Genomic DNA, 66,003 nt, shown 5'->3' with positions numbered 1-66,003 from the left:
TAGAGAAAACTTTGTTAATGCCGTATTTTTCACAAAAACTTTTGAAAGAGTCGCAATCAAATTGAGTTCCGTGGTCGGACACAATTTTGACCGGGATCCTAAATCGCGTAATAATATTTTTCCATAAAAATTTTTCAATAGCATGAGCGGTTATTTTGTTCAAGGGTTCAGCTTCAACCCATTTTGAAAAACAATCGATAGCTACTATTGCGTACCTGCATCCACCATGACCTGTTGCCAATGCTCCGATTAGATCTATTCCCCATTCAGCGAATGGAATCGGGCATGAGAGGGTGATGAGAGGATTGGGAGGAAGCCTCGGGACGTTAGAGAATTTCTGGCACTTGATGCATCTTTGTGTCATCCGTCGAGCATCAGCTTTTAGTGTGGGCCAGTAGAGCCCTTGTCGGATGATCTTTTGTGCCAGCGCTTCACTTCCTATGTGGCTTCCGCATATTCCCTCGTGGATTTCTCTGAGAGCGTATTCGGCTTCATCTTCATCCAGGCATCTGAGGAGGGCTTGAGAAAACCCTCTTTTGTAGAGATTTTGACCTTATAGGAAATACCGAGCAGCTCTGAATTTCAAACTTCTGGCTTTATTCTTATCATTGGGAAAAGCCCCATGCTTCAAGTACTCCTTAATCGGAGTTTGCCATGATTCCCGATTGCTGATTTGAAGCACGAGAGGGACATGTTCGACGCTTGATTGCCCAATTCTGATTACTGGGATTGACTCCGAGTCGGATCCTTGGGTCGCCAATTTTGCTAAAGCGTCAGCCTCTTCATTCATAGCTATGGGGATTTGAGTAATTTCACAGAATTCGAATTCATTTGTCAGGCTTCTGGCCTTCTCGGCATATAGCGACATTTTTTCACCTTTTGCCTGAAATTCATTTTTCATTTGGTTAACAATTAACTGAGAATCTGAGTATACTTTGAGTTTTTTGATTTCTAAATCTTTTGCTATCTGAAGTCCATGTATCATGGCTTCGTACTCGGCTTCATTGTTTGAAGCATTGAAATCGAATTTTAGAGCAAATTTTACCTTGTCTTCTTCTGGACTGGATAGCGCAATCTCGACTCCGGACCCCTTTTCGTTGGCTGCTCCATCTACGTACATGTCCCAAACCGGGAAATCAATCGGTCTGTACGTGAATTCTGCAATGAAGTCAGCTACAGCTTGTCCTTTGATTGCTGGTCGGGGGCTGAAGCGTATATCGTATTGTGTCAGCTCGATCGACCATTTCATTAGTCTTCCGGACACATCGGGTTTTTGCAGCACCTGGCGGAGCGGGAAATTGGTAAGAACTGTGACTGGATGTGCGAGGAAATAGTTTTTCAGCTTCCGAGATGCGGTGATGAGGGCGAAGGCTAACTTCTCGAGCTCCGGGTATCTTCCTTCCGCCTCGTTGAGACGTGGCGAAGTATAATAAACCGGGACCTGGTGTTTTCCCTCAGTCTTGATTAATGCTGAGCTGACTGCATGCTCCGATACGACTAAGTAAATTTCCAGGGGCTCTCCATCCTGTACTTTTCTTAAAGTCGGAGGCCATGCCAAGTGCTCCTTCAGAGATTCAAAACTCTCATTGCATTGCTTGGTCCATTCAAATTCTTTGGAGCCTCCGAGCGCATTAAAGAAGTGAATGCTTCGATCAGTTGATCTTGAAATAAAACGGCTCAATGCAGCTGTGCACCCTGTCAACTTCTGTACTTTTTTTATGTTTCGCGGCGGTGTCATGTTCATTAAGGCGGTGATCTTCTCTGGATTCACTTCGATGCCTCGATCATGAACAACGAAACCTAAGAATCTTCCTGCAGAGACACCAAAAGTACATTTTAGAGGATTAAGCTTCATGCGATATTGTCTTAAAATTTCGAATGATCTTCTAAGATCATTCGTAAGATCATTCGTATGTTCGTTTATTTTTCGGCTTTTAACCAGTAAATCATCAATGTATGCTTCCATTGTGATTCCGAGTAATTCGGCGAACATACGATTTACTAATCTCTGGTATGTTGCTCCCGCATTTTTTTAATCCGAAGGGCATTACTGTGTAGCAGTATAGCCCTCGATCAGTTATAAATGTCGTGTGATCTTGGTCAGGACCATACATGGGGATTTGATTATACCCAGAGTAAGCATCCATGAAGCTTAACATTTCATGACCTGTTGTGGCGTCTACTAATTGATATATTCTCGGCATACGGAAACTATCCTTTGGGCAAGCCTTGTTCAGATTCGTAAAATCTACACAAGTTCTCCACGTCCCGTTAGGTTTCTTGACCAGGACGGGATTGGCTACCCATTTTGGATATTTAGTTTCTTTTATCGACCCGTTAGAAATTAGCTTATCTACTTCTTCTTTTAAGGCTATATACCTCTCGGAGTTTAAGGCTCTTCTCTTTAGCCTAATAGGTTTTTCCTTAGGATCTATATTTAACCTATGACATGCTATTTGAGGATCTATCCCCATCATGTCGGACTGTGACCAGGCAAATATGTCTAAGCTATTAGACAAGAGAAATTAAATTTTTGGTACCTGATTCAAGATATTTTCCAATCTTGAGTTTCTTCTCAGGTTGTTTTGGATCCGGAGTGATCTCCTCGACTTCATCTCTTGGGCCAATCTCTTCTCGACTCGGAAGGCGTGGGTCGAAGTCTGAGTCGATCATCATAACTTTGTGGACATCTTTTTCCTGACTCTCTTTGAGATAATTTGCATAACAACTTCTTGCGATAGCCTGAGTACCGACTACTTCACCTACTTCGTGCTCGGTAGGAAACTTCATCTACAAATATTCACCGAAGCGATGGCCCCGAGGGATTGCAAAGTATGCCTGCCAATGATTGCGTTGAACGAAGATTTACCTGGAACTATTACCCATGGAGTGTTAGTGGTTTTACTTCTTGGGTTCTCTCCCACAGTTATTGGGAGTGAGATTATTCCCTTGGGCTAAATTGAGTCTCCTGTGAAACCATAGAGATTTTCAGGGGAAGGAGCCAATGCGTCTTGCTTAAGACCCATTTTGTTGAATGTGTCTTCATAGAGCACATCGACCGCACTCCCAGTATCCACTAATATTCGGTGAACGTTCCTGTTTCCGATAAGAGCTGATATAACTAGTGGATCGTTGTGAGGGAACATTACCCACCGAGCATCTTCTGATGTAAAGGTGATTGGCTCCGTGCTAGGTTTGGCTATCTTGCTGGGCCTTCGTTCGGCTGTAAACAAGATTTGTCGGGGTCCCGCGTAGGCTTCTCTTACATAGCTCTTTTGAGCGCTCCTTGAGTTTCCTCCCACATGTGGTCCTCCGACTATGAGCGAGATTTCAGCATACGCTTCACCTTTATGATCCTCTTGATCCCCTTGCTCGGCCTTGAATTTCTTCAATGCTCCTCTTCGGATTAAAGCTTCTATAGCTTCTTTGAGGTTAAAACAGTCAGCAGTGCGGTGACCAATATCCGCGTGGAAAGCACAGTATTTTGTTTTATCTCTTTTTGAGATATCCTTCTTGATTGGCCTTGGCTTGGGGAAATCTTCTTTATCCTGTGTAAGACTGAATATCTCCTCTATCGGGGTATTGAGTTTATGATACTTATCAAACTTACTCGAAAAAGGCTTCAGGGGTCCTGCTCCAGACCGGCTTTTCTTTGGTGGGCGGTTATCCTCTGACTGCCGCTCCCTGTGCTCTTCTCGGTAACTCTTTGGTGGTTTTGTTTTTCTTGCCGCCAACCTTGCTTCCTCCGCGTTGATATATTTCTGAGCTCTCTTCAGGAAATCGTTGTAGTCTTTTGGACTAGTCTTCTGAAGTGACCACCAGAACTCTGATTCAGTTCGGACGCCGGAGGAGATCCCGAAGAGCTTAAAATCTTCATTCAGATCATCAACCTGAAGAGCTTGCTCCGAGTAGCGATTAATAAAATCCTTCAATGACTCATCATGGGCTTGTCTCACCGCTAGCAGTCTTTCCTTGGGAGTTTTCCTCGAGCTGGAGCCGACAAACTGTTCCATGAATTTTCTGGATAACTGTTTCTAGGATCCTATAGAGTTTGGCTTTAGCTTTCTATACCACCTTTTGGATGAGCCTGTTAGAGTGATAGAGAACGCCCTGCACATAACTTCTGGTCCTGCTCCTTGCAGCAACATCCAAGAAGAGAAAGTGTCTAGATGGTCTCCCGGGTCGGTCTTGCCATCGTACACTGGGATGCTTGGCATCCTGAAGCGATCAGGCAACGGGTGTTCTAACACTCGTGCCGTGAAAGGGGAGACAACCTCTCCAACTTTTGAGGTAGACTCCTTCTGGCCAAGAGCCACCTCCTCAATTCGACGCTCCAATCTTTTGAAATTTGTTTTGTTGGTGCTCGCGCTGTCTTCAGTTTCTGAGCTTCCTATGCTATTTCTGAAAGTGTTTGAACGACTTTTATCCATAGTGGGCTGGCACCGATCATGAATCTTTTCCTGACTGGACTGCTCCTTCTCGGAATCAGAGTCATCTTCCATCCTCTCATACCGATCTTTAGCATGTTTCCGAGGTTTCTTAACCTGCGGATCCTGCCCCACGGGTTCTTTCTCTGATCGGTGCGAGGGTTCTTCATCTGGGATCACTACTGCGCTTCGCAGTGTGACTTTCCTCGCCTGCAACCTTCTCTTCATCTCCCTGTTATTCGCCTCTAAGACAGAAAGATGCTCTTGCATCTGTGAAAACAAAATCAGGGAAACCTCTATATTCTTTCAATCAAAAGCATTATTTCTTACATTCAAATTGAAAGATTCAATTCAGCAAATGTGATTTTATTTTATTCTTGTTTGCAGTTTCACCTCGCTGATCAATGGACAACCATTGTGGACATCGTCGCTCGATGGAAACACCATGCTCCGGGGATACATCCGATGCGGCGGCAGTGAAGGAAGATAAAGTGAAGTTGAGCTCAGTCTTGGGGAAGGAAAAAGGTGATAAGGAAGTTCAGTTCCGAGGGTTCGTGAGGTTTTAGAAGCAAGGATTTTGCGTTCAAGGAAGAACGTGGACAGAAAGGGGACTGAGAGATTGGAATAGAGGATACGCGCCGCGCCAATGGTTTGTTTCGAGAGGGAAGTGTCGGTGAAATGTAGAGGTCCGATGAGGTCTTACTGTTGCATGAGATATGTTCGATGAAATGTCTCAATGAGTTGCAGGAGGAAATCATATGTATATGTCGATTTTTTTAATTGTTGATGTTTGTTTTATAAGTAGAAATATAATTTCTCATTCAGTGGTTGAAATTTTTTTGTTCATTTTTATCAGTTCCCAGGATTTCATGCTTCCTTGATGAAGAGTGTTTTCTGGTGTTGGGAGCAATTTGATGATCCATAAGAACTTCCACGATGATGCTATGACAATGGAGATATTTTATTGTTTACTTTTGCAATTGAGAGGATGATTTTTAGTTACAAAAATCCTTCGGGATATTTTGGAGGAATTCAGTACTTTTTTTTTTTAGATGTTGATCAAAGATTTGATCGTTATGCTTTTATAATTTGATGCAAATTTTTCTATATATTGGATTACGAACGAACACTGTTTACAAATTAAATGATAATGTTCAATAATAACTTCTTTGGGACAGAGTATTCAACAATTAATTGAAAAATAAATAGTATCAACAAACAAAAGACCAGTTATTATTAATATTTAACTAAATCAAAATTTAAATTTTTAATGTGTTTTTAGTGGCGGTTATATAGAAACTGCCATCTAAATTTGACCGCCACTAAAATCACAATAACTTTTAGTAGCATTCAGATAGATAGCACTTTTTAAGCGCCATCTTTTATTTATAGTAGCACTTAAAATCCGCCACCTATTGTCATTTTCCTAGTAGTGCGAGACTAGGTTCCGGGAGAAGTTCAGCTATTTCTTCCAAGGTGAGAGGCAAGGTGTGATTGTGATGCTCTATCTCCGTCTCCTGGTTGGGGACAGTGGTCGGGGTGGATGAACTAGCCATATTCTTCAGCTTCTAGGTCCCCTCCTTCTAGCGCCAACTGTTGACCTGTAAAATTAGTACAACAATATCTTACGAAAATACACAGACTCCGAGTACGAGGACTCCGAGTACTGAAACGATTTATGCAAGACTTTCTCTTTATACTGACGAATCTAATACAAGAGAGCAGTGTTTTCGAAAGGTTCTAAGTGAAAGAAAATAAGTAAAGTCTTCCAAGAATTCCGTCTCTTGAGAATCTCCGCGAGCTCCTATTTATACTTGTCTGGGGTAGCTCCGTGGTCGTGGGCTCTGACAGTTATTCTGGGGAACGTGGGGTGATCACTCCCACGTTCTAGACAGTTTTTGGGTAATTGCTGTTTTCCTCTCATTGAGGTGGACGGTTACTATTCTTCGTATGGTTTTGGAACTGTTGAGGTGTGCGTTTTAGGGATTCGAAACATGTTTTCCTTTGGTTTGACTAGTCTTTGACCTACGGTCTTCTCTTCTCTCCGAAGTTCTGATCGGTAGGTTTCGTTCTTGTCTTATGAACGGTGCGTTCCTTTTCAATGGACAACCCTTGGGTCTATTCTACCTGAGCTCGGTGCTGGATTCTTCTGTAAGATATTTTTACACATACTAAAGGTGTTCTAGTAACATGAACACGTTAAGCGGAAGCGAAAAATATCGGTTTACCTCCGGCCATTGTTGTGTTTTTCCGGCGAGCTCGGGACTCCGATTCCGACGAAAATTTTGTGGTTCTTCTAGGCTCTTACTCTCTCTCTTAGATGGTGTTAGTTTCTGAATTGAATGAGTGAGCATAGGGACCTCAAAAACGTTTATAATATATTCTCATAACCATCAATGAGAAATATCACGTTATAATAAACGTAATCAATTTGCTTAATTTTGGCTCTTAATTGTGCGTTATATTTGGTCGAAAACCGTTTGTATATGGACCATATTAATGGAGAGATTATTTCCATTGATAACAAACTCAAAAATGGAAATATTCTTATATCTTCTTACTGCTCGGGAGTCTGACTAGCCTACTCGGTACCCGACTAATTTATCCCGTAACACTTGACAAGATAAAAAAAAAAAAAAAAAAAATCTCAACACAAACATTGATGTCTTCAAAAAGTACCTCAAATTCAGGTTCTTTGCTTTGACTCTCGTGGGCTTTTTGTTCGCCTCTCTTTTCCTTCAATAGTACAAGACGCAAGCGTCCACATTTATTTCAGTTTTCTAGGGCATTCTAGTACCATGTTTTTATATTTCAGAGTAACTTTTTGTTTTAAAAATACGTTTTGAGTTGGGAGTTTCACAAACGTAGGTGTTTTTGCCTATCGATTTTCCAACACACTGTAGTTGTTCTTGTTGGGTTTAGGTATTTAATTATATATGACATATATGTATATATAAATCGTATAAGCTTTGTTGCTTAGTTACTTTCTTGCAGACTTAATTATTTCAATCAGTTTTATATTGTGGTCTCTATATTACAGTTGTCTTCCTTATTATGCTTTGATATATTTTAATGACGTAGCTTCTCCTTATTTATGCTTTCAAGGATTACAGGCGGCCAAATATATTTGCCAAAAATGATACAAAGAACTAAAAGAGTACATACAGATTCATAGGTTAAAAATTAACCATAATATACAATTTACTTGGTGTTATAAATCATTAAGCACTAGTATCTTTAGTAGAAAACTTAAAAGTTAGCTGGTGTTATATCACTAGATTTATAAATAACCGTAAGTATGGTTAATTTTATTTGAACCGCTTTTTGTTAAATTTAACCGACCAGCTAACTATAACAACAATTTAGTCACTGCAGCGATTTTTACTCTGATGTATTGTTAGAAAATACAATCTAAAAAATGTGTATTTATGTAAGAATGTGTATTTATGTATTAATTTATTATTTAAGAATGTGTATTTATGTTAGAAAAATACCATGGTAACGGAAGCATTATTTTGTAAGAATGTGTATTTTATGTATTAATTTATTATTTATGCTGAACTTGAGGTTTATGCTATAGTGTTAAACATTAAAGAAAAAAAATGGTGTAAACATTGCATGAATGTACATCATATCATTTATATTTTCCCTCCTATTAATTTTTATGCTGTCCAATCCTCTTTTTTTTTTTTTTTTTTCTTTTTTTTACTCTTAAATATTCAGTTGGTTACTCAATTTTAGAAATCGTGTGATACCAACTTTGTGTTATAAGGCTAATTTAATTAGACCCTACATGCTCTTGGATAAGCAAACAGAAAACACCATGCTTTGGTTATTGTCTTGTTTGATTTGTATATAAGTTATCTAAAGAACTATCGTGTGACACTGAACCACTTTCCATGGTTTCTTCTGCAAGTGTTTTGCATTTTAATTTTTAAATTTTATTTAATTTGTAGTAGTACAACATCTATGTCAAACAAACAGGTTATGCTATCTAACTAATCAATGCCTTTTTGTAGCCTAATTAAGTGGACAACTTGGCCCGTCTTTCTCACTTGAAGTCGACTATGATACTCGGTGAATTATACTGCAATATCAGAGTCCCATTCAAGAACCGATCTATAAATTAAATTTAGGAGATATTAAAATTTGTTTAAACAAATCAGATGGCTGCGGCTACAGGAGCTGGAGGCAGCGGAGGCGGGGATGACTTCTTAGCCCGTCTCCCGAATTATTGCCAGTCGGCGCCCGTACGTGATGGCGTCGAAGAAGAAGACGAGCATATCGAACCGGCCGTGCGTGGGCCGACGGTCGGGCTTCGATCTGAGCGTGCACGGCGCCCCGGGGTGAAGGAAGTCGTTATTTATAACGAGGAGTTTCAGTCGTTCTTGCAGCCAGAGCGCGAGATGGATCCGGATCTCGCGACGTTCGCGAACACGCTCGGGTTGGTCGTCCGAGACAAGATCTCGCCTACGGTCCCAAGGTGGACGACTACGAACGTGGGGCCGGCGAAGGAGGCCGAGATCCGAGCAGCGATTCGAGACAAGTACGACATTCGAGTCGATGGTGATGCAACCGGGAAGAAGAAGGCGATTGTCGATGCGGCAATCATTCGAGACGCGAAGACTCGTCTTCGCGATTGGAGGCATACATTGCGGTCGTGGTTCGACATCGACTGCAAGAGCAGCGTACAGGTGGCGCGATCGCTGAAACCGAAGACCGTTAAGCTCGACACCGAATGGGAGACGCTGATACAACGATATACGAGCGATGAATTTAAGGTAATATCGAATCATTTACGTTAATCGAATGTTTATTAAACGATTTGTTATTTACGTGTACGTTTACTTATATTACAACAGGCTATACAAGCGAAGAATAAGGCGAATCGCGCGAAAAAGAAGACGAAGACTCGACAGGGGACGATTGGGTTCTCGACCCACCGCATGAAGAACGTAAGTTTTATGTTTATATGATACATCAAATCGTTAAAATTATCTAACACTTGAAGTTTTGTTTACATGCAGAAGAGCGCCGAGACATGCGCTTTCGAGAGCTTGTTTGCGAACTACAAGCGCCAAAATCAGTCCGACAAGTCCGAGTGGCGGACTCCTGAAGCCTCCGCACGTTATGTAAGTTTACATTTATTTTTCTTATTTTTCGATTAATAAATACTAACTAGTTAATTATATCAGGATCGACTGGTCGATAGATTCAACACGTTGCGAGCGGAGGCTGAGCAACAACGAGCGGACGTCGATATTTCCGTCCTAGAGCAGCAGGCGATCCGCGATATTATGGGTTCGCGGTCTGATCACTTGACCGGCGTCGGACGTTTGGTGCCACAGGGAGCACGGATGGCGGCTGAAGTTGCCGAAGTCTACGGTAGTTCGGAGGCTGGGACGTCGCATCCAGGATATATCTCCCAGGAGGTGTTCACGTCGACCATCGCCTCGTTCGCCGAGGCAATACAGAGTCAGGTGCCCGGCCTCAACCTGAGCTCGCTTATGCCTCAATTTCCGCAGAGTTCGCAGCACGCTCCGTCATCCCACAGCCAGCAGACTCCGACGGACGGCGTCCACACTCCGACGGGCGGCCAGCAGAGGACTCCCGACGCTAGCCACCAGACGACGCCCGGCGGACCAAGTCAGTCTACTCCGACGCTGCAGCCTGCAGAACTTCAGCGCCAGCAGAAGAGCGTTTCTCGTCGAGGAGGGGGAAAACGAGCGGCGGGACGACAAAGCAAACGTCGCGACTAGTGGTTTATTAGTTGTTTTGTGTATTTATTATTTACATATTTCTCGATAACCGAAAACGTACGTAACCGGATTTTATATAGTTGTTGATTTGGATAATATAATTTAGTTTTTATTTGATTTTTCATTTTAGAATTTCACAACAAAAAAACCGTAAAAAATAAATAATTAACGATGAAAAAAAAATTATAATAATAATTAGCGACGATAAAATCGTCGCTAATTATTATTCCACACAAATTTTTAGTGACGACTTTGTCGTCGCTAATTCCTGCGGGAATTTTTCCCGCGCCAATTAGCGACGACAAAGTCGTCGCTAATTATCCGTTTCAAAACGAAAAAAACTTCTCGTCACAACATTTAGCGACGACTTTTACGTCGCTAATTAACGCGGAAATTTTTACCGCGCTAATTAGCGACGACAAAGTCGTCGCTAATTATCTGTTTCAAAATAAAAAAAAACTTCTCGTCACAACATTTAGGGACGACTTTATCGTCGCTAAATATTTACCGACGAATAAATGTCGCTAAATATATTTAGGCACGGACAATTAGCGACGATTATTATCGTTGCTAAAATCGTCGCTAAATACATTTAGCGACGATTTCCGGGTTATTACCGACGAAAAAAATCGTCGGTAAATGTTGTAGTGGTAGGGGTCATTTACGATCATTGGGCTTTTACTGAATTCAGTCCCATCGAAGAGATTAGAATTGGAACTGGCCCATTAATTGTCACGCAAGGAGAAAGAGTAATGAGAAAGGTTTAAAATATCGATACCGATACCCATACCGAAGTTCTGATTTTATGGATATATCGAGTATCGACGTATATTCTATAACAATTTTAATACCGACTACCGATTATATCGGTGATATATCGATGATATATCGATTATCGACAGATATATCGACAAAAATCTTATAACAAAATAGAATAAAATATGTACCATTATTTATATGTTTAAATTTCTAATAAAACAATCAAATTTAAAATATACCTATAACTTTTTTCTTATAGGTATACATTATTAATATTTATATTACTTTCTCAATATTAAAAAATGTAATAAAATAATTTTTTTCAAAGAAATTGATATATTTTTCTACTACATTACAAATATTCTTTAAAATAATAAAAAGAAATAGTATTATATATTTAATTATTTAGTCTATTAGTATAAATATTATATATATAATACGTTATTTGTCATACATATATTTATATGTATTATAAAATATAAATAAGAAAATATTGATAATATCATTATACTAAGTAAAATTAATAAGTAATAGATATAAATAAATAAATAAAGAAAAAAAAACAAAAAAAAAACGATTTTTTCAAATTTGGACGATATTTTGTCGATATTTGTCGATATTTTGGATTTTTTAACTACTAAAAATATCGATATTTTATCGATATATCATCGATATTTTAACGATATTTATAAAACGATAACGATTACAACGGATATTTTACCGAGACTCTTCAAAAGCAATATATCGACGATATATCACCGATATATCCCGATATTTTGAACATTGGTCATGAGCGCCTAACAGAGAGCCCAAGTCGAAGAGAGACGTGCTGAAAAAGTCAACGAAAGCCCGATCAAGGAAAATGCTCACTAACCTGAGAATGAAAGAATTTGTGGATAATGACAATTTTGACCATGGCATCCTTCTTTTTTTAGGATCTAGGATTTTAAATTTCTTTTTTTAAATTGTCTATAAATAGCATGTAAGAGATTTATTCATGGACGTGACTTTTCCATCTATCTCGCATACTATTTGTCTCTTTCAATTAATTATTGTATTACACTTTTCTCTCAATAAAAATCGTCTCTTATTGTATGTTCATGTTTTCTTGGTTTTAACTTCTTGTCTTTGGGTCTGAGTATTTTTTTTACGTGAGTTTGAGACCCACTAAAAAATAATAATTCAATCTTTCGTGACTGTTTTTTATCTCGGATTTTTCCGACTTCAACAACAATCAAATATAAAATTGGATTTTTTTCACCCTTTGCTCGTTTGCTTCGTCTAAGTCCTTTAGACTCTATCTCTTCTTCAGACTCTTCATCGTGTTCTTGAGTTATTTCCTCAATATCCTCAAGAATTTGATTTGATGAACTCGGTTCATCTTCCTTAGAGTTATAAAGAAATACATGTTCGAAGAACGATGCGTTTTTAGATTCCATAATTGAATCATTGTGTATATCGGGACTTTTCGAGTCATACGCTAGAAATCGATACACATTACTATGATGTGCATATCCAATGAAGATGCAATCAACATTCTTTGGTCATATCTTCATTTTCTTCGGAGCAGGTGCCATAACCTTGGCGAAGCACCCCCACATTCGCAAATATTTATAAGAAGGTCTCATTCCTTTAAATAACTCATATAGAGATTTATCCTCATTTTTCGAGGTATCTTGTTCAAAAGATAATTTGCCCCCCCCCCCCCCCAAACGTGTCTTGAGGTAACCTAGAACTTAACAACATCGCACTTATCATTTCTTTGAGTTTGCGATTCTTACGTTCGGCAACGCCGTTCAATTGAGGAGAATAAGGTGGAGTGACTTCGTGAATAATTCACCTCCTCAGTCACTTCGCACCATTTTAACCTTCTTATTAAGTTGATTCTCAACTTCCAATTTATACGTGGCAAATTTCTCAATTGCCCCATCTTTGCTCTTGAGCAAATATACGTGACAATATTTTCTTTCGTCAACGAAAGTCACAAAATATTTATTACCACCTCTCGTTGGCATGAACTTTAGATCACATAAATCAGTATGGATTAAGTCAAGGGATTCATTACTTCTTTCAAAATTATGAAATGATGTTCTCGTTAATTTTGCTTCAACACAAATTTCACATTTGTGTTTAGAGTGCATATTAAGCTTAGGAATACAATCCAAGTTAATTAATATTCTCAATGTATCATAATTCACATGATCTAGTCTACCATGCCATAAACTAGAAGACTCAAGCTAATAAGCAGAAGAATTATTGTCATTAATTTCTTCGGCCTTGATGGCAATTACATTCTTATTAAATATGACATCTTTAATATAGCCATTGCCCACATACATCCCATTCTTGGACAATACAGTCTTTTGAGATTCAAAAACCATCCTAAAACCATGGTTATACAACAAAGTCCCAGAAATGAGATTCCTCATAATATTAGGCACATAGAGAACATTTGTGAGCTTCATCTCCTTCCTATTAGTCAGCTTCAGGATGACGTCTCCCTTCCCTTTGATTTCAGAGGTGGCAGAATTGCCAATGAATAATTTCTCCCCATCATCAAGCATATCGAGGGCACATAAGGCATTCTTGTCAGAGCATATGTGGCAGGTCGTTCCAGTGTCCAACCACCACTCCTTGGGATTCGAGTCTACCAAGTATACTCGGAGACCACAGCTACAGACAGCTACAAGGAGGTTATCCTCCACGGCATTGGTTTCCTTCTTCTTCTTTTGCGGCTTCCTACAATCCGCAATACGGTGACCTTCTTTGTCACAATTGAAGCATTTACCAATAAACTTTGGTTGGTACTTCTTTTCTCGAACGTCTCTCCCTTGGCCCCAAGCTTGTCGGCAGATTTCTTCCCCTTCCTCTTGCCGTGTTCGATGACGTTGGCCTTCTCCGAAGTGGTCTTGAACCCATCTCTTGTGCTTGAGATAGCTCTTGAAGTCCTTCCACCCTGCGGGTAGTTTCTCGATGACCGAGGAAACTTGGAAGGAATCGCTAATGGCCATCCATTAGGCATGAATTTCATGAATGATAAGTTGAAGCTCTTGAACTTGATTCACCACGGTCTTCAAATCCACCATTTGAAACTCGAGGAAGCGGTCCATAATATACTTCTTAGAGTCTACCAAGTTCACGGGGATGAAGCGATCCAATGAATCCCAAAGCTCTTTGGAGGAGTTTTATAAACGCTATATAGCGAGTCATTGAGACTATTCATCACAGAATTTCGACACAAGAAGTCGGAGTCTTTCATGCGCTAAATGCCATTAGCACTTGTGGATTGGTTTCCTCCTCGCGAGGAGTCAGTGGATCTTCGGCTAAGAAACGTGCAAGACCGAGCATTGTCAAATAGAACAACATCTTTTATTGTCAATGCTTGAAGTTCAACCCCATGAACTTCTCCGGCTTCTCGGCCGGTACCACGGCGGGCACGCGTTCCACAGAACTGCTGGGAGCAAGACCCGCGGGTCCATTCCCGACAGTAGCCGTCATCGAGGCTTGTCCCAAAGTCATGGAAATTTGACCAATGGTCACAACATTTGGGTTGTTCACCACTTTGAGAGTCTAGGTGACATTTCCACCATCATTCGTGATTGTCGAGTCGTTAGTCATGTCTACAAAAAAAAAAAAATATATTGGTCTCATTGAATATTTCAAAGATGGGAAATAAACAAACCACACTATGTAAATCGCCTAAGCAAGCAAACTGTCTAAAAAAATATTGCTTTAAGATTGTTAGAGCAATTAAATAAATAACTACGAGATAGAAGACAATTTGCAAAAACCTTTGAAGATAGTTATCAACAAAAATGATAGAATAGAACTAGAAAAGGGTGTAAACAGAATATTAAACCGATTAAAATAAATAACGCACAAAACCTTAACCGGAAAAAGAAAACAAAAGGTATTGTGGGGCTCGTTAGACGATCTCCTTAAAAGCAATATTGTTCTCTCACCGGGTGCTGGAAATAATGAGCAAGAGCTTCCCAGGATACAACGATAATGAGACGGACGGTGCACCACAACGTATGACTTCGATGAACAGAACTCTACGTTAGAACCTACCACCGGACTGCGAAGAAAACCAAACTCGAATTTTTGGAGTGAGAGATTAAACTGTTTGAAGGCTTGCTTCAGTGTATTTGAAAGGAGAGCATACAACCTTTTTACATACGCGAAGCCAAAGTCCAAAACCGTTCAGCAATAACCACAACCATTAAGGCATGGTTACAACGTTTGAAACGTTCGGACAATAACAACAATGTTAATGTACGTTATGGACATTCAAAGCTTGCTATGAAGGCCTTAGATGCACGATTACAAAGCATAAACCCATAACCCAATAACTACTCGGTTACAAACTATTAAAACCATAACCTTTAATACCAAAAAGTTATTTATTAAATAAATAAATAATATATTATGGAAGGAAAAAAAATATTAATTAGGCCCAAACCAACCAACGTGGACTTGGGCTTCCCTAAGTCCTTGCCCCTCTATAAAACTGGGTCACTCTTGGGAACCCAAACCCTTTTGACCAAAATTGGTATATAAGCTCATACAAAGTCCACATATCTATTCCATGTGGGAGTCTTGTCTGTGCACTCAACCACAACACATTCACTTTCCTTCACAAATATTGATTTTTTTTCAACATACTTTGAACATCAATTTCTCATTCAATATAGCATTGATTTTGGCGACTATATATTCAATCTTATACCGTCGCAACGAGGAATAAGAATACGTTGGAATTTATCAATTTCGATGAGTGGACCCCACTCAAAACTTAGCCACAAATCATCCAAATACAAGGTATTAAATGCTCTTTAATACCTATTATTCCAACATGACCATCGAGGGCTTGGAGCGATCCTCAACGAGTGTCTGAGGATTGAGTCGCTTGACCTTCGTAAGACTTTCAATGGTTTTGTGGAACTGGAAGAGTGGGAAAGATGTGCCGAACAGGTAAAGCGGTTGCATCTTCCGACCTACTCTTATCCGTTCAAGGAATATGATCATTTTGATGATGACGATGATGACGACAGCTTTGACTTTGACAATTTCACTCTGCCTGATAATTCAAGTTGTTATTACTAGTATGTTCTTTTGGGTTTTGGACGATGGTAACTATTGTTGGAATCGATCTAGGGTTTGAGAAAATAATTAACGCTTCGGTAAGCGGCGGAATTTTAAAAATTTTCTTTTACAAGTAAAACAGTTTTTACTAACCTAGACAAGTGCAAGTACATGTAATTAAAAACCAATATGAGCTAGAAGTTTACTAACCTTTCTTGAAGCTTGAACTTTGAAGAAGCTTGTGGAAAGTTTGCAACGCTCGTCTCCCCTCGCAGCACGTCTCTCTTTCTTTCCTCGGCACCTCGAGCAACCACGAAAGTTTCTATCACTAAATCACTCGAAAAGAAGGAATCAGTGAGTGGGCACTTTTAAACGCTACGACTTAAGAACGAGTCTCGAAGTCGCAGAGCTAAACACTAGGTCGAGTGAGGACCTAGGTGCCAAGACAAGAAAAAATCGAAAATAAACTAGAGAGAGAGAGAGGATTTTCGGCCAAAGTTCTAGAGAGAGAGTCTCTCAAATCTCTTAAACTTGGATGAATGAAATGTGAGGAAATGAGGCTCCTATTTATAGGAGAGGTCTCACCTTCAATAAGGTAGTTTCCTCTTCTATAGAATATCACATATTCATGAGCAATTTCCTCTTTTTTCCCTTTGAGACACTCGGCCAACTCAAGGCTTCTAGAAGCCTTGATTTGTTTCCTATTTTGTTCAAGGCCTTGCCTTGTCTCTCACTTGGCCGATTCCCACTTTCCTCTTGGAGGAAATTTGTTTCCTCTTTTTCTTTTGGCAAGTATCTAAATACATTTATGCACAAAATAAACTCTCCTATTTCTCTATTAGGGTAGGCGCCCAAGTCTCTCTAGAAGGAGCTTCTAGAAGCTTCTTCATTTGTTCATGACAACATGAGAAAGACCCATTAAGAATTTTCAATAAAATTCTTATGAAATGAAATTAATTCACAAGGCCCAATTAATCATATTATGGCCGAGTGACATTAAGTCATCAAATGAACTTGTCAAAATTTATTGACATCCATTTCATCCTTATGTCTCAAAAGACAAAAATACCCTTTCGACAATTTTCGTTCTTGTTTTGACTTAGCTTCCAGTTTAACAATTCCTATCGATGTGATTCGTGACAGTGACCTCATGGACCCAAATGAACAAAGCTTGAGCTAAACACTTGGACTCAAAAGTTCACAAACCTTTTCCAAGTTTAGCTTAATGCCAACTGACTCCACTAAAGAGCTGACACTGAAAATCTCTCGGTTCAAATGAATTTATTTTCTACTCAAGAATTCGACCTAATTATGATGAGCGGATCCACTGAATATTATCTATGTTTACCCTTCATGAATGTCATCAGCTAGTCGGGATTTACTAAATTACCATTTTACCCTTCTAGCTGTTATTTCCTCAACTCCTTTGTCGCTTGTGAATAAGTTAGAAACAATGTATTGACGAGGAGCTAACAAGTCACACTGTTTCATCCAAAAGAGTCAGGACTCAATTTGGACACTGGCCAGTTCATTTATTCACACTCCAAGGAACAAAGCATGAGGTGACATACATTGCATTTCAGCAATCTTGTACATGAATTCCATATCTATGAGAACTTCACAAAGTTACTCATGACAGACTCACAACTTAGTACTTCACCAATAGGCCTTGTTCGGAATCACATAGTGAGTCCGAACTTTGACTTTCTCGAATGAGAATACTAAGGTGTGAAATGGCATGTCTCATTTCAGGATTAAGGTAAGCATGATGCAATTCATACACAGTGACTTCGAGACATAAGAGGTTAAATGGTTTGTTCTTATATTGTCTCTAGAAGTGCACTGGTCAATTCAGTACCTTCGGAAGATACCTAGAAGAACTATAGAGTCTCCAACTCTCAATGCCTCATAACCAGACATCATAGATTCTTCTAACAATCATACTGAGGTCAATAGTCCTTTGACCCTAAGATTGCGAATATATCGTTTTAAGCAAACTACGAAGAGTTTGTTCATGCAAATCTACATTTGTCTCTTCGTAAGTTGTTAAGTTTGTTTATGGACTAAAAGACTAAGGTTTTATCATAAAGCTTCAAACAAAGAAAGAATGAATGAACGTTTCAACTTTATTAGTGAATAGATAGGCAATTACAAGCAAGAGTCTTCATGAGACTTTATTACATCAAATGTACAAAATAAAGACTACAACTCTTCTTGTGGGCACCATTGACAACAACTATCACACCGGCTTTAATCTTTCTACTTTTGTGTGTGTGCGTACGCAAATCACATAGCGTAAATCACATAGCTTATCGATTTTCTATGCCACTGAATCACAATTATTTTATTTTATTTTATTTTGAAATGCAAACCTTTGGATTAAAAGTAGGAATAACGGGACTATGAAGAATGTGGACCACTCATGTCCAAAGTTGGATCATCGACTGATGAAGTATTGTGAATGCTCTTACAAGATTATCACATATGTATTGGCGGAGTATGAATAAAGTTATGAATTCCCTATATTGGAAGGCTAGGCACCTTTGTTATAGATCGCCGATCATAGACCTTGTTGATCGAAAACAAATTGGACTTCTAATATAAAAGATCTGGGAAATGGGTGTTTTGTTGAAGATGGATTTCGATAAGGAAAAAAACATGGAGTTAACAAGATAGATTAGAGACTTGTAATATAGAAGATTTAGGAAAAAGATGTTTTGTTAAAGGCGTATTTCGAAAAGGGAAAAAAACACGGAGTTAACAAGTTGGATTTTAGGCCAATCTCTTCAGCCTTTTTATAATCCATTATCCGATGACATCGGCAAAGGATTCCCTGCTACATTGGAATAAGATAGAAGATCATGTGACTATTCATAAACACTACTACATATTTCACTCATTTTAAGTGGTATTGGGTGCGACATGTCGCACCCAATACTATCCGGTGCAACATGTCGCACCTAAAAGTTTTAAAAATTTTAGGCGGGCTTAAAATCCCTCCTCTTATGTTTAATGTTCTGAATTGAAAAGTTTTTTTTTAGTATCCGGTGCGACATGTCGCACCTAATGCTCATTTAGGTGCGACATGTCGCACCCAATATGAGCAACAAGTACGACATGTCGCACCTGAAAGTATTAGGTTAAAATTATAAAATATCGCTCATTCTTCTTCTTCTTCTTCATTTTTGCGACTCCACTCTCTCTCTCTGAACCTATGCGACTCTCTTTGCGCGACAAACATCCTCGCCGCCGCCTCTCCTCCTCGCCACCACCTCATTGTAAGCGACTCTCACTCTCTATTTCTCTATATCTCACTCTCTTTTGGTCTATCTTACTCTCTTTCTCTGGCGATGACCTCGCTCCGCAGAGACCTCAGCCTCTCTCTCTCTCATTTTTGGCGTCGATGCTGGATGCGCTTTGCAAGCTCGACGTCCTCGGAGACCTCATCGAGATCGAAATCGCGTCAGAGAACGAGGACGACAAGGACCGAGCAGAGAAATACCGGCGACAATGGCCGAAGCTCCTGAAGAAGATATGGGTGCTCGGGCCGCGGCGAAACGGCCCCAACATCCTCTTCACGCCAGACCCAGAAGAAGAACTCAGAGGCGGAGCGGCTCGAGACCAGCGTAGTTTCAGGGTCCCATCTTCTAATTTGTAAATTTTTTTAAATTAAAATAACGTATTAGGTGCGACATTTCGCACCTAATACTCATTTTTTAAGATTTTCTGAAGCCAAATAAGTGCGACTTCCTAAAAGTGTCGCACCTAATATGCAACACTTTTAGGTGCGACATGTCGCACCCGAAGCCTTTAGCGATGGACTATTGGGTGCGACAATATCGCACCTAAGTCGCACTCGAAAACTTTCGGGTGAGACATTCTGGGCATCGGGTGCGACTTTCGTCACACCCGATGCCTATATTTGTAGTAGTGAAAAGAAAAACAAAAGGGAAATCTAGGAAATGATATATCACAATGTATCTTTATAATTTTCAAATAATTGGCCTGATATATATATATATATATATATATATATATATTTGATGATTGCTTAAAATAAAAATATATATAATCATTATGCGAAAAATACAAGCATACAGTTGATACTTGTTATGTATTAATAGTCATTTATAGAAAATAATTTTTACTGTAAATATATGTTTATAAGGATCCACATGTATTTGACTTGGTCAATTCTCAAATACTACTGTGTAAAAAATCAAATACTTTAATTCAACATTAAAACACTTAAGAAAGAATTATTGGTTATACTCATTTTTCCATTCTTCATGCAGCAGAGTTTCTTTTGTTGTTAAAGGCTCACAAGTCAGAAGAAAGAGTTTGTGCTTGTAAATTCCATTTTTGGACCTTGTCACCATGGTGGCCATATGGGATCCCGCGGGACCCCGTTTCCCGTATTATTGGTACCATGTGGGAAATGGGAAAAACCCATATTATAAAATATGGTACCGGGACTTTTGTCCCGGAACCATCCGGGAAATGGGACGGAACCGGGATCCCCGTTTAGCACCGTTTAGTACCGTATTTTTTATATTGTATTTTTTTAATTGAAAATATATGAATTTTTATTTATTTTTAAATGTATTTATGATTAAAATAAAATAAAATAAATAAATATGGGAAATATGGGAATCCCGGAACCGCGAAATATGGTACCGGGAATTCCCGGTACCGTGGAAAATGGTTCCGGGATTTCCCGGTACCATTTTTTACAGTCCCGGGAGTCCCATTTCCCGCAAAATATGGGACGGGACCAGGGGATCCCATTTCCCGGGTTCCATATGTAGACAGGGTGGGCGATGACTCCTAAATGTCTGAGTGTATCATTTCAAGTGGTTTGGTGTAAACAGTTTTAGAGATTGGAAAAAGAAATTTATGCAGTTTTCGAAGACAACAAGAAGAGGAAACATAAAAAGGCATTTGATTGATGAGCTTGAGATTACAGGTTCCTACGACTGATTTAAGTACATTTTGAGGGCAATGACTGAATCTCTTATGCAAGATATCATCATAAGGAATAGTAGAAGCAACATTAAAAGACACATCATAACATTTTGGTTTGATGGACTCAGTGCTATTGCTAGTATGTGGATCTACTTTTCCCAGGTTTGCTGCAGTGTTCTCTATTGATGATTGATTTGAATTATGAATATTGACTTATGATGGATTGAAAGCATAGAGACCTCCCTTCAATTCACCCTTCATTAGGATAGCCTTGCTGGAAATATCCTTCAAAAAGCACAAGTTTTGACCGAATTCAAAAATCACATTAATATCATGAGCTAACTTTGTCACGGGCCAAATAAATTCGCTCGATAGATAGTCGAGACGTACGACACTTCGCTAGCAAGTCAGCCTACTGAATGTCTGCAAGACAATATACGATAATGATCAGCCACAAAATAACATTGCAATGAGCCATAGGGTCTACAACATTCACACACAAGAACATATCGACAAGCATACGAGAAAACAAGCCAACAATCAAGCAATCATTCATAGGGACACGACACGGCAATCGCAGAAACAAAATAAGTCTACTTATTTATTGCTATCAAACGGGAAGGTTATACGGCAAGTTTGATATCCCCGATGGTGGACTAAGGATCCTTGGGATAGTTCTTATCCTGCCCTTCCACCACTCCTCCCTAAAGAAGGAAAACAAACATTTGACTAACTGACTCCAGTAAACATTAAACAGGTTGATGAACCATACAAAATTCCTCAGGGATCTGTGTGCAAATATTTTCTGGAGGAAAAAATAGGAAGTCTCTAACATTCACCCCCACTAATTATGCCGATGCCCTCATCGGGCTTACAAAAGGAAATCCTAAATACAATCTACCCAAAATACTTAGTGCAGGGCAAGAGGCCATGGGTTTACTTACGACCCCGGACGATTTTGGCCTCGTTCGTCGTTGAAGCCTCCACGTCTTCACCCTCTGAATTGGCCTTCTTATAGTTGCCTTCCTCTGAAGCTTTGAGCAGCACGTCCACCACTGTAGTTTGAAAAATTGCTTCAATTTTCTTGAGGATAGGCATTGAACGAGGACATGCCTTGATTGTTGTTGACGAAAGGTCTTTGGTTTTGACTACCTGCATTCGCGAAACCCTCACTTTCATTCTTCTTCTCAAGCATAGCTTCATGTGATAGGAGTAAAGATTCCACATTGTTGACAGAGTATGGTTCAACGCTTAAGTTGATCGAGGTGACATAAGTCTCGTACTTGCTCGGCAATCCTTCAAGAATGACATCAATGTGCTCTTTTTGACATGTTTCTACTCCAACCATAGCAAAGGGATCAAAGCACTTCCTCACTTTCGATAGGGTAATCGTTGATCAACAAATTGTTTTTTCGTGTGTTTCTCAGAGCACTTTTGTATTGAGAAACTTTCACTCTAACTTGAGAACCATAGATATCCCTAAGATTTTTCCACAATTGATGTGTTGACTCACAATTACTTATTCGTGACACAAGATTAATCTGTTAGGAATTCTTGCCCACGAGAAGATTTTATTCGTAATTCTCGCTGAAATTATTAATAAAATAAAGTTCGACATTTATTATCGATTTGAATTGAAAGCAGTTATTTCTTATAAAATATTTATCAAACATTCATCAATCTGTAGTCCCCGAGTTCGGGCGGTAAACTAAAACATGGTCGATAATTGATTCATTCCTGGATAGCTGAATCTAAAATCATATATGTGGAACACGAGTGAAGGTTGATCACTTAGTGGGAGCATTCTGCACTTATGGTAAGTGTACGACCCGGACAGACTTTGGTTGTAGATGTGTCGTTTAAGTACCGTTACGACACACTAGCCTGGGTCGCTTATGATGGTCACAGTGAGACTTGATCTAAATCCTGAAGTGATCATGGACTTCTAGGTCATATTGCCGGGTTCTCTGACACATTCGTTAAAGGCTATTGAGATGCTGATTAAACTTATGTCTTGGGAATCTGGAATATGATCTGAGGGGAAAATGATTCACAGATACAGAATCCAGTCTTCCTAAAAGAAGGTAAATGTTCACTCACCTAATGGTTGATTCCGATACCGATAGATTGCGCGCACTTCCAAAGTAAGTAACGTTCGGAAGAATCTTTCACTGGGTAGCAACGGTGCTTAGGGAATATAAGTATCAAGAAAGGTATAACGGCATAATTGACATTTCTCGATACGGGTTGAAACTGGAGGATCTTGATCACGAACTGACTATATCAGTGGACACTTGTCACGATGAGTACATATAATTCTAGTATAAAGAAGAGTTCAGTCTTGGTTTATATAGTGGAGTACTTGACCAAGATTATACGAATCGATGGAAAAAGAGAAAGGACTATTTCGTCTTTTTCATCGGATTTGTTAAGCTTCTATTACTAGGTCCATAGTCCCCGATTCGACTCTGATCACGGATAAGAACTCTCTAATAATAATGGTTCTCATTAATACAAAATCACAAGCTGTAAAAGGTATTGACAACATGAATTATAAAATATGGGTATTTGCATAATTAAATAATTATTTATGGTAGAGTTAATTATTTATTGTTTGATCAAGTAAATAATTAATTAATTAGTTATTTGTTTATTGTTGGACCAAGTAAATAAATAATTCATTGGGTTAATTGGGCCTTGACTAATGGAAAAGTCAAATTTGTATAATAGCATAATGATATTTGCGTTTTTTTTCCTTTGGCCGTGTGCCACAAATTGTCGAATTTGTTATTTTGTAAATACTAATATTTTCTCTTTAGTTGTTTAAATTATGTATAGAGAGAATAATTTAAAAGAAAATAAGATATTGTCTTCTATTCTCTCTCATGAATATTTAGAGATAATATATTTAAAAAGGAAATAATATATTCTCATTTATTCTCTCATGAATAAATATTCACTATTTAAATAGGAAATAAAATATCATAGATTATGATCTGATAGATAAGAGAAAAGTATGACTCATCAGATGAAATTTTGAGATTAAATCCATTAATGTGAACACATAGTTTGAACACAATAAAAGAGAATAATATATTCTAGAAGGTTCCAGAATATCTCCTTCTACTACTAGAAGTAGACTAATTTTGCCTCTCTCTCTCCCTCGGAATTTTGTTATTCTATTCTTAGAAAAAGAAGAGTGAGATCTGAAACACAATAGTTTCAGATCTAGTGAGATTCAGAGTGTGTCCACACAACTTTCTTATTCGTCTCAGAGATTACGTTTCGGTAGACTAAAGTGTCATCATCAAGTCCATCATCACGAGAGTACTCGGAGGTCTGATCGAGTGGAGAAAAGCTTGAAGAACGAGATACGGAGTAAGAAGGACTCATTTTGGAGCATTCAGTAGCATATCCAAAACCCGTAAGTTTTTCTAAAAACTTTTCTATGGTTAAATTTTAGTTGCTTGATATGCTCTCATGTTTATATTAATTAAAGGAAAACTAGATCTTGTTTTATAATCAATATTAATTAGCTCTTGTTGGTGTAATTAATTTTTCGCATAGTTATATAGGTGATTAATCACCAACATAATGTCGCTCATCAAAGAAAAGAGCCAAGATAGGATCAACTTATCTTGTGGATCACAATCCGCGTACTCTGGATTTATCGGATCGACAACTTCATCTGCCTTGCTCAAGTACTTCTTCGGAGTACGGAACGAAGATGAGAGGTAGTTTAGGAGACGATGACCTCTTACGGAGTGCTCGACTTGTTTTATCCAAGAGATGAAGTTCAATTGATCAAGCTTCGAAGCGATTGGATGATTGAACACGATCGATGAGAAACGATTGCTCTGACTAGAGTTTGGCTGATTGGAGGAAATGGGTGAGTAATCGACTTGCTCTAATACCATGATAAGATCTTATAGATCTAGGTTTAGAGAGAATTAGATTGAAGAAAAGGGAAAAAGAACGATTTTTTCATGAGTGTACTATGTGTTAAACAACATAGCTTTATATCAATTACAAATCACTAACTGAAAGCATAACCAACTTTTAACTATGGTTACAACAAACTCTAACTAACTAACTCTAGTTCTAGTTGAGTCTTGAACTTTAGTTCTTGTGCACGCACGTCACGGCACTCGTTCATATTTGAGTTGTTGCTTCCTGCGCATGGAACCACGTTTAGTGGCTTCGAGAAACACTCATATTAATTGGAATATACATGTATTCTTGCCAGTGTTTAAAAGCTGAAAAATCTCATCCGAGCTTAAGCCCGACAAGGAAAATGGCGACTTGCGCCTTGGAGGTTTTAAGCGTACGCACTAACGAAACGCTAGAATTGCGTCTGGAAAATGGCCAATTAAAAAAACAAATTGGCCCAATTTAATGTGTGGCTTTTTTCTAAGCATTTTTGGGTTTTTTTAAGTCAGAGTAATAAACACAAGCATGTGAAATCAGGAAGAAAAAAAATTAGGGTTTAATTATTCCTAAATTGCGTTCAAACTTGCGAACCTTCACGTTGCTCTTCATCACCATCGACATAGTTTTATATCAATTACAAATCACTAGCTGAAAGCATAACAATCTTTTTAACTATGATTAAAACAAACTCTAACTAACTAACTCTAGTTCTAGTTGAGTCTTGAACTTTGGTTTCTTTGCACGCAAGTCGCAGCTCTCGTTCATATTTGAGTTGTTGCTTCCTGCGCATGGAACCATGTTTAGTAGATTTGACCAGCACTTATATTAATAGGAATATAAATGTATACTTGCCAATGTTTAAAAGATGGAAAATCTCATCCGGGCTTAAGCCCGACAAGGAAAATGGCGACTTGCGCCTTGGATGTTTTAGGCGTACGCACTGGAACGAAACACTGGAATTGCATCTGGAAAATGGCCAATTAAAAAAAAACGGCCCAATTTAATGTGTGGGCTTTTTTCCTGGGCATATTTGGGTTGAGTAATAAAAAGAAACACGACTCCTGCTCTTTGGCTTTCTTATCACCATCGATTCCTTCTCTTCTACGCTTCCAGTAGCGAGCGCGCAAGGCTTTCGTTTCTCTCTCTTTGTATTCGAGTAAGTTTCTGTCTTTGTTTTTCTTTTTTTGTTGATATCTGCATTTTTGTTTTTGGATTCATTCCTGGCTTAATCTCTGATTGGATCTTCCTTTGATTTTCTTGCAATTATTACTTGATTGGTTGGTGGGATTGTAGATATCTTCTACTGATTTTTGTTTTGTAGGATAATGAGAAAAAAAATTTGCTCATAAGTTTTGTGTGGAGCACTCGGCCAGAGATGAGTCCGAGGAAAAAAAAATTACACCTACTTGAAGTGTAATTTTTGTCAGAAGATTATCAAGAAAAGCATCAAACGGGTGAAAGATCATCTAGCCGGAACACACGATAATATCAAACCATGCGACAAGGTTATCGACGAGTCAAGAAGCTATGCGCCGAAAATCTTAACCATGCTAAAGTCTCGAAAGAGATCGCTAAAAGAAACAAAGAGCAATAGATCGCGAATGGTTCGTATTTCGGCTCTTCTCAAGAACGTGGTTCTTCTACTGAGAATGTGAATGTGCCTTTTTTTTGGCCGATCGAGGTGTACGAGGACCGATGGACAGATTCGTGATGAATGATTAAGATGAGAATCAAGCTCAAGAAAACCCTCCTGCTACGGCGAAAGAGTATCGGACTAGAGTGACCCTCGACATAGCATGATTCATTTATGAAAATGGAATTGTGTTCAAGGTTGTAATGAGTCCATCATTTATCGGTATGATGCGCTTCGTTGGGAATTTTGGTTGAGGATTAACATTGTTGTCCATGTACGAGATACGGACATGGTGTTTGGACGAGGAAGTGAAGACACCGATGAAGACGGTTGATGAAGTCAAGATTATGTGGGCCAAGACCGGTGTAACAATAATGCCAGATGGGTGGTCGGACATCAAACAAAGAGGCATCATCAACTTTCTCGTCAACAATTCATATGGTACGGTTTTTTAAAAGTTTATCGATGCATCGGCTTTTGTCAAAGACATAGATTTGTTGTTCAAGATGCTCGACAATGTTGTTGATGATGTCGGAGAGGAAATTGTTTTCCAAGTCATGACTGATAACGCGAGTGGGTATAAATCCACCGGCAAAAAGTTGATGGAGAAAAGGAAGCAACTTTATTGGACACCATGTGCAGCTCACTGTATCGATCTAATGCTTGAGAAGATCGGAGACTTATCGCAACATCAAAATGCTTTACATACAGAAAAGACCGTAGACAAGTTTATCTATAATCATTCGTGGGTGTTAAATTTGATTAGAAAGTTCACCGACAAAGAAATCATTCGGCCATGCGTCACAAGATTTTCCACGGTCTATTTGACTCTACAAAGGTTCAAAGAGTTGAAGCAACCTTTAGAAGCCATGTTTGCTTATGAAGAATAGGCTTCTAGTTTGTGGTCAGAGAAATCTGAGGGGAAAATGACGAAGAGGATCATTGCCAAAGATTATGTATTTTGGTGAGGAGTAACCTATGCTCTTAAAACCACCGGGCCTCATGTTAAAGTGTTGAGGATGGTTGACGGTGAAAGGGCACCAACAATGGGATTCATCTATGATGGTATGGATAAAGCAAAGGGGGAGATAGGTAAGGAATTCAAAGGAGAAGAAACTATCTACAAGGAGATTTGGGACATCACGAATGTGAAATGGTAGGGCCAGCTACATCACGAGTTGCACGCGGCTGCTTACTTCTTGAACCCGCAACTTCACTATGGCCTTAACTATCTTCTTTGTTGACAAAGAGGTTAAAGTTGGTCTTTATACGTGTATGAATAGGCTTATTCCCGATGTAGAGTATGTGAACGCCATTGACCAACTTGAAGATTTCATATTGAAGAAGGGATTGTTTTGCACGACTCAATTATACTACAAAACATGCTTTCCCAGTAAGTGTCTACAGTGCATTAGTAGTAATCTTAATACTTTTTAATTATTTCATACTAACTATATTATTGTTTACACATTAATCTAGATCGGTGGTGGGCTGAATTCGGAGATGAGGTGTCGGAGCTTCAAAAACTCGTGACTAGAGTGCTTAGCCTCACTTGTTCCGCATCCGGGTGTGAGTGTAATTGGAGCATTTTCAATCAACTTCATACAAAGAAGTGGAATTGACTAGCGACTTCTAGGATGAACAAGTTGGTATACGTCATGTTCAATAAGAGATTCAAAGATTGTCACTTGAAGTTAATGAGTAGACAACCAAGGAACGATGGCGAAGAATTTGATCCTTTGATTGTTGAGGATGTAGCATCCGATGAAGAATCGCTATTAGAAGAGGAAGATGAAGATGAAGATGGACGTGGAGATGAAAGACGTGGATGCAACTCATAGATCTCGAGCTTCTTTATCCGAAAGAAAGAAGCATAGCGTGGTCGGAGGAGGAACGGCCAAAAAAGCGAGAGGTAACTATGACTTAATTTTTTTTTTTTTTTTATCAAAATATGTTCGATAACTTGAATAATAAATTATACATGTATAGGAGCAAGCAAACAAACAATGGTGTTTGACGAGGACACCGATGACGATGATCACAGAGAATTCCATGTTTAAATTATACATATATTTGTTGTTAAATTACTATTTGAGATTTATGACGTATTATCAAATATTTTCATTTATGCCTACGCCTCGCTTTGAAAACACAATTCCCCTGAAGGCTCGTTTACGCTTATTTAAACATCAAATTTTTGTATGAAATAACCAATTCAAATTAAACGTTTAGCAAAATAGTCAAAGTTTCAAAGTTAGTACATTCTAGCCACTTATAATATAAAGATACTAATATACCCTTAATTTTTTTAGTGAACCCGTTTTTCTAGGATTTCAAGATAATTAATCCAGATATCCAAAATTTTAATTCACTACTTTTTTAATACACTTTTAATATATACCAAATAGTTTCAAAACTAATTCCATTATTAAAACTAGGCAACAAATATTCAAAAATTTAATAATGCCTTCAATTTTCTAAATCCAATTTCAAACACACGATGATTTCAGTGAAGATACATTATTTAAAAAAATTTAATCTGCCTTCAAAATATTTAATCCACTTCTATAGCAGAAGAAAAACCTATCTAAAATTTAAGTTTGAACCCTCATCTAAATAGGTAACAAAATATTTGAAGTCGAGTCTAATGCAACGAGAAGGTTACGAAGTGTCAAAATATTTAATACTGCTTTCAAAATATTTAATCCACTCTTATATAACAAAAACATTCAAATCGAAGACAGCAGCATAAGAAGAAGAAGAAGATGAAGAAGACCACAGTGATGGCGCTGGTGATGACAATCGATGATGATATTGGCCACATAAATTGACAAAGATGGATATGGCATAGGTTTGACTAGTCATAATCAAGCTTCGAGTTCGAGTCGAAGCCCCAAATCCCGACCGCAACAGCCAAACGGGGCCGATAAGAACTTGCCGACGAACCATAAGAAGTCTCTGACCAGCTCGCTCCCGGAGAAGGTGACGCAGATCCAATTCGCCACCGCAAAGCCTCCGATGCCTCCTTCCCCGGCGATCAGAGAAGAGGAAGAGAAGTGCCAATCATCAATCCAGCTTCGAGTTCAAGTCGAAGCCCCAAATCCCGATCGCGGCAGCCTAATGGGCCAATCTGAACTTGCCGACAAACCGGAAGAAGTTTTTTACCATCTCGCTTCCGAAGAAGGCGACGCAGTGGATCCAATTCGCCGCTGTGAAGCCTCTGATGCCTCGCCGACGGTGGAAGAAGAGGAAGAGGAGCGCCACTACAGGGGAGTCCGACAGAGATCGTGGGGGAAATTCGCGGCAGAGATCCGAGACCCGACCAGGAAAGGAATTAGAGTTTGGCTCAGAACGTTCGATACAACAGGTGTGGATCAAGACAGAGGCATGAGAGATGGCGGCGATGGGGTACAAAGAGTTTGTGTCAGACATGTGCAAGAAGAGACGGGGTATTTTGGAGATTTTTAAAATTTGTGCTAAACTTTGAAAGTTGAAGTATTTTACCAAACTCAAACTTTAAAAAAAATGACTAGATAGATAGCTTGACTCTCGCCGACGAATCCGTGTACTATATATTTATTGTAGTATATACAACTTTTATATTTCTTTCATCTACTATTATAATTACTTTACACATAAAATAAAAGTAATTTTTTGAAGTCCTATATTGACTTTTATTTTATATATCTATTGTATTAGTGAATCGGGTGAGTCCATATCTGAAACAGTTGATTAACGCAAACACAGTACTGCTCAGTCACTAAAGATATTATAAAACTTCGAGGAAAGGTAAAATGTGTTTTGAATTAGAGGAAGGAAAAAAACTTAGAATGAAGTTCAAGTCGTACAAATTTATATTGCGACAAATGAATGAATACAAGTTGTAATTTTTCAGCGGTTGAATGACATATCTTCTGTAGGTAGAAACAATGGATCAAAAACAAACTTTTTTTCTTTATCTTCTCTGTAATCTACAAGCTAATCATCCTCTCTTGGAAAAGTTACAGTGAAACTATACTTTGACAGTGAACAAGTAAAGTTTGAGTACAACAGCGAGACCCATCTGCAGTAGAAAAATACCTGCCACAATCAAGAACCATCTCTGACCCGCTGACTCAATGTGGGCTCGGAGGTTGTTTGCTACAAAGGTCGCGGACATGAACCCAGCGACCCCTGCAACGACCCATCTGAAAATCTCCAACGGCACGACCGAGAGACACTGCAACCACACACCAATCGACACAATTCAGCGAGAATATTTCGCAATGATCCCGTGTACAAATATAAATTTGATCATGAAGAGAAAAATATGGTCCCGCCTATGAAACTTTTGGTTACTCAAAGAGGGTTGTGGGATTGTATTTTTGTACCTTGGAGAACAAGTTATTGATTGATACATGAATGTAAACCAGTAATTTAATAACTTCGAGAAACAGGGTAAATTTCTACACCTAATTATTTTTCGCTTCTTGAATTTGATATTCTGGTCCTTGGAACATATAAATGATATACTAACCAATGTGAAAAAAAAAAGTGTACTAACCAGCGCTGGGATGAAAACGAATAGCGAATAGCCGTAAAGACAGAATAGGTTAACAAGCCCCGATGGTGCTGAGAAGTATTTGAGGATTATGTATAACAGGAGAGGAACAACAGTGACGTAACCATAAAACAAACCGGCGGACCAAGTCACGAGATTGATATCATAGTCCCATTCTTTCTTGTTCACTTTATGTGCCACATATGTCACAAAAGTGCCGATCGCAGCAGCAACAAAAATAAGTGTAGTGCAGATCCAGAATGGTCCGTACCTGCCCAAGATCAAGTAGAGACAAAATTGGCGTTTGCTATAACATCGAAATAAAGAAAGAAGCAAAATACACACGAGGACAAAAAAAAAAGAAGCTTACAGATCAGGGTTTCCATCTGTTTTTTCATTGAAAGCTCCAGTAAATGGAAAAAGTGTGTGTTTAATCCTCTCCATAACATCAGACGTGTCAACATCAAAATATGGCTTGTAAGCTGCTACGGAAAATGTCTGAAACCACCCACTCTGCTCAGGCTCATTGGAACTCGGCACAGGTTTTGAGAATGAATCTGTAGCAAAGTGAAAATATGTCTATAACCACAATAAACAAAACTCAATAAAGCAAAAGAATAATTGATCCTTTACATCATATAAGAAAACGATTTTAAAGACACGACTTCCGAACATTTATGAAATGCTAATGTCTACTTGAGCACCCACCACTTAAGCCTACAATTATAGTTCCAATACAACCAATAATATCTCAACTGTCTGTCCTCTTTCTAGTTATGCTCAGAATAGTTTATTTTCTGAAAGCACTGGATCTGAATTCTAGCCTCTTATTCTCGTGATAACTCCATAGTGGATCATAATTATAATGAAAATATGATAAATCCCTTAAGTGATTCAACGCCCCTTACAAATCACTAAATCTCTCTCCAAATTCCCCATACAGCCCTCAAGAACGCACGCTCAATTAATCTATCACAACCAAAATCAAATAAAGATTACAATTGGAATTACAAAAGCTTGTACTGGTCAAACCGTCAAGGAACGGAACTCAAGACCACATGGGGGCAAACCATGAGCCTGATATCTCAACCAAAACCTCAATGGTCTCGAACCAAAACTACTGGCTTCTAATTACTTATTATACACCCATCTATATCAACGATCATTTCAAGCATCACAAATCTGACCTTCCCATCAGGCTCTGAATCTAGGCATTATGTACCCATGTTTTTTTATACTAAATCATCATTCTAGAGCTAAAGAGGTGATGGTTCATCAGTATAGCCAGACAACTAAAATTACAAGATCACAATCTATTGCGGAGCTAAACTAAACATGCCTGCATTAAAGATCAACCTAAAAATATGTTTAAGAACCCATTTTAGATAGCAATATCTAAGCATCAGCAAGATTTAAAGCATTAAAACTAATTAGAAGATCAAAACTGCATTGTACCATCAGCATCGCGCGGAGGACGTGAACTAGTGGAGATTTTCCCTTTTGCCTCCGACGGAGGGAATGTCTGAAGATTTGAATCTGCAAGAAGAAGCAAATAAATCGCCATAAATATTTCGAACAAGACAATGGAAGAAACGAGAGAACTGTTTCCTGTTCAACGACTAAAATATCGCATCACAGAACATCAATCTAAAACTCATCACCAAACAGAGGAAGACAAATGAAGTAACGACTAGTCAGAAATATAATGCTTGATCAGTAGTTAATCACTATGGGAAATTGAAAGAAAAAAATAGGATGAGAAATCACAATCCAGTCGCAAAACCCATAAACCGCAACCAAATCCAACAAATCCCTGCTGTTCTGTCCCAATTTTCAATTAGCAAATCACGGAAAGTAAAACAATAGGAATTTGATATACCTTGGAATTGAACGGTGACTTGGCCTGGATCTGAGACAGCCTAAAATAAGAGAGCGAGGTTGATTCAGATCTAAATCAGAAACAGAAAATAGAGATTTCGTGGAGCTATGAGAGACTTACAGGAACAGATCCCGAAACGCTTTGATGGTCAATCGAGGTATATTTTCCCGTCATCATCTTCGTCTCCTTCGTTCTTCTCTCCCTCTCTCTCTCTCTCTCTCTCTCAAGTCGCTCAAGGATATCTCTCTCTCCCCTTAGTTACCGTGTATATTAATTTAATAGTATTTTGTTTTTTAAAACAATTTAATACTGTAACTAGTGATACTCGTACTCGGCATTTCACTTCTGTTTTTTACCATCTCAATCCATATTCCGATAAAATACAAAGAATGTTTAAAAATATTTGGACATTTTTTTTTTTACATCTACTTGAGAATGTTTACATTTTCTATAAAATATTTTATAAAAAAATTTAGATGCAATATAGATATTTTTAGAACAAATTATTTTCAAATATTCACATTTTTACCGTTTATTTTGAAAGTGTCTCAAAATATAGGAATTTGTTTACATTTTATTTTGAAAGTGTCTCAAAATATAAACAATTTTAATAAATGTGTTGACCTGTAAAATTAGTACAACAATATCTTACGAAAGTACACAGACTCCGAGTACAGTGACTCCGAGTACAGAGATGATTTAGGTAAGACTTTCTCTTTATACAGACGAATCTAATACAAGAGAGCAATGTTTTCTAGAGGTTCTAAGTGAACGAAAGTAAGTAAGAAAACTCCTGCTTAGTTCTGTGCCGCGGCCTCTATTTATACTCGTCTGGTGTAGCCTCGTGGTCGTGTCTCTGACGGTTATTCTGGGGAACGTGGGGTGATCAATCCCACGTTCTGGACGGTTTTGGGTAACTGCCTCTTCCCTCTCGCTGAGGTGGACGGTTATTACTTTTCGTATGGTTCCTGAACCGTCAAGGTGTGCGTTTTAGGGTTTGAAACATGTTTTCTTTTGGTTTTGACTAGTCTTTGACCCACGTTCTTCTCTTCTCTCCGAAGTTCTGATCGGTGGGTTTCGTTCTTGACTTATGAACGGTTCGTTCCTTTTCAATGGATGGCCCTTGGGTTTACTTAACCTGAGCTCGGTGCTGGATTCTTCTCGCTGCTCGGGAGTCCGACTACCCTGCTCAGTGTCTGACTAATTTATCCCGTAACAGCTGCCCTCCAGTTTCTTAGTATTATTAGCAAAAATGGTAAGGAACTATTTCGGTTTAATTGATGACCGTGTTCATCTTTGCTTATTTGCCTCGGGACGATCCGAGTAGAATTCTATATTCTTTTTCTTTTTTGCAGGACATCGTACGACGTCGTTTGTTTTTGGCCTTACTGAATCGTCGCGTCTTTTCGCTTCGACGGTCAGATGTGCTTGACTTCTTGGACAAGCTTAATCCTTGTCGTTCGTGTGGTCTTTATATAAAGCCTTTTTCTCAACTTTTGACTTCATTCTGCTTTTTCTTCTAAATTTTACTCTCGGAGCGTTCTCGGCTTGATCTGCCTATTAAGACTGTGTTCTCAGCTCTCTCATTTTTTTGCTCGGATCTTCCGATCTTCAAACTCGCGGGTAAGGCTTTTTCATCATTAATCCGATACATTCCTTTGTTTTGAAATCTTTATTCGGTGATCAGTATTTTCCTTTACTTCTCGTATTCGGACCCTTCGGACTTTAGGGATCATAGTTTTCGACTTCCTTAGGGACATGGGAGGACTTGCGCGTCCTGACCTGAGTTTTGACTCTCGCGTCGTTCGACGATCGGAGCCTGATCCCGATAGTGTTATCTTGTCGGATGGGTCTACGTTTCCTTTCCTCAGGAGTCGTGTTTGGTATCATGTCTCAGAGATCGGATGGGACCGCCCCGTAATGGCTTTTGATGAATCATGCGTGTATCCCAGTCCGGAGTCCGAGGGGGTTGATAACGAGAAAAAGGTTTTTGATTCGTCTTCCCTGGCGTGTAGGGATACCATGGTTTTGGAGATATCGTCTTCGTCCGCTTCTTCGAGGGGGAGCGAGTCAGAATCTCGTGATACGACGAGCCTTTCTCTTTCGCAAGACCGAGGAGAGGGCTATTCTCAAGGCACTCCGGGTCCGAGTGGGATGACATTTGGGGTCGATCTCCCAGAGGAAGAGGATGAGGCCTTGGTTTTTGAACGGAAAGAGGGCCAGTTTTCGGCCAAGGTTTGGACTTCTCGGGTTACCGAGAAATATATACGAGAGCTGAGAGAGGAATTTGAGATAGCAGAGGGAATTATCATCTCGGCACCTTTGGAACATGAGAGGGCCGATCAGCCTCCCGCCGGGAAGATAGCGTTCAATAAGGCTATTTTGAACGTGATCGGAGGGTTACCGATGCATCCTCTCATCTCACAGTTTGTTTCTGACCTGGGTTGTTCTCCTACCCAGCTCGTCCCCAATGTGTATAAGATTTTTGTTGGGATGGCCGTGCTATGTGCGAAAGTTTATGATCGCCCCGTCACTTTACAAGACTTTTCGCAATATTACTCGTTTAAGTCGGCTCCAGGGCAACATGGTTATTATTATGCTCGGGCCAATGATGACCAGTCTAAGGTGATCACTCGCCTTCCGACCAGCCAAAAAAATTGGAAGGACTATTTCTTTTGGGTTGAAGGGAACGCCTCTTATGAAAGGTGCCCCAAAAGAGCTTCGTTCTCGGAACTGGGTGTGACTCTGGTTCAGAATTCTTATTTGATAGATTGGGCCAGGTTTTTGTTCTGGTTTCCTCATATGTTTTATGTTTGATTCCAGGTTCCCTTCCACAGTATCCCGAGGACGAGCGACCACTCCACTCTGAGATCTTTGATATTTCGGAGGCTAATCGGTCGACGTTTGTGTTGTCGGACCCAGACTTACTCGAGGAATACTATTATTATCCCTACTCGAGTGAGCATTTTATTCATTTCTTATCAAGTCGCATATGTTCAAATTTTCCTCGTTCTTATTTTTTGTTTCTTTACAGAGATTGCACAGATGGCGAAGAAGAGACCCGCTCCCGAACAGGTTCCTCCTAACCCGAAACGTACTAAGGCTTCCAAGGCCTCGGCTGCTAGTAAGCGGGCAGCCGTGTCTGCTTCAAAAGTTTCGGAACTTCCGAGTTCTTCTGCGGTTAAAAGCTTGACCGAACCTTCTTCTGCATCCGACCATCTGAATCCGATCGTCGCCTTCCTTCGCGAGCATCTTCCTGCCGAGAAGGTCCAAGCGGTTCTCGGGTCTGAGCCTTTAGAGAGGCTTAACCAGGTCACTGACTCCGCGGTTTCGGTACGTTTTACTCACCTAGTCGGTATCTCTTTTCTTTCCTTGACAACTTTTGTAATTGACCTTTTGATTACCACAGGTTTTCGTTGGTGTGGTCGGCCTTGTCGGACTACTAGGCTCCGAGCTCACATCATTGAGACAACGGAACGATCGTTTTCTCAAGGAGAGGGATGCGGCCAGGGACGAAACGGTGAAGACCCGATCGGACCTTACGGAGCTTACGCGAAAATTCCAAGCAGATCTTGAGGCTGCTCGTTTAGCTGCGGTGGAAGAGTACAAGGCTTCCGAGGATTATCCCAACATGCGCGATGATCTTTATGCCGTGGGATAAACGAGGCCGTTCGGATCCTCGGCCCGAAGAATCCTACTCTGGATACTACAGATCTCGATGAGGATTCGGAATCAAGAGCTAGTGATGACGCGGATAGAGGCGATCAGGAGTAGATTTATATATTTTTTGTATTCTAGTTTCTGTTAACCCGCTTGGGTTTTGAACAATTGATCCGTGGTCGGATCTTTACTATGTAATTTTTGTTAACCCGCTCGGGTTTTGAACAATTGATCTGTGGTCGGATCTTTTATTACGTAATTTGTGTTAACCCGCTCGGGTTTTGAACAATTGATCCTTGGTCGGATCTATAATTCATGTTAATTTATCTGTGTTTCTGACTTTGGCGAAAAAAGTAAAAAGTATTTCTGAATTTTGGCAAAATAAAGTATAACTAAGTATATTTCCTTTAAGTTTTCTAAACAACTGTTTGCTAATTACCCTGCCGCCTAGTTTATTTTGTCGAGAATGATAGAAATTATGTGATCAGATGCCGAGCATAAAAACAAAAGATAATTTACTTCTGAAAATCGAAAGTACGTGCGACCAAGCTGTTTTTTGAAATTGTAAAGACAACACTTGCGACCAAGCCGCTTTTTGAAATTGTAAGTACAACATATGCGACCAAGCAGCTTTTTGAATGTTTGAAAAAAAGAAATACTTAAACGTAGAATCGGCGAAGGTGCTCAGCATTCCATGGTTTTTTTTTATATCACCGCTCAACTGTTGTAGTCGGTATGCCCCGTTTCCGAAGTCTTCTCGGATGATGTAGGGTCCTTCCCAGTTTGCGTTGAATGCTCCCTCCTGGTGGATTTTGGTGTGGAGAAAAACTCTTCTGAGGACTTTGTCGCCGACTTTGAAAGATCTTGGTCGGACTTTCCTGTTGAAATACCGAGTAACCTTTTGTTGGTTAGCGAGATTTCTTAATCTGGCTTTTTCTCTTTTTTCTTCTAGCAGGTCTAGGCTAATTTTTAGAGTGTCGTTGTTTACCTCTGTTGAGTAGTTTTCTCTCCTCACTGTTGGTACCGTGACGTCGGTCGGGATGGCCGCGTCGGATCCGTATGCGAGGGAGAAAGGCGTTTCGCCAGTTGTGGAGTGCTCGGTGGTTCTGTACGACCAGAGAACTTCTTGGAGCATATCCACCCACTCTGACTTCTGTTCGCCTAAATTTGTTTTTAAGCCGTGTTTTATTGTTTTGTTGACTGCCTCCACCAATCCGTTGGACTGTGGTCTGACTGGAGTAGAAAAAACCTTGTTAATGCCATACTTTTCGCAAAAACTTTTGAAGGAATCGCAGTCGAATTGAGTTCCGTGGTCGGATACAATTTTGACTGGTATTCCAAACCGAGTAATAATATTTTTCCATACAAATTTCTCAATTTCAAGGGCCGTTATTTTATTTAAGGGCTCGGCTTCCACCCATTTTGAAAAGTAGTCGATGGCTACAATTGCGTACCTGCATCCGCCTCGGCCTGTTGGCAAAGCTCCGATTAGGTCTATCCCCATTCTGCGAATGGGATCGGGCATGAGAGGGAGATGAGTGGATTAGGTGGGAGCCTCGGGATGTTAGAAAACTTTTGACATTTGACGCATTTTTGTGTCATGCGCCGAGCATCGGCTTTTACTGTTGGCCAGTAGAGTCCTTGCCGGATGATCTTTTGTGCCAATGCTTCGCATCCGATGTGACTTCCGCATATCCCTTCATGGATCTCTTTTAGAGTGTACCCGGCTTCGTCTTCGTCTAGACATTTGAGTAGAGCCTGAGAAAATCCTCTTTTATAGAGATTCTGACCTTCTAGGAAATATCGAGCAGCTCTGAACTTCAAGCTTCTAGCCTCATTTTTTTCTTTGGGCAGAGCTCCGTGCTGCAAGTATTCCCTGATCGGAGTTTGCCATGACTTTCGTTGATCGACCTGAAGTATATGGGGAGCTTGCTCAATGCTAGGTTGCCCAATCTTGATAACTGGGATTGATTCCGAGTCGGATCCTTGAGTGGCAAGCTTCGCTAATGCATCAGCTTCTTCGTTCATGGCTCTGGGGACTTGGGTGATTTCGCAAAGTTCGAATTTGTTTGCCAGGCTTCTGGCTTTCTCGGCATATAGCGACATCTTTTCGCCTTTTGCCTGAAATTCACATTTCATTTGATTAACAATTAACTGAGAATCCGAATATACTTTGAGCTTTTTGATTTCTAAATCTTTTGCTATTTGTAGCTCATGTATCATAGCTTCATACTCAGCTTCATTGTTTGAAGCATTGAAATCGAATTTTAAAGCGAATTTTACCTTGTCTCATTCTGGGTTGGATAGCGCGATCCCGACCCCGGATCCCTTTTCGTTGACCGCTCCATCTACGTACATGTTCCAAATTGGGAAATCAACTGGTCTGTACGTGAATTCTGCAATGAAGTCAGCAACTGCTTGTCCTTTGATTGCTGGTCGGGGGCTGAAGTGTATATCATATTGTGTCAGCTCAATCGACCATTTCATTAGCCTTCCGGATACGTCAGGCTTTTGCAGCACCTGGCGCAGCGGGAAATTGGTGAGGACTGTAATCGGGTGCGCGAGGAAGTAGTGTTTTAGCTTCCGAGAAGCGGTGATGAGGGCGAAAGCTAGCTTTTCGAGTTCCGGGTATCTTCCTTCCGCCTCGTTAAGGCGTCGCGAAGTATAATAAACCGGGACCTGGTGCTTTCCCTCATTCTTGATCAACGCTGAACTCACTGCATGCTCCGATACGGCTAGGTAAATTTCCAGGGGCTCTCCTTCCTGTACTTTTCTTAAAGTCGGAGGCCATGCCAAGTGCTCTTTTAGGGACTCGAAACTCTCATCGCATTGCTTGGTCCATTCAAATTCCTTGGAGCCTCTGAGTACATTGAAGAAGTGAATGCTTCGATCGGTAGACCTTGAGATAAAACGACTTAATGCAGCTATGCATCCTGTCAATTTTTTCACTTCTTTGATGTTTCGTGGTGGTCTCATGTTCCATAGGGCTGTGATCTTCTCTGGATTCACTTCGATGCCTCGTTCATGAACTATGAAACCTAAGAATTTACCTGCAGAGACACCAAACGTACATTTTAGAGGATTCAGTTTCATGCGATATTGCCTTAGAAGTTCGAATGATCTTTTAAGATCATTCGTATGTTCATCTATTTTTCGGATTTTAACCAGCAAATCATCGATGTATGCTTCCATTGTAATCCCGAGTAATTCAGCAAACATTCGATTTACTAATCTTTGATATGTTGCTCCAGCATTTTTTAACCCAAAGGTCATAACTGTGTAGCAGTATAGCCCTCGGTCAGTTATGAATGCCGTGTGATCCTGGTCGGGACCATACATAGGGATTTGATTGTAGCCAAAGTAGGCATCCATAAAGCTTAAAATTTCATGGCCTGCTGTGGCGTCTACTAGCTGATCTATTCTCGGCATAAGGAAACTATCTTTAAGGCAAGCCTTGTTCAGATCTGTAAAATCCACGCAAGTTCTCCATTTCCCGTTAGGTTTCTTGACCAGGACAGGATTGGCTACCCATTTAGGATATTTAGTTTCTTTTATTGATCCGTTAGAAATCAGTTTATCTACTTCTTCTTTTAAGGCTGTATACATTTCGGAGTTTAAAGCCCTTCTCTTTTGTCTGATAGGTTTTTCTTTAGGATCTATATTTAACCTATGACACGCTATTTGAGGATCTATCCCCGTCATGTCGGAATGTGACCAGGCAAATATATCTAAGCTATTAGATAGGAGAGTAATTAAGTTACTTTTGGTACCTGATTCAAGATATTTTCCAATCTTGAGCTTCTTCTCAGGTTGTTTTGGATCCGGAGCGACTTCCTCGACTTCATCTCCTGGGCCAATTTCTTCTCGGCTCGGAAGACGTGGGTCAAAGTCCGAGTCGATCATCATAACTTTGTGGACATCTTTGTCCTGACTCTCTTTGAGATAATTTGCATAACAGCTTCTTGCGATAGCCTGAGTTCCGACTACTTCGCCTACCCCGTGTTCGGTAGGAAACTTCATCTTCAAATATTCCACAGAAGTGATAGCCCCGAGGGACTGCAACGTTGGCCTGCCAATGATAGCGTTGAACGAAGATTTTCCGGGAACCACCACCCACGTTGTGTTAGTGGTTTTACTCCTCGGGCTCTCTCCTACAGTTATCGGGAGTGGGACTACTCCCTTGGGCCGGATTGAGTCTCCTGTGAAACCATAGAGATTTTCGGGAGAATGAGCTAATGCGTCTTGCTTAAGACCCATTTTGTTAAATGTGTCTTCGTAGAGCACGTCAACAGCACTTCCAGTGTCCACCAATATTCGGTGTACATTCCTGTTTCCGATAAAAGCTGATATGACTAGTGGATCGTTGTGAGGAAACATCACCCACCGAGCATCTTCTGCTGTAAAGGTGATAGGCTCCGAGCTAGGCTTGGCTATCTTATTAGGCCTTTGTTCGGCTGTAAACAAGATTTGTCGGGGTCCCGCGTAGGCCTCTCTTACATAGCTCTTTTGAGCGCTCCTTGAAGTTCCTCCCACATGTGGTCCTCCGACTTTGAATGAGATTTCAGCATACGCCTCACCTATCTGTCCCTCTTGATCCCCTTGTTCAGCCTTGAACTTCTTCAACGCTCCTCTTCGGATTAGAGCTTCTATAGCTTCTTTGAGGTTGAAGCAGTCAGCAGTGCGATGACCGATGTCCGCGTGGAAAGCACAATATTTTGTTTTATCTCTCCTTGAGATATCTTTCTTGATCGGTCTTGGTTTAGGGAAATCTTCTTTGTCCTGTGTAAGACTAAATATCTCCTCTATCGGGGCATTGAGCTTATGATATTTATCAAACTTACTGGAAAAAGGCTTCAGAGGTCCTGCTCTTGACCGGTTTTTCTTCGGTGGGCGGTTATCCTCGGAATTTCGTTCCATGTGCTCTTCTCGGTAGCTCTTTGGTGGCTTTGCTTTTCTTGCCGCCAGCCTTGCTTCCTCCGCGTTGATATACTTCTGAGCTCTCTTCAGAAAATCGTTGTAATCCCTTGGACTAGTCTTCTGAAGTGACCACCAGAATTCTGATTCTGTTCGGACGCCGGAGGAGATCCCGAAGAGCTTAAAGTCTTCGTTCATATCGTCAACTTGAAGAGCTTGTTCCGAGTAGCGATTAATAAAATCTTTTAGAGATTCATCATGGGCTTGTCTCAGAACTAGCAGCCTTTCTTTGGGAGTTTTCCCTGAGCTGGAGCCGACAAACTGTTCCATGAATTTTCTGGATAACTGCTTCCAGGACCCTATGGAGTTTGGCTTTAGCTTTCTATACCACCTTTTGGCTGAGCCAGTTAAAGTGATAGAGAATGCTCTGCACATAACTTCTGGTCCGGCCCCTTGCAACAGAATCCAAGAAGAAAAGGTGTCTAGATGGTCTCCCGGGTCGGTCTTTCCATCGTATACTGGGATGCTCGGCATCCTGAAACGATCAGGCAGCGGGTGTTCTAACACGCGTGCTGTGAAAGGGGAGACAGCTTCTCCAACCTTCGGGATAGACTCCTTCTGACCTAGGGCCACTTCTTCGATTCGACGCTCCAATCATCTAAAATTTGTTTTGTTGGTGCTCGCGCTGTCTTCAGTTTCCGAGCTTACCATGCTATTTCTGAAAGTGTTTGAATGACCTCTGTCCATAGTGGGCTGGTACCGATCAGGAATCTTTTCCTGACTGGACTGCTCTTTCTCGGATTCAGAATCATCTTCCATCCTCTCATACCGATCTTTAGCATGTTTCCGAGATTTCTTAACCTGCGGATCCTGCCCGACGGGTTCTTTCCCTGATCGGTGTGAGGGTTCTTCATCTGGGATCACTACTGCGCTTCGCAGTGTGACTTTATTTTCTTGCAGCCTTCTCTTCTGTCTGAATTGTTCTTCGAGACTAGGTTCCGGGAGAAGTTCAGCTATTTCCTCCAGGGTGAGAGGCAAAGTGCGATTGTGATGTTCTATCTCCGTCTCCTGGTTGGGGACAGTGATCGGGGTGGATGAGCTAGCCATATTCTTCAGCTGCCCCCTCCTTCTAGCGCCAACTGTTGACCTGTAAAATTAGTACAACAATATCTTACGAAAGTACACAGACTCCGAGTACAGTGACTCCGAGTACAGAGACGATTTAGGTAAGACTTTCTCTTTATACAGACGAATCTAATACAAGAGAGCAATGTTTTCTAGAGGTTCTAAGTGAACGAAAGTAAGTAAAAAAACTCCTGCTTAGTTCTGTGCCGCGGCCTCTATTTATACTCGTCTGGTGTAGCCTCGTGGTCGGGTCTCTGATGGTTATTCTGGGGAACGTGGGGTGATCAATCCCACGTTCTGGACGGTTTTAGGTAACTGCCTCTTCCCTCTCGCTGAGGTGGACGGTTATTACTTTTCGTATGGTTCCTGAACCGTCAAGGTGTGCGTTTGAGGGTTTGAAACATGTTTTCTTTTGGTTTTGACTAGTCTTTGACCCACGTTCTTCTCTTCTCTCCGAAGTTCTGATCGGTGGGTTTCGTTCTTGACTTATGAACGGTTCGTTCCTTTTCAATGGATGACCTTTGGGTTTACTTAACCTGAGCTCGGTGCTGGATTCTTCTCGCTGCTCGGGAGTCCGACTACCCTGCTCGGTGTCTGACTAATTTATCCCGTAACAAAATGTAAGAAAATTACCATAATCATAAGGACAGAATTCTCCAAAATATGAGTAAAATTACTATTTCTATAAATACAAAATTAGTTAGTTCGATCTTAAAATCGATATTCATGTCCTTTTTCTCATAGGACTACATAGTATCTACAAAATTAATTAGATTGTACATAACTATTATGATCGCGAACGACTTAGACGACTTCTACATATTGGTTGTGGTATTGGTTCGGTATCAAAATAGACTTTAATTACAAATTGGACGCTCTCCGATGTATGAATATTGACACCAAATGAGGTTAGACATAACCATTTCAGCTTAGAATTAAAAACAAAAAGATCTATCTACGCATTTCTCAAAAGTTGTACTTGATGTCATGGGTACAAAATATCATGGAGAAAAAGTACATTATTACAATCGAGGTCGTCCTATAATCATAGAAAAATATGCATTAAAGTATTAAAAAGTTCGAGTGAGATACATATATTTATCGTCATCTAGTTGTGGGCGGAAATTTGTTCATGTTCACGAAAAGATTCACTTCCTCTCTACCGAAATATAAGACATTTATACACGTTTTAAGTGCAAATTAAAAATAATAAACAAAATTAAACAAAGACAACATGTGAAATAATATAATTTATACTAATGACGCCTATTATAATTTGTTTTGTATTTTTGTATTTTTTCTGTTTTTAATAAGGCAACATGTAAAATGATGTATTCGTACATTTTATGTAGTTGATTTGGATTAATGGGTATTTTACCAAATCTTTCAAAGAAGTCGAGTACAAATTATTTGAATTTCTAGTTACACTACTTTATTATTTATAGAAATAAATTAAAATTATTATAATTAAAATATAGAAAATCATTTAATTGATATATCTTATATTTATTATATTATAAAAAAACACCAAATAGATATTAATAATATTTTATAAATTGTAAATATATCGTCAAACGTTGACTAATATGAAGTTCAGTACTTTGATTTAACTTATCATGTCTGGTTTATAAATAAACATTTACGATGTTCTATTCATTTTTTTTAATATACTCAATGATGTTAAATGATAAAATATTATTGTTGACGTGAAGAATCACACCATAAACAGTCTCGACTACTTCGTGGTTGAAATTGTCGATTTAGATTTATTTGAGATGTGCCTCAGAATTCCATAATGAGATTAAATTCAATTATGAAACAATGAATGCTAATACGTAAACAGGAAAGAAACGAAGATCAAATGATAGCTCTAGGATTTTTATTGAATGGGCTTGTTATCAATACAATTGCAAATGATAATAATAATAACACTAATTTACCAAAACGTGCTTTAAAAAGGCGTATTAATCATATATATATATATATATATATATATATTCGAGGAAGCAGTTGGCGAGCTCCGGTCTTCTCGAGGCACGTCATAAGTCGGATGAGGGAGCTCGTTATTATCCAAAGGGACACTTGTCGCTAGATGCCTAGTCTTGTGCGAGGCAGTTACGCCATTTGACTGAGCAAGCTGGCATACCCCAATTTGAGGGTCAGTCCATGAATACGCGCATCGAGCTGACCAAAGTCGATCTAATTCTCAAAATGAATTGATTTCTTGGGCCTGGGCTCAATTACGGCTATAGTGGGCTCACACGCTTGTTTATCGATGGAGTATGAAGCCCAACATCAGCAGTCACTCCCCTAGTTTATTCCGTACGTGGATAAACTAAAAGACGGTTCAATGTACCTAGTTTCAAAAATTCGAACGAGCTCACTTTAAAGCGATCTCTCTGAAACGCCGAGTCCATGTATAATGCTATGTTGTGCCATGTGGAACGCACTTTATTGGGAATGCAATATTTTATTTTAGAACCGTAATGATTTTCTTCGAGAAGATCAAGCGATTTTTTGAATAAAATATTGGGTTCGATATGATATGATTTAACAACGCATTAAATACTAGTTTGTTGAGCTTCTGTGTCTATATAAATAAATAAAAAAAAGACGTGAGTTTCTCCTCATATTTATTTGACTTCGCATGAGTGCAAAAGGTATTTTTCTGTTTCTCACTCTCTTATCTTCTCCATGCGATTTTCTTGCTCTGGTAGGGTTCCCAAATTTTTTTTTTAGAAATTCATCGTTGCTGGTGTTCGTATTGTAGCATTTTAATATTCTATTTCTTTCTTCTGATTTTTGGGTTTTACTTTTTATGCACGCAATTATGTTCTTACCAAAAATCTGTTTCTACATTTCGATAGCTTCTACGTCGAGTCTGACGAAGAGGGTGAGGGATCGTGGAATCGAACACTCTCATGGTGTTTCTCTCAATGAATGCCTTCCCTTCCAGCTCCGTTCGTCGGACTTAGAGCCTATTAGACGCAGATTTCATGTTCCGCCGAAGAGATAACTGATCTTACCTACCCTCATTGACATGGTTGAGACCGTAAACCTGGGCACCTTTCTGTTTATGAAATATTCTTCGAGAAATGTGGGCTTAGGGTTCACCTTCCGCTCTTCTTATTGGTTTTATCGCGCAAGTGGAATTAGCCATTCCCCAGCTCGCACCGATATTCTTTCGAATAGTGTACGGGCTGCTTACGCTGGCCACATAAGAGGGCGTTAGTTTGAGTCTTGTCGATATGATTCGATTGGTCACGACCAAGAAAACTTCACGTCATCTCGGATTTTCTTACCTCTCGTGGAAGCCAAATCGATCAGTGATCGTTGGGATCCCGGCCCAGGATTACAAGTGGGCAGAGAGATACTTTTACTTCAATATCTCAAAGCATTCAGTGGGTCGATTTACTCACTTGATTCGCTCGGTGTGGTCTGAAGAAGCGGGATGGACTTAGTTCAGATCCACTCTTATTAGCTTTATTCTTAGGGTCCAGTGGCTATCTAGCTATATGAAACGTTAAAAATTTCTAAATAGCCAATGTTTCATTAATTTTTGGTATATAACCACGTAAATCTATTTAGGCACAGTAAATTTCTAGTAACAATGTGTAAATAACGTTGGTTACCTCATATTTTTAGCTAGTTACGAAACATCTATTTACGAAAAATTTACAAAACGTTGTCTAAAATGCAAATGTTTATGTTTTTTGTGGCCTATATCGCTAAATATTTGTTATTTTTATGATTTGTAGGCTCTCATTCTCATCATTCTTGTGCAGCCGGACTCAAGTCCATTTGTCCAGACGACAAGTTCGAAGACAAAATAAAAAAAAAACTCTGAAGGGGTTCTGTGAATTGGTCTAAATTTACGTCAACTAGATTCGATCGTGCTTTTCTCGGCTTGGAGATCCCAGGTAACAAGCTCGAATTAACTTCTTCATTATGCTTTAACTTTGCGATATGACTACTTACTCCCACGTTTTCTCAGTTGTTGAGGACTTGTGTGCCCGGGTCGAACGTCAAGACAAAGACCAGAACAAGGAGGGTAAGAAGGAGAGGAAGAAGACAAAGATCCAGGAAAAGGAGTAGAAGAAGAAGAAACTATGGTGCGAGCATAAGGCTGGATAGCGAGGAAAGAGGCCGAAGCTAGAGCGGCCAAAGGAAAGAGAAAATCGGGCTCCGAGCTCATGATCCGAGTGCCGGTCATCATGCCCGTGCCCGAGGAACCCAAGGTGGTGATCGTTCACATAGTTATCCATCCGGATCCCAATATCACGACCTCCTCCGTGCCCGAAAAGGAGGGTCGGAAGAAGAAGAGGATTGGAGAGGATGACGAGTAATAGGAGGTCAAGGAAGGAAAGTCCCTCCTCGAGGAAATGAGGGCTCAGAGCGGCCCCCTACGATCGTGACGCCCAAGGGCGCAAAAAGTGCACTCCGTCCAAAAGAGAAGGGTGTGCAGTCTCCGAACTCAAAGGCCCCGACCAGCAGGCTGAACAGGCCATCGAAAGCTCAAGCTTTTGGGAGCTCATTGAAGAAGCCTCGGGGCTCAGATAAAGATAGGGAGGGACAAGTCGCCTAAACGGGCTCTCTGCACGGGCTATAAAATTTTACTATAAGGGTCATCGGCCCTTGTATGAGGATTTCAAGGTGTCATCCGCCCTCAACCGTCAAATCAACAAGCCCATAGTGAGACTAGCCCTAATCAGGGAGCTAACAAAGAACGAGCAATACTAGCGAGCTCACGTGGCTAATTCTAGGGTAATATATCTTCGTTTCTTGTGCTGTGTCGGATCATAAACTTTGATTTTTTACTGGTCTTGGTATTTTCAGTATTTTGTTGAAATCAACCTTCTCCGGCTCAAACACGAGCAGAAGCATACGGAGAAATATAAGCGCGTGCCAGAGCTCATTGAGAAGTTTGAAGTGGCTGAATCCAAGCAGGCAGTGTTTGCAGCGGAGATTGAGAGGCTCAAGAAGGAGACGGTTGAATCCAAGTAGGCGGATTTCGCGGTAGAGATAGAGAGACTCAAGAAAGAGGCAATGACTCGCGAAGAAGGGACGGATCAATTGAAACTCAATCTCAAGGCCCAAAATGAACAGATAAATGGGTTAAGGATCGACTATGCTCAAGCCAAGAATGTAACGACCCGATTTTTTTTTTTTAGAGTCGTTATCCGATTTTAGAAGCTTGAATTTCATTACATACTTCTCAATATTTTTTTTTTAAAACAACTAGAACTGAAACAATTATTTATTCTTAACTAAAAACTTTAACTCTAGAGTATAATAATATGAATAAGTACAAAAAATTATTTATTCGAAACTAAAATATTTATTTGTCTTCAAGATGTTATAAATAGAAAGGAACATGCTTAACACAATTATCATAATAACTTGGCAGCGGAAAAACGTTTCAATTAGCGTAGCGGTATCCATCTCCACCCTTTACTCTTGTCGCCACCACGATCACAACTCAAAGTCATTTACCTTGCACGTGTCCTACAATGCGAACGAAGAAAAACATATACAAACATGTGAGCTAAAGCTCAGTAAAATTCATGAAAAAAAACTCACAAAACATTTTTCTACGTAATAATAAATAAACATTATAAAGTTTTATTAAATCTTATTATCAACGTGATACATGTCTTGTTACTTGATTCATGATTTTTGGGGACCCCTAGTGATCGTATCGTATCGTGCGCACTAAGGCTTATGGAAAACATGCGGCCAAACATCGATTCCGCCCTTCCTGAACATGTACGACTCACCTTATCGAGACATAAACATCTACGAGGTGGGTCGCAAGAACCTACTCTGGCGTAGGCCGATACGTCACCTACTTAGTGTTCTCACTTGCATACTTATTAAATCATTTGCATGGTAAAGTTCATGAAATAAAATAAGTCTAAAGCATACTTGGAAATTCTTAGATAAAAATACTTTAATACATATTAAACATAATTCACAGATATGATAAGATAAACTTGGAAACATAATCATGTGATCTAACATGCATATAGAAATAAAATAATAAACATCCATAAAATTAAATAATACTTGCACATAATATTATTTTGAACTAATTCGCATTGTAGTGAGATGAACTCACCTCTCGGTTTCAAGATACTTAGCACTCGAGCTAGGAATCCGACTCTTTCTCGAACCTATAGGAAAATAACTTATGAGCTTCTATAATCTATTCTTACCAAACCAAGCTTAAGGGATAAAAGACCTATAAGAATATTAAAGCTCTAAGAACGATCTAAGACTCGGGAAAACATGATGCATATCGAAAATATAATTTGAAAGTTTGTAAAAACGTTGCTGGAAAAAAAATTATTTTCAGGATGACCTATAGTTACACTTTTGTTAATTACGGATAGCTCGTGACTCGGAATTCGGTGATTCTTTTTGCAAAACAACAATAACATCCGTACCTTTAAAATGACATATTAAACATAACTTAATAATCTGTAAAACATTCCCAGAATTATTTTTAAGTTCATTAAACGAATCTGTCCGGATGAGAATCTAGTTTCGGGACACAAAATTGAAAGTACTCGTTCGAACTCTTTAAAACTTTATTTTCTGAAATTTCTTTTTGAAACATTTAAAACACGTGATATATATATTACAAAAAATATTTTTAAAGTAAAACTATTAAAACAACATGTTTAAAATATACTCCATAGCATGACATCACTTCTCGGGTCCTAAGGATATCTCCCTAGCAGTGTGCATTTAGAGGATTTTTATGAACGAAATAAAACACATAAAATACATATAAAGACATACTACAAAAGAAGACATATGTAGCTTCGTTTTGGTATATTCCATAAACAATTTGAGTATTTAGAAGTGATAAAAACTAATTACCAAAGTTACATAAATTAAAAGGCGGATTTGAAGAAAAATAAAACATTTCATGCATGCATTGTAAGGTTCTAGTTTCTAGGGTTGGATGGGAACATGGGAATAAAACTAGAACTAAAACATACTAAGGAACTATAATTATAAAGAATTAAGACGAGAAAAATGCTAACCTCTTGGATTTGAAGAAAGGACAAGAATTAATCTTCACCTTGATCTCTAGAAGAAAATCTAATGAATTCTCTATTCTATGATTTGTCTCTCTCTCCACTCTAACTCACTTTTTTTTCTCTCTAAACTTTGAAAATTTGGGATGAAATGAGAGAGTGTCTTGGGGTCTATTTATAGGAAAATATTGGGTGCTATATGGCTTGGACAAACCGTGCATGTCTACCCCTCCCACTCTTCTATTTTTTATTTTATTTCCTTATTGAAACACACCAAAAATCCTTACACATCCATACACTAAAAGGATGTCATATTCTAGGTTCTATGCATGATCATGCATGAGATAAAGTTGTTCTTATCAAACTATTGGAAGGGACAAACTTATCACCACCAAAAGGTTTCTTACACAACAACCAATTAGGGCAACTTTCATGACAACAAATTTTGTCCTACTAGAAACATCTTGCACGGCTACACCAAGAGGAATAAGTCAAACAATTTGGCTTTTGATGCCACAAGGTTGTTTGAAAAGTGTACCATTGCTAGAAGTTGTAATTGTGTCACAATATATAAAAAAAAAATGTGTCACATTCTTAAATAAATTCAATAATAAATAATCTAAAAGTGATTTAATGAAATTGATTCATGAAACATGAAATTAAATATCTCATGACATGAGATCGTATCAAAATTTAAATGTTGACCTTTTTATCTTGAGTCAACTTTCTTAAAATAGAAAGTTTGACTCGAAACGAGACCTTCCTAAATTAGAAATAATTTCCGAGAGTGTCTAAAATGATTTTTGAGTATGATGTTCCTCAAAATTTCTCATTGATGTAGGAATATTTCAAATACAACATATGAATAAAGCTGAAAACGTAATAAGGAAAATTTGAAATGTCACAAAGAAAGAACGTGATATTAATATCACAGTGTTGGGCTTAAGAGATGAAGAGTTCAAGAAGCTGGAGATGAACTATTTTTTATGAATGTTCATATGTGTTTTAGGAACAAGATTTGGTGAGACAGATTGGTCATGCCGAACTAAGTGTCGGACTCTACATCCTCGAGCCATCCAATGTGACCCAGTTATGTCAAATGGCCCAGTCTCCACCTCCACACAGAGAAATCATACTCAACCATCTTAGATTAGGACATCCAAGTTTCATGTATCTCAAAAGAATATTTCCTTCTCTATTTCTAAATAAAAATTTAATTCTATTCAGTTTGATATATGTGAGTTCACCAACATACTCGTAGCTCGTATTCTCTCAATCCATATAAACCATCCCGTCATTTTGCTACAATACACAATGGTATCTGGGGACCCTCTAAAATTCCAAACATTACTGGAGCTCGAAGATTTGTACTCTTTGTTGACAACCATACGAGACTAAGTTGGGTATACATGATGAAACACAAGTCAAAAACAGCCCAACTATTCAAACCCTTTCACAAAACCATTCAAACTCAGTTCGACACCTCCATTCAAATCATTCACACCGACAATGCTCAAGATTATTTCAACTCGGAGATCGATCTTTTCTTCAAAACCCAAGGCATAGTTCACTCCAGCTCGTGTGTTCATACTCCTCAACAAAATGGGGTAGCTGAGCGGAAAAATCGACATCTTCTCGAGGTAGCGCGAGCTATCATGTTCTCCTTAAATGTACCCATCCCACTTCTGGGGAGAAGCAGTCCTCACAGCCACCTACTTCATTAATCGAATGTCGTCTCGGGTCTTTAACTTCATAATTCTAGCTTGCGTTCTCCTTGAAAAATTTCCTCAAATACGTCTCATATCCATTCTCCCACCAAAAGTGTTTAGTTATTCTGTATTCAATCACACATACAATCAAGGAAAATTCGAGCCAAAATTATCGAAATGTGTCTTCCTCGACAATTCAACAACTTAGAAGGGCTATGAACCCACATCTAGAAAATTCATAGTATGCATGGATGTAACCTTCGACGAACTGAGTCCTTACTTCGCCAGTTTTGGTCGTCAGGGGGAGAGCAACAACAAGGACTCCCCAAATTGGCTTTTCATCAATCCAGACGATAGTTTGGTTCCAAGCTCGTCTCAAACACTTCTGAACCTTCCAAACACTCCTCCTATGTCCAGTATGTCGAACTTACCTCAATCCCTTTCGAACTTACCAAACACTGCTCCCGGGTCCAGTTCCCTGAGCTCGAAACCCTCAAACTCCAGCTCGGAAGCCCCTTGTGATCTAAACCACCCAAAGTCCGGCATAAGCTCGCATCCATGCAGTCTTTCCAGTTTTGGACATCAAAAATAGTGAACAAGGTGATATCTCGTCTCCCTCAGACTTACCTATTTCCTTGAGAAAACCTGCTCGATCATGTAGCCCGTACAAGATTGAAGATTATGTGTACTACGTAAATCTCTCAGCAAGCTGTCAAACCTATGTGATGAAAATAGACCAGAATCACGGTCCATCAAAGAAGCTCTTCGGATTCCAGAATCACGAGCTGACTCACGCATAAATCCCAAGTTTTCGAACAAAATGATATACGCGAGATCACTGAGCTGCCACCAGGAAAATTAACTATCGGGTGCAGTTGATTGTTCACCTTCAAACACAATCCGGACAGCAACGTGGAGAGGTTCAAAGCTCATCTTATTGCTAAAGGGTATACTCAGGCGTATGGCTTTGATTATCAAGAAACCTTCGCACCAGTGGCTAAGTTCAACACCATCATAATTCTTCTATCTCTAGCGGCCAACTTTGATTGGCCACTTCTCAAACTCGATGTGAAGAATGCTTTCCTAAATGGTGAAATCGAAGAATAAGTCTATATGCAAATTTCACCAGGTTTCAAAAACAATCAAGATGCCAATAAAGTCTGCAAACTGAAGAAGTACCTACACGGACTAAAGCAGTCTCCTCAAACTTGGTTTGGAAAGTTCACTCACGTGCCTAAACAATGCAACTATTCAAAAAACAAAGCAGATCCTATACTTTTCTCAAAACTCTCTGCTCAAGGCAAACACTTGATCCTCATTGTATATGTTGACGACATAGTCATAACAAGAAAAGATCTCGAAGAAATTGCGAGATTGAAGCAGACCTTGTCATCCGAGTTCGAAGTCAAGGATCTTGAAAATTTGGGATACTTTCTAGGCATGCAGGTCGCTCGGTCTGAGAAAGGTATCTCTGTGTCTCAGCGGAAATACACACTAGATCTCCTCAAAGAAATAGGTATGCTAAATAGCGAAACAGTTGATACTCCGATGGATCCAAATGTGAAGCTCACAACCTGCACCACTAAGATAGCCGCAGCGAAGAATGATTCTAGCAGCTTGTGGGTAAACTCATCTATCTCACACACATCAGACCCGACATCGGATTCTCAGTGAGTATGGTAAGCATATTCATGAACAACCCCTCAAATCCCCACATGGAAGCCGTCATGAGAATCCTCCAATACCCCAAGTCTGCCCCAGGAACATGTCTTTGGTTCAAGAAAATAAGTAATCGAGGTATCGAAGTCTTCACAAATGCTGAATGGGCAGGATATGCCTCAGATCGAAGATCTACATCTGGCATGTGTACCTGTGTTTTGGGTAATCTCGTCGCCTGGCGAAGCAAAGAACAAACCATTATTGCTCGAAGTAGTGCAGAAGCCGAATTAAGGTCTTTTGCAAATTGAGTGTGTGAAGGATTGTGGTTGAAACGGATAATGGACGATCTCGAGATCGAGTTCGAATGTCCTATTAAGCTCATGTGTGACAACCAAGCTGCCATAAGCATTGCAAAGAATCCAGTTCATCATGACCGGACGAAGCATATCGAGATCGATCGACACTTCATCAGTGAGAAGATAGAGTAAAAAATCATTACAATGGAGCACATTCCGACTCGACATCAAGTGGCAGATATTCTAACAAAGTCTCTCCATCGAGCTAGTTTCTCCGAGCGGTGTACCAAACTTGATCTTCTCAATATTTACCATCAAACTTGAGGGGGAGTGTTGAAGTTCAACTCAACCTCGAAATCATCATCATCGACATTGGAACCATAATGTCAGAAATTGTGTATATTTATTTCTTTGTCATTCCGGATACAATTAGTTGGGAATGTTCTCATTTACTTCCTTGTCTTTTCTTGTTTCTCTATATATACTTGTAAATTCATCATTCATATAAAGTAGAATATTCACATAATCAAAACTCTCTCTCTCTCTCTCTCTCTCTCTCTCTCTCTCTCTCTCTCTCTTAAATTCTACATTTACATACCTTCTCTTAAGTTGATTTGAAGCAATGGGTGTTACGTAAGTTCCTAATTCGGTATAGATTAATCATGGCATTTTTCTTTGTGAATATAAAGTTTGCATTTTGGAGCCATTTACAAACACTGATCGCAAGAAAACAAACAAAAGGACTGCTGACTACAAAGACGAAAAGTGTGTATAATTTACAAGAGTTTTGAGGGTCGTTTGTTCTTTGTTGAGATACAGATCTCCTGAAGAGGGCTTGGAGCCATAGATAAGGCAGAGGCAATTGAAGTCGTGAAAGCAAAGAGAGCGAGTGAATACTCTTCATGGTTGTTTTACTCTAAGTTTATTCTAATATATGAGGTTTGATGTCTGTTTGTTGTATATATCATCACAGGGCTTTCGAGTATTTCTCTAAAAAAACTTCTATCGAAGACTGGCTTTTGTTTCCACATTGGTAAATTTGGATGCACAGTTTTGTTATTTTATTTGTATATCCAGGTTTTCTGAGTATGCTTCAACTAAAAGTAATTTACCTAGACCAAAAAATAATAATAATAAACAAATAACTTTCAGCGATGAAAGTATGAAACTAGTGACTTTTATACTTCCAATTATCTTGTCAATACTAGTCAGTGTCTTAAATATCTCCCTAGCCTTCCTCTTTATATTTTACTTGCGAAGTTAAGAAGAGCGAAGCAAGAAAAACAAATATTGCCAGGCTAGTTTACGGGTTACACCTTTGAAGCACATTGCCAGACTAGTTTGGAGAATAAGGTGTATAACAATAGTTTACTGTGGTTTCACTCTGCGAGATCACCACAGATTTTATCTTTGGCAAAAGAACTGGTCGTCCTCGGACCATGGCACAAATGGTCCAAAGTTCTCTCTCGGCCATTAGGCAGAGATGAACAGAGAATATGGCAGCGCAATGTCGGATCCTTTTTGGCTGCAAGGCTTGTCTAAACTTACGTTGCAGACTTGGAGACTAGTTTTTAACATTTGGAATTTTCCATGGCAATCTGATACTAGGTCGAGAGAGGTCTTAGGTTGTAACTTAATCACAAGCACATTTGTTAATACTGGTTTCCTTCGACTTGTCTAACAAAAACTAATATATATATACACACACACACACACATATATATATATATATATATATATATATATATATATATTAACGGCAAACAGCATCTTTCTATCAATCTTTGTGGAAGTCAAGTTCTTTTAGAAAGTGAGAAGAGCTTTGATAGGCGAGAAGTGTGAATGTTTCTCACACTAAAAAGTAATAAAGAGGATTAGAAGAAATTCAAGCACCAGAACGACGGGTAAGGGAGAACATCTTGGCACAAACTAAGAGTTATACGCATCAAGAAAGATTATATGTGTCACAGCCAAAGGATTTCCTTGATCATCCGAGTTTATGATGATCTTAGTGGTAGTTAATCGTACCGCCATTTCATTCATTGAGCCACCCCACCACTGTGAGTGTGACAATTGCAGTGACCTTCATTCGGCTCGGTTGTATTCCAGATTCGGCCCGGCCAACTCGAGAAGAAATATTTCTTTAAGGGTACGGTCCAGGTCAGACCTGAATATAGATTGAGATTAATCTGTATAGAAGGTTTTATGTAGACTGTGATCAAGAGCATGAAAGTAAATAATTTATTTCATTTATAGTAAACTGAAGCGAACCAGCAAAGTTACTTAATTGTTTTATTTTACCACTGAAAGTAAATAGTTTTAGCCTAATGTCCCCAAAAGTCGAGGCAAATCTGTAATCAAAATTCAACATTTTGGAGACAGTAATACAAAAAGAAAATATTTTATTTTATCTCAAACCAACATGGAGCAATAATTCAACAAAACCTATTCAATCTGTGTTCTTTAACATAACAAGTTCTCCAGACCAGTAGTACCATAATTTCCCATGCCCTCCATGCTGAACCTGTAAAAAAAGGCACTTGGCAAAAGATCATTCATCACAGATATTTCTCTCCCTTAAAACCTTATCCGAACTCGATGAACAAAGCTAGAGCCCATTTACAGCGCTCACGCATATTCCCGGTTGGAACCAGAAGAGCACTTAAGCGTTTTTCAATCTACCCCGACTGAGCAACAAAGATCTCCTGATCGCGAGTATAAGGACCCACGTAGTTTTGGTTATTTTTTCCTTGATCATCAAAAGCAGCGCCGAGCTCAGAACCGTTTTCAAGATCTGAGCGTGCAGACCCTTGAAAAACCCGAGTATGCCTTCTGATTTCCAAATAGAGTGGAAAACCCCAGATAATGTTTTTCGCGGCTTTCGCGGGATTTTTGTGGGACCCTCTTCATCATCATCTGGGTCTGCAGCTTGGATCATGACTTTGCACCTGTAATCAGGGTATATTTTTATTGCTATGTCCAAGCTTGTCGCTGTAATTATATACAGACCTCTCAATGAAAATATATATATATATATATATATATATATATATATATATTAATATTATAAAAATGTACAAACCTGATCGCTGGGTATGTCAGGAATGTGGCGATACTCTTCGAGACTGCACCGACGACAAAAGCTGAAAAGGCAGAAAGTGCCTCCGGAGACGAGTCTTTGTCTCGTTTTTCCAACTTTTCCCTCAGAAGTCTTTGCTTTAACTGATCAAACACGGTATACTGGAAAAACGTAACATGGGTCAATATTATAACAAATAGTCTTGAACTTTACTTCTTTGGATAGATTATTCTTAATCTTTTTTTTTTAGAATTTAGTAAAGCACCTGAATTGCAGGGTTTGAGGTGAGCAACAGAGAGATTCCGAGCCCATCAAATGCATTGCTCCAAGAGCCCTCCGTAAGTGTCTTCCATAGACTCTTCGACTTGCCAAAAGCAGTTGTCTGCATCCTTGAGGAAGCTGTATCGAGTGGCTACACGGAGTTGTACACACCAATTCATGAGTCAACACATACCCTCAAAAAACGTCTGTGATTCTTCTAATAATAATTATTAAATAAAAAATTAGCCAAATTCGGAAATCCTTTCAGTAGATAAGCCAACATTTTCCACATTACAGTGCACAAGTCATTTGAGGTCACAGCCTATCAATTGGGAAACACTGACCATTTACCAAAAGCTCAAAAGTTTCAAATGGCTCACAATTCACAAAGCTAACAAAGCGTTTCAAACAATCACTCCGATAGAATGAATGAGAGAGAGAGAGAGAGAGAGAGAAGTAAACCTGTGTGACAATGGCAGTACAAGCCCCAGCAGCGGCGGCTATGATAAGGTTTGCTTTGGTTCCGATCTTTCTGTTTCCGCTTCTTTCGAGATACAGCCTTTTGAAGTAGCTGTAGCCATAAAAGTAGATGAACTGTGCCACAAAAGACTGCAAGTTCTTCGTCCCTAGTCCTTGGTACAGAGAAATTACTTGCCCCGTCGATACCGCTTCCCATAACACATCCGAAAGATTCCTACACAACGCCACGCCTCCACAGAGTCACATAAAAGGAACAACAATCCAAACTAAAAACACCAATTTATTTGCGTACTTTCAATCACCAAGGATCGCCCTCTAATTATCTTATTCTCTGACCCATGCAATCTGATACTGCTCAACCGCTACCTAGTTTGTATTTTGGCTTTCGCCTAACGAAAGCTTTCCACTTTCTTTCTTCTTTTTTCTATTTTATTTATTTACTTGAGTTTCTTCGATATATCTATATATAAAATAAAAAAAATGAGATGACATCTTAGAAACCCACCTTAAATGTGAGCAATGCAAACAAGGCATGAGAAAACTAAACTAAACATGTCTAGAAACCTTAAATCAAATAACAGAACACCAAGAGACGGAGTTAGTAACGTAAATCTAAAGCCTCTTCTACGAATCCACAAAAAAAAAAAAAAAAAAAAAAAAAAAAAAAAAAAAAAGCGCCAAACAGAGACCAAAAAAATCCTAATCACGCGATCACATAATCCTCCACTAAGTAGAGAAAGAGAAATTGGAAAGCAATTGTTAGGAAGGACCTGTATTTTCGGTGACCATCGGCTCGAGCCTCGGCTTGGTATTTGGTCTTGCAGGTGTCGAGAGGGTACAGAATCGTGGTGCTCAGCAGAGACCCGATCGCACCCGATGTTGCCTCCGATATCGATTCCAAATCGATCCCTCCCATTTCTGGATTAGATCGAGAACAAGGAGAACTCGGCGTCGTGATTGTCTGATGATGATGAAGATATTAATCTATCTTTGGTCTTCTTATTTTAATTTGATATAATGGATTGATGGGACGACCCAAACGAACGAACGTGGAACATAGTGGGAGTATTTATAAGGAAAAATGGTATAGAGAGAGTATGGGATGAGAACGAGATGAGATGAGTGACGTGATTGGCTTTTTTCTTTATTGGGATTTGAAAAACGTGATCCATTTTCCAACTCAAACGTTTATAAAATAAACTAAAATCCAAGCCATGCGATGGTCTCCCTCACCCGCGCTTTCCCACCAGACTTGCCGTGACGGCTATGTGTTTTCATGGGCCTGGCCTGGACCGACCAAACAAACCTTGGTCGAAATTTCATTTTCTAACTTGGTAACTAAAAAAAATTATAATTAAATTTGATAGTTGTAAACAGAATACTTTTTTGACACGTTTCTGAACAAAAATTCTCCACTAAACTTAATAAATTCTTTCAATCCCTTTTTTTTCAATCAGAATTCATCCTAATTCATAAAACTCATAGTAAGCTCATGGAATTCAAATTTTTAAAAGTTTAAATTTAAAGGTAATAATCCAGAGGAATTTATGTCACAATTAAGTATTCATCGGATGAATTCCGAAAGATGAAATAGATTTTTGAAGGATTTATTAGGATTGGATGAGTATTTTTGTCCAAAAATATGACAAAGTATATTCTTGTAAGTTGGTAACTACAAAACATAACCATAAATTTATTCTTATTATTATTTAAGGTCTAGGAAATAAAAAATTATCTACTACAAATATAATTAACGATCAAAGTAATGTAAGGTGTTCTAGAAAATCAGTAAAATTGAAACTCCGCGTTTACAAAATAGTGAAGATGTAGTTTATATTATTATATATATTAATAATAATAATAATTGTTAAGCCGTTTTTTTGGATTAACACTTACGGACACGTGACGTGAGCGGACTTGGTCACGTGTCTTCGAATCCGTGAGATTAGTGATGGAATATTCCTCTTATCAAGTGAAAAACATGATAATCGATTTCTCAAGTTCTTGGACACTCTTGTAGAGGGAATATAATTTGGTTTAGGAGTCTTGGGTTTTGAGAGAGAGTGAGTTTTTCTTCTCACACTCTAGAGAGAATAGAAGTATATTGTTCCTCTTTTTGTATGAAATTGTGTGAGTGATGTGGCTTTGATTTCTCTTTGTTCTTGATTTCGGTCTCAAAGGTGTTTCTAGTGAGAAAAATAGCTGAATAGAGGTTTTGACACAGTCTAGCTAGAGAGAGAAAAAGCCAACCTTTGACTAGGGTTTGTCTCAGGTATTTATAGTATGGTTGTGATGGTCGGGGTAGTCTCGTCATTTGGCTGTAATTTGAGGGACGGTCATGTTTGGGAGGGGGCGAACGAGATCTACCGAAGGGTCATGGGACGTATCCATGAGCCATGGGTCCTGCTAAGGGGTCATGAGACTTACCCATGAGTCACGAGGCCTGCTAGGGGGGTCATGAGACTCGCCAGGGGGTCATGAGACTTACCCATGAGTCATGAGGCCTGACAGGGGGTCATGAGACTCGCCAGGGGGGTCGTGAGGCGTACCCATGAGTCATGATACCTGTCAGGGGGTCATGAGATGTACCCATGAGTCATGAGACCTGCCAAGGGGTCATGAGACTCATCAACGGGGTCACGGGACGTACCCATGAGCCATGAGACCTGCCAGGGGGTCATGAGACTCGCCAGGGGGATCATGAGACTTACCCATGAGTCATGAGATTACTGATGACATGGCCCCTTGACTTGTCATGATATTCTTTGGGCTGGCCTCGTGTTCATCTTCTTTTTGGGTTGGGCCGTAGCGTTTCTTGTGAAGGAAAAAGACCCATAACAATAATAATAATAATACCGCAGACAAACACACATATAGTTGAAATCCCTACATTTAACATTAAATTCACACGTATACGGGCAGACCTCGCGATCCCCCCAAACCCATAAGAACATTGAGCAAAAAAAAAATTATTAGAGAGTTAGAAGAAAATTCATTGAGAAAGCTAGAGGAATTTATATAAGTTCATTCATAAAAATAAAATAAATAAATAAAAAGTCACAATTTTGACTTAAAATCAAAGTGTTTATAGTTAGAGTTTATAAGAGTATTAGCAGAATGAATTATTTTACTAATTCGGATTTATACAGCCTAAAATACAACCAAATCTAGAGAAAATCAAGGAGATTGGATCTTATTAGAATCATATCAGTATAACTAATTAATTCCTTGTATTATGGAATTAGTTTTTAAAATATCATAAGAAGAAAATAAATAATAAAATGTATATTTCAACACTCCCCCTCAAGCACGAATGCAAATAGCGTATAGTCACTTGCTTATGAGTTCTTGGAATGTTAAGACCATGGAGACTCTTAGTTAAAATGTCGACTGTTTGCTTTATTGATGGAACCAATGGTAGGCAGACCTCTCCTCAGTCGACCTTTTTCTTTGATGAAATGTGGTCAACTTCCACATGGTTTGTACAATGATGTTGGGCTGGGTTATGTGCGATATTTATTGCAGATTTGTTGTTGCACATGAGTTTCATTGGACTGTCACATGGCTATTTCAGTTTCGTGAGGACTCGCTTAAGCCACATGATTTCACACACCCCTTAAGCCATCGCTTTGAATTCAGCCTCAGCACTACTGCGTGCAACAACATGCTGCTTTTTGCTTCTCCGTGTAACAAGGTTCCCACGTACATAGCTACAATACCCGGACGTTGAATTCTCTATTTTGATGTTTTTGGAAGAAGAGCCTTTTCTCGAACAATTTATAAGATAACAAAGGATACGGAGGACAACATCGTAATGTTCTCGGCATGGATCATGCATGTACTAGCTTATGACTCCAACCCCGTGTGTAATGTCGGGTCTCGTGTGAGCCAAGTGTATTAACTTTTCAACCAATCTCTGGTACCTTTCTTTATTAGTTGATGGTCATTCCTCGACCCCTCCAAGTTTAAAATTGGTGTCCATCGATGTTGAAGCTGGCTTACACCCGAGATGGCATGTTTCTCTTTAAAAGATCCAAGACATATTTTTGCAGAGACACGGAGATTCCTCTGTTTGACCGAACTATTTTCATCCTAAGGGAAGAGGCCCTTCATCTCGAACTCCTTGGCTAGGATTATCTTAAGTTGCTCAATCTCTTTAACATCATTACTGATGGTGAGTACTATGTCATCTACATACACTATAAGAACAAATATTTTATGATCTTTAGAGTGTTTGTAGAACATAGTATGATTAGTGTGAGCTTGGCAATAATTTAGACTTTGCAGATGTTTTTTGAATCGTTCAAACCATGATCGAGGAGACTATTTAAGGCCGTATAGTGATTTGATGAGCTTACACATTTGACCTTTGTTGGTCTCTTCTTCAAAACCAGGTGGTATGTCCATACATACTTCTTCTTTAAGTTATCCATTTAATAATGCATTCTTAATGTCAAGTTGTTGAAGCGGTCAGTCTAGATTTGCTGAAATCGATAGGAGTACCATGATTGGGTTTTGTTTTGCCACTAGGGCAAATGTCTCGTGTAGTCGAGGTGTGTGCACCTCTTATGCAATAAGGCGAGCCTGGATTTTTCAAAAACTGCATCTCTGCACTTTGGAACAAATAGTGTTTCCTGTTAGACTTTGGAACAATAACGCTTTAAAGAAATTGTCAAACATTATGCAATTTATCTTTCCCTTTCTATACCGATTTCTTGGTAATATTGGCAGTTTTATTTATTTTAATTTGTAGTTCATGTCTACGTATTATGTTACTAGTTTTCTATTCTTATTTATAACATTATGCAATCTATCTAATTATTTTTTTCGCCTATTATTAGCAATATGACTAACATTTTGACCCTAAACTGACTTAGCTTGGATGTACAAATCTATAATTACTTTATATAAAATTGAAATCTTACTTAGAAATATACAAAATTTAAATATAATTATAATTAACAATATTTCTAACACTCTTGAAAGTTGTCATTAAAATATTTAATTGTATGAGTTGTGAACAAGAATTCAAGCGTCAAGTGTTTATACTTTATTTCGCTTTCTTTTTAAAATTAAGGAATACACATCATGTTTCGAGCGATAGATTAAGAACAATATTACATCAGTCATGAGGGTTGACAGGTGGGCGAGCTAAGTTGTTGATGACCCTTTAATCTCAAATGAGATGTTGAGTTTAAGTCACATAGGAAATAATATAATAAAAAAAATTATACAAAATAGCCATTTGAAACTAATTGATTAGCAAAATAGCCCACGTTTCAAATTTTCAACAAAGTAGTCAAAGTTACAATATCAAATTTTTTTGACATCAGGATTAAATTTTTTGATAATTATTATAAGCAATTTTTTATCACTTTCAAAAATATTAATCCTACTATTAATTTTGTTTTTGAAACCTGATTACTTAAATTTTGGATGTTCCTCTAATTTTAGGCAAACTTTGACTATTTTACAAATCCTTAACCTTAAATCGGCTATTTAGCGAAATCACCGTAAAAAAAACTAGGATGAAAGTCATTACATAAAGAAGCAGCGTGATTATAATAAACCTTGGTTTAAAAACAACATTTATAAAATAGTAATGCTCCCATCGTGTTTTTCAATATAGTTTTAAGAGTTTTGTAACCAACTAGGCCACTTTAAACATGTGGCAATAATTAAGGTCTGATTTGTCTTTGTTTATTAACAAATTCATCACTTTCTCTCTCTTATTTTTTTTAAATATTTTTTTTTTGCATCAAAACTTCAAAAATTCGTATATTTCTTATACGAACTCGAAATTGAGTGATTTCAGATCCTACAAATTCGTGGTATCGAGATTTCAAAAATAGACCCATTGTGTTTGATGAAAAATTATGTTTAATGCATCATAGTTACGTTTCCATTTAATTTTTTGATAATTTCAAAAATTTACAGTTATTTCCATATTTAAGGTAGTAACGTGATTTTTCTACATCTATGGTATTAAACATGATTTTTCATCAAACACAATGGATCTATTTTTGAAGATCTCGGCGTCACGAATCCGTAGGATTTGAAATCACTCAATTTCGAGTTCATGTGAGATAGATATGGTTTTTTGAAGTTTTTATGTTAAAAAGTGTAGGAAAAAAGCAGGAGAGAGAAAATTACGAATTTGTTAATAAATAAAGGCAAATTAGTCATTAATTATTGTCACATAAACCTGTTGGCTATTTCACTAAAAGTTTTGAAACGTAGGCTAAAAACAAAATTCATAGTTTCATTTTGGCTATTTTGCTATACTGCCCTAGTTTTAATTGATGATCATTTTAATAAGTCTTTGAAGCATTAGTCTTACAATAAAACTAGTTCCAAAAAAAGCTTTTTTTACCATCAGATCAACTTTTGTGAAGAAAGTAAATTTCATTTTTAGATATTGTCATAACATTTATTATTTATTTGTACTTGCATAAACAAGTTGGTTAACAAAACATACTACATACTCGTTAGACATATTTATCATTATCTTGCGCAAATCAAATTATTGTATAGTTTAATTTTACAATTTTATATTTTTATTGTTGTGTTCGAGGCTAATAATTATGTAGCTTATTGATAAGTACCTTTTATACGTGATAATCTCTCTTTTCCAAGAGTTATTCTAGCTAGGTCTCAAGTGTATTTGTGTTGGAATTGATCTAAGGTTTAAGAAAAAGTTTAACGCTTCGTTAAGCGGCGGAATTTTAAAAATTGTCTTTTCAAGTAAAACAGTTTTTACTAACCTAGACAAAGTGCAAGCACATGTAAATAAAAACTAATATGAGCATAATAAATTTACTAATCTCTTTAGAAGCTTGAACATTGATGAGCCTTCGGAAGGTTGATAACGTTCGTCTCCCTCGCAGCACGTCTCTCTTTCTTTCCTCGGCGACTCGAGCAACCACGAAAGTTTCTATCACTAAATCACTCGAAATAAAAGGAATTAGTGAGTGGGCACTTTTAAACACTACGACTTAAGAACGAGCCTTGAAGTCGCAGAGCTAAACTCTGGGTCAAATGAGGACCTAGGTGCCAAAACAATAAAACGAAATTGAAGAGAGAGAGAGAGAGAGAGAGAGAGAGAGGATCGGCCAAGCTAGAGAGAGAAGCTCTCAAATCTCTAGAACTTGGGATGAATGAAATGTGTGGAATGAGACTCCTATTTATAGGAGAGGTCTCACCTTCAATAAGGTAGTTTCCTCTTCTATAGAACATCACATATTCATGAGCCAATTTCCCATTTTTTCTCTTGAGATAATCGGCCAACATAGGCTTCATTAAGCCTTGGATTTGTTTCCTTTTTTGTTCCTTGCCTTGCCTTGTCTCTCTCTTGGCCGAATCCCTTATGCATCCATATGCAAATTTGTTTCCTCTTTTTCTTTTGGCAAGTATCTTGATACATTTATGCACAAAATAATCTCTCCTATTTCTCTATAGGGTAGGCGCCCAAATGGTCTCTAGAAAGGCCTTCTAGAAGCTTTTTTATTTGTTCATGACAACATGAAAAGGCCCATTAAGAAATTTCAATAAAATTCTTATGAAATGAAATTAATCCACAAGGTCCAATGATCAAGTCATGGCCGAGTATTATCAAGTCATCAAATGACCTTGTCAAAAAATTTATTGACATTTATTTCATGCAATGTCTCAAAAGACAAAATTACCCTTTTGACAATTTTCGTTCTTGTTTTGACTTAGCTTCCAGTTTAACTATTCCTAATCGATGTGATTCGTGACAGTGACCTCATGGATCCAAATGAACAAAGCTTGAGCTAAATACTTGGACTCAAAAGTTCACAAACCTTTTCCAAATTTAGCTTAATGTCAACTGACTCCACTAAAGAGTTGACACTGAAAATCTCTCAGTTCAAATGAATTTATTTTCTACTCAAGAATTCAACCTAATTGTAATGAGTGGATCCATAGAATATTATCAGTGTTTACCCTTCATGAATATCATCAGCTAGTCGGGATTTACAAAATTACCATTTTACCCTTCTAGTTGTTATTTCCTCAACTCTTTTGTCGCTTGTGAATAAGTTAGAAACAATGTATTGACGAGGAGCTAACAAGTCACATTGTTTCATCCAAAAGAGTCAGGACTCAATTTGGACACTGGCCAGTTCATTTATTCACACTCCAAGGAACAAAGCATGAGGTGATATATATTGCATTTCAGCAATCTTGTACATGAATTCCATATCTATGAGAACTTCACAAAGTTACTCATGACATTCTCACAACTTAGTACTTCACCAATAGGCATTGTTCGGAATCACATAGTGAGTCCGAACTCTGACTTTCTCAAATGAGAATACTATGGTGTGAAATGACATGTCTCATTTCAGGATTAAAGTAAACACGATGCAATTCATACGTAGTGACTTCGAGACATAAGAGGTTAAATTGTTTGTTCTTATCTTGTCTCTAGAAGTGTACTGGTCAATTCAGTACCTTCGGAAGATACCTAGAAGAACTATAGAGTCTTTAACTCTCAATGCCTCATAACCAGACATCATAGATTCTTCTAACAATCATACTGAGGTCAATAGTCTTTTGACCCTTAGATTTCGAATGTATCGTTTTAAGCAAACTACGAAGAGTTTGTTCATGCAAATCTACATTTGTCTCTTCGTAAGTTGTTTAGTTTGTTTATGGACTAAAGACTAATGTTTTGTCATAAAGCTTCAAACAGACACGGAAGAATGAATGAACGTTTCAACTTTTTTTATTAATGAATAAGCAATTACAAGCAAGAGTCTTCATGAGACTTTAT

At 38.8% G+C, this 66,003-nt stretch overlaps 6 protein-coding genes across 6 annotated transcripts; 2 read left to right on the top strand and 4 right to left on the bottom strand.

Annotated features, from left to right (window-relative positions):
- Positions 1 to 2,954: 2,954 nt before the first annotated feature.
- LOC149380772 (uncharacterized) lies at positions 2,955 to 4,502 on the bottom strand. The gene is made up of 3 exons (XM_089601202.1): positions 4,075 to 4,502; positions 3,800 to 3,990; positions 2,955 to 3,571 (listed from the first exon to the last, which is right to left on the bottom strand). Exons 1-3 carry the CDS (start codon positions 4,500 to 4,502, stop codon positions 2,955 to 2,957), a joined length of 1,236 nt encoding a protein of 411 aa, XP_089457328.1.
- Positions 4,503 to 8,759: 4,257 nt separating this feature from the next.
- Positions 8,760 to 13,091, top strand: LOC149380771 (uncharacterized). Its single transcript, XM_089601201.1, has 3 exons — positions 8,760 to 9,208; positions 9,290 to 9,382; positions 13,080 to 13,091. The coding sequence occupies exons 1-3, from the start codon at positions 8,834 to 8,836 to the stop codon at positions 13,089 to 13,091; spliced, it is 480 nt and encodes a 159-aa protein (XP_089457327.1). The 5' UTR covers positions 8,760 to 8,833.
- Positions 13,092 to 26,830: 13,739 nt separating this feature from the next.
- On the top strand, positions 26,831 to 28,180 carry LOC149380770 (uncharacterized). Its single transcript, XM_089601200.1, has 5 exons — positions 26,831 to 26,999; positions 27,045 to 27,285; positions 27,595 to 27,714; positions 27,842 to 27,951; positions 28,038 to 28,180. The coding sequence occupies exons 1-5, from the start codon at positions 26,831 to 26,833 to the stop codon at positions 28,178 to 28,180; spliced, it is 783 nt and encodes a 260-aa protein (XP_089457326.1).
- Positions 28,181 to 30,343: 2,163 nt separating this feature from the next.
- Positions 30,344 to 33,263, bottom strand: LOC149380769 (Integral membrane Yip1 family protein). Its single transcript, XM_089601982.1, has 6 exons — positions 33,098 to 33,263; positions 32,978 to 33,017; positions 32,554 to 32,634; positions 31,469 to 31,655; positions 31,102 to 31,369; positions 30,344 to 30,777 (listed from the first exon to the last, which is right to left on the bottom strand). Exons 1-6 carry the CDS (start codon positions 33,152 to 33,154, stop codon positions 30,571 to 30,573), a joined length of 840 nt encoding a protein of 279 aa, XP_089458108.1. The 5' UTR covers positions 33,155 to 33,263; the 3' UTR covers positions 30,344 to 30,570.
- Positions 33,264 to 37,822: 4,559 nt separating this feature from the next.
- On the bottom strand, positions 37,823 to 38,743 carry LOC149380768 (uncharacterized). Its single transcript, XM_089601199.1, has 2 exons — positions 38,361 to 38,743; positions 37,823 to 37,886 (listed from the first exon to the last, which is right to left on the bottom strand). Exons 1-2 carry the CDS (start codon positions 38,741 to 38,743, stop codon positions 37,823 to 37,825), a joined length of 447 nt encoding a protein of 148 aa, XP_089457325.1.
- A 16,864-nt stretch (positions 38,744 to 55,607) lies between these two features.
- Positions 55,608 to 58,321, bottom strand: LOC149380767 (peroxisomal adenine nucleotide carrier 1-like). The gene is made up of 5 exons (XM_089601098.1): positions 57,977 to 58,321; positions 57,189 to 57,420; positions 56,731 to 56,877; positions 56,469 to 56,626; positions 55,608 to 56,334 (listed from the first exon to the last, which is right to left on the bottom strand). Exons 1-5 carry the CDS (start codon positions 58,120 to 58,122, stop codon positions 56,049 to 56,051), a joined length of 969 nt encoding a protein of 322 aa, XP_089457224.1. The 5' UTR covers positions 58,123 to 58,321; the 3' UTR covers positions 55,608 to 56,048.
- Positions 58,322 to 66,003: the final 7,682 nt, after the last annotated feature.

Source organism: Urtica dioica, chromosome 11, assembly GCF_054948205.1.
Source record: "Urtica dioica subsp. dioica isolate 48M chromosome 11, U.dioica_male_clone48M_v1_H2, whole genome shotgun sequence".
NCBI lineage: Eukaryota > Viridiplantae > Streptophyta > Magnoliopsida > Rosales > Urticaceae > Urtica > Urtica dioica.
Note: the sequence above shows the minus strand (reverse complement) of the source record. Positions and strands in the feature narration are given on the sequence as shown.

Excerpts from the sequence above, each read along its gene's own strand:
- LOC149380768 (XM_089601199.1), bottom strand. The coding sequence starts at position 38,743 with ATGTCGCTATATGCCGAGAAAGCCAGAAGCCTGGCAAACAAATTCGAA. Across the intron at positions 37,887-38,360 it reads CTAGACGAAGACGAAGCCGG|GTTTTTTCTACTCCAGTCAG; the intron begins GTACACTCTAAA and ends GGCATTAACAAG.
- LOC149380769 (XM_089601982.1), bottom strand. The coding sequence starts at position 33,154 with ATGATGACGGGAAAATATACCTCGATTGACCATCAAAGCGTTTCGGGA. Across the intron at positions 31,656-32,553 it reads TCCTCCGCGCGATGCTGATG|ATTCATTCTCAAAACCTGTG; the intron begins GTACAATGCAGT and ends ACTTTGCTACAG. Across the intron at positions 31,370-31,468 it reads ACAGATGGAAACCCTGATCT|GTACGGACCATTCTGGATCT; the intron begins GTAAGCTTCTTT and ends GATCTTGGGCAG.
- LOC149380772 (XM_089601202.1), bottom strand. The coding sequence starts at position 4,502 with ATGGAAGATGACTCTGATTCCGAGAAGGAGCAGTCCAGTCAGGAAAAG. Across the intron at positions 3,991-4,074 it reads CTAACAGGCTCATCCAAAAG|CTCGAGGAAAACTCCCAAGG; the intron begins GTGGTATAGAAA and ends TGTCGGCTCCAG. Across the intron at positions 3,572-3,799 it reads GTGGTCACTTCAGAAGACTA|AGGAGATATTCAGTCTTACA; the intron begins GTCCAAAAGACT and ends ATACCCCGATAG.
- LOC149380767 (XM_089601098.1), bottom strand. The coding sequence starts at position 58,122 with ATGGGAGGGATCGATTTGGAATCGATATCGGAGGCAACATCGGGTGCG. Across the intron at positions 57,421-57,976 it reads GATGGTCACCGAAAATACAG|GAATCTTTCGGATGTGTTAT; the intron begins GTCCTTCCTAAC and ends GGCGTTGTGTAG. Across the intron at positions 56,627-56,730 it reads CCTCAAACCCTGCAATTCAG|TATACCGTGTTTGATCAGTT; the intron begins GTGCTTTACTAA and ends ACGTTTTTCCAG.
- LOC149380770 (XM_089601200.1), top strand. The coding sequence starts at position 26,831 with ATGTACGAGATACGGACATGGTGTTTGGACGAGGAAGTGAAGACACCG. Across the intron at positions 27,286-27,594 it reads ACAGAAAAGACCGTAGACAA|GGCACCAACAATGGGATTCA; the intron begins GTTTATCTATAA and ends TGACGGTGAAAG. Across the intron at positions 27,715-27,841 it reads GACATCACGAATGTGAAATG|GCTTATTCCCGATGTAGAGT; the intron begins GTAGGGCCAGCT and ends GTGTATGAATAG.
- LOC149380771 (XM_089601201.1), top strand. The coding sequence starts at position 8,834 with ATGGATCCGGATCTCGCGACGTTCGCGAACACGCTCGGGTTGGTCGTC. Across the intron at positions 9,209-9,289 it reads ATACGAGCGATGAATTTAAG|GCTATACAAGCGAAGAATAA; the intron begins GTAATATCGAAT and ends ATATTACAACAG.